Here is a 71,688-nt window from a genome sequence, read left to right on the forward strand (position 1 = left end):
ATCCAGTACAACAGCGTTTTAAGTGAGATGTCTGTAGGCCTAAAGTTCCCTTAAGCATGTGAAGCGAAACACTTCTACTCTAAACCGCACATTAAATTGTTAACTAATAACATTTTGTCACATGCTTAACACACAAAACAAATCTTTAACACAGGCAAGACAATAAGCACAACATGAGTTTGGTTGTTTTAAGATGTTTATTAAAAAATAAAATAGAAAAAAATGTACATAAAAATATCGAAGAAAAAAAAACCTAAACAAACAAAAAACAGTTCCTCAGACCTCTTGTTTGCGGGGGTGGCCATGTTCGAGGGATTTGGGGTGTTGGGAGGGGGGGTTGAGGGGAGAATGGGAGTTACTTTGGGATGGAGTGCTTTTGGCCACCGTGACTTTTGAAGAAACAAAAAACATTTTACATTTAAAATTCCCTCATTGGATACACAATGGGGAGTGTCACATTGTATCTAGCAGTATTATGGCCACCCATTTCTTTAAAACCAAAGTGATGCAAAAAAAGTCACCACTTCACTTTTTTTTTTGTTGAGTTTCATTCAGGAAAAAGAAAGGCTACAGTGCCATGTTGGGGCGTCGCCCTCAGACACCAATGTACACTGCCGGCTGTCTCTGTTCTTGACCTTTCCCGAAAAAGATGCTGGTTCTATCTAAAAGCAGGTAACTGCCCTTCTGATGTGTTACATTTTGTCATATTGCATTGACGGGCAGGCAAGTGGAGAAAAAAATAAAAAGGATTACATAAACATCTCCTGTAGCTCACACAAAACTCTTAATACTGTATCTGATGTCAAGTGGTGACTTTCTGAAGACAAAGATGGAGTACTTCACACATCAAGTTTGGTGCGACACCCCAGTCATTCAGGTCACAGAACAGGTGCCAGCCTAAGTCCCTTTTTTTTTTTTTTTGTCCGTTTTGCGTTTTTTTCTTCCTTTTTGTAAGGGGGTGCCATAGATACCGCCTCAGCGTTGAAACCGCAAGGACAGTTCTCTCCAGAACGCTGCTCGACTGATGCAACAAGGTCAACGTTCAAGGAATGGGGGGGGTAGGGGGAGACGAAGAAAACAGTAACTTGCATACAGAGTTCTCGAGCACCTGCCATCAAGCGTTCATTCTTCAAAAGTGCCACCACAGGCAGGTGACTCGTACCCTTTCGCTTCCACTCGCCCTCGTCTCGCAGTTCCTAGTGTTACAGTTTTAAAGAGGAGATACTCCAAACTATAGACACAAACAAAAACAATCCACTTGCATAGTAACTGAACTGCATGCCTGTAGCGTTCCCAAAGCAACGGCAATACAAATGCGTGCCATGTACCCTCGGAAACAATACAGTACAGTACAGGGGACAACCAAACATAAACAAACAAAACATACACCTCACATACATACACATACAAATAAAAGAATGCACAGATGTGATGCATACATCAAAAAAGAAGTACCTGGCAATTAAATGCACAAACAAGATTCCAGAAAGGAATCAAAATTATTTTCCCTTTGTCCTCAAGGTCTGTTTTATCTGGGGCACCAACTGGTGTCTGAAGTTGACACTTAGCATTAAAAAAGCTGCACTGATCTAAAGGGCCTCTCAAACCGTCCTCAGCCTACCTGTCCCTCTCTAACATCCTCTGTAATGTCAATTAAAGAAAAGAAAAGGACAGAAAAAAGACAGAACAAAGACACACAAACAAACAAAAGAAACATGCAAAAACAAACACTCACTTTTGTTGACACAAATACTGATGTACGAGCTAAACTTAATTGGGCATCTTGCCTGAGGACTACCTCTTCTGCTATAGGGCAAGAGGGGTGAGTAGTACACACACACACACAAAATGAACAAGGCCAGAACTTCTGGCTGAACACTCAGAGTGGGGGGGGGGGATATGGGACTGAGGCAAATGAATCCCATCAGAACCATCATGTGAGTAAACACAAGTCCAAAGGACGTACACCTGTAAATCACATCACACACACCCACACACAGAGATTAAAAAGACATCTTGAGGAGGTATGATGCGGGCTGCAGCTTGAAAGGGAGCCTACTCTCAAGAGCACTTCCTACAGAGTGGAGACTTGCTCTGGCTGAGAAATACCCCCATGTACCCCCCTTCCACACCTACCTCATCAGCTTCTGGGGGGGGGGGGGGGTTAATGAGGGACCAACTACACACACACATACACACTCACTCTCTCAAATCTCACATATAAACACAAACGCTCACGCCTAAAAATACAGCCCAGCTCTGAGAAATTAAAATTAAAACAGACCTTCAAGTCAAGCAAGGAGTCGATCCTTTGACGGGATCTGTAAACTTTTGAACAAAATTAAAAAAACACTACAAAAATAATAATAATAATAAAAAAAATCTTTAAAACAAACAAAAGAAGCTAGACAAAATTAAATAAACATCTTTTTAAAGGAAAAAAAGAAAAGTTATTGCACAAATAAGAAACCGCTCGTTCCTCGTGTACGTTGGACAGTCAAAACTGTCATGCCTAAAAGGCAGCTTGGCTGCAGTTCTTAAACAGTGTCACACAAGCTCGCTCTCACACACACACACGCACACGCACACACACACACACACACACACACACACACACACACACACACAAAGTGGCTGTGGTTTAGGCAAAATGACATCCCTTTCTTCCCTTCAAACTGCTTGAGCCCAAACAAGCCATCACCATGACAAATCAATTACAATCCACTGAATTCTGGCTCCTCCTACCTGTGGATGGGGTCCTTTTAGGCTAAACAATACGAGTGAAAAAGAAAAGCCAAAAAAGAGAGAAAGAAAAAAAATGCTAGGGGCAATGACTGCTTAACAGAACATTTAAAAACAAAGTGAGAGAAAGGAGAGTAAAATGAATCCTTTTGTTTTTACAGTGAAAGAGGAGTCACAGACTGATAACCTGGAACAGTTCCAATCCACAGCGAGGAGGAGGGCGTATTTTTTTTCCTTTTTATCCTTTTTTTTGGTCTTTTTTCCTCTATTTTGTCTTTTTTTGTTCTTTATTATTTTTAATTTTTTTTTTTAAGACACACCTTTTCTTGTTTGAAGCCAGACCGTTTGACCAAGCGGAGGGAAATGAAAACAAAAAACAAACATGCAGAGATTCAGTGGCAGACTGAGAGATAGCACCACTAACACCGCCACAAATACCTCCACTGACCAGACGAGGGGGGGGGGGGGGGGGGGGGGAGAGACGCAGGAGTGCGTGTCCGTGCGTACACAACCACACACCCACACACACAGAGAGTGGAAGACGCACACCAAGGCTGGTTTGCGAGAGGCTTGTTCACTCGCTCGCTCCGTGTCCGGGCTGCCAGGCTGTCCACCTCCCTCTGCCAGCTGGGTCTCCACTGTCCTTCTCCAGTACTAGCAGCAGGGGGCAGCGGTGAGTTTGTTAGTCTATATTCCCCTGCACTGCTGCAGTCACCCTTGACAGGAAAGACCAGCATTGGAGAGAGGAGAGGGATGGGATGGAGGGGAAGACTTGCGTGGGGGCACGGTGTTGGGGGGGGGGGGGGCGTGGTGTTGGAGGAGGGTGGTCCTATCTGCTGACGCTGGCGGGCAGACTGTCCCTCTTTCGGCGGCGCCAGGTGTTGCGGTTGTACTGCACATGTCCGTTGCGGTTGGCCAGCACAGGGCTGTGGGCCACAGCTGGGTTGTGGAAGCCCTTTAGCGGGAACTTGGGCCCATTCTGCTGGTTGGGATGGAGGAAGAGAGAGAGGGATGAGAAAGAGATAGAAATAAATAAATCAGGTCCTGATGCATTGGTTTGGATACATTTAAATAAACTACCAAAATGAACAATCAAGCAGGCAAGATTCAACAGATATCATTGGTTAGGTGCTTGGAAAGATAAACAGAGTGGGACGAGGCATCAACTTGGCACAAATTGCACAAGCAAAGGATTTTACATGATTTGAACAGTCAAACAAAAATCACACAAAAAATATGTACTTAGAAAGGGGAAAAATGCAATTAATTGAAAATGAATATGAAAGTATATGGAAAATGACTCATTAAATATTCATCACACAGAGGGAGATTAAGGAGATTAAGGATAAGGGAGGAGTGCATGCTGTTAATGTACCAATGTGTGTGTGTGTGTGTGTGTGTGTGTGTGTGTGTGCACGCATATGAATGCGTGTACCAGCGCATACCTTGTGATGAAGGTGGGGACTGGGCAGAGGGCTGGGGGGGGCAGGGGGGGCGGCTGGGGAGGGCATATGGAGGTATGGGGGTGGTGGGGGGGGTCCGTCTGCCATACACACCTGTCTGCAAGGCAAGGCGTGGAGAGGAAGCCCACCCTGCATGGACACTCGCCCCTGAACCAGCCACACAGAGAGAGAGAGACGGCAAGAAAGAGATTGAGAGAAGAAAGATAAATAATGAAGAAATAGAGGAAAGGAGAGAAGAGAGGGGGAGATCAGCCAAGTAGAGGACAATGGTGTTCCATACTTGGACAATGTCACCAGGGAACAAGAGCACTCCCATGTCAGTTGCTGTTCTTTCAGTGAAATCAGAAGTGGGTCAAAATCAGCCTTCAAACACTTTTAAAAAGCCCTAACTTTTTAATACCACTTCACTGTTCTGCTAGATGCATTAAACATGACACATTTGTAGTAAACCAGACTGGATATAGCATTTCGCTAAGTTCAAATTCATATTTATAAAAATCAATCTCAAATTCGAGGTCTTATTTCTCTACATCATGTCAACCCTTGTGGAAGAGCATTCATTAAAAAGATGCAGGACCAAAAACAAATGAATCTGCCGATTAATAATTTCCGGACTGTCAGATATGCCGCTTGATATTTTAAAGTTCAGACTTGAGGCCAAGAGTGAGCCTCATTATCTTTAAGAGGCCTTCCAAATCAAAAAAGAAAAACTACAAATACCAGCACTTCAAAAGGCAACCTTGCCTGGCCTGGCCTGACCTGTGCTGTGAGGTAACGAGGTGTGCAGTGTTACCTGCGAGATGGGGGCCATTGCCAGTGCTGCGCTGAGGTTGGGTTTGCCCATCTGGAGTGCAGGGGGCAGGGCGGCCAGTGCCAGTGTCTGGAGTGGGTATTGGGGCAACGGTGGTGCCACGAAAGGGGTCGAGTCTGAATCCTGGAGGCAGACAGAGCAAGGGTGGAGGGTTAATAGGCAACAGACAGAAACAGTAGTCATCCAACTAAGAGACAACTGCTCTGAGAGGAGAAAAAAGATGAAATAAAAATAAATAAATAATATTATAAATTATAAAAATTGAAGACAATGGAAATGTGAGAGAAAGACACACTAGTTATCTAAGGCTGAAACTGATGGAGCCTTAGGGTCCTTAACGGTCTCGTTTGTGCTTTCTGTATCCTAGTGCTGAACCAGTGCAAAGCTCTTCTAAGCAGTCAGCACTTGGTGCGAATACAACTGAAAACAAACACGTGCACAGAAGCTTCTTCAGCATCCATCTTTCATTGCATGCAAACACTTGACTGGCCTGCGTGTACACACATAGATGAGTGTGTGCTGATAGGTCTGTATGCAAGCTTATGAGTCTGTGTGTGTGTGTGTGTGTGTGTGTGTCTCTTTCTTTCTCTTACTATGTCACTGCCGGACAGTGAGGAGGCGGAGGAGGCTGATGAGTGCTGCTGGGGGCTGGACAGGGACATGGGTGAGTCGGCACTAAGGGGGGACACGGAGTCCCTCTGCTGCTGCTGCTCCTCCTCCACACACACGCCCAGCAGGGAGCCAGGGTCCACCACCTCCACAGACTCCGTATGCACCACGCCTGAGCACAAACACACACACACACAGGGGGGTTAGGTTTACAGCATGCCACCGAACCAAACAACACAGCGTACCAACATAGACTACAACCTCAACATCTACCGTCCGATTTGGAAATATACATTTCTTCGTAAACCATCATAAAAACCGAACAGAAGCATTTTAACGTTGTGTAGAGGCTGTTCAACATAAACAAATGCACACGTAAATTATCAATAATCTCAGCACCTATGGCTTTTCTCAGTCACTTGTTATGTGAATGACGATATACTGTATATATTTTAGAAGCCCGAGAATTCAAAATCAAAACAGGTCAAGGCGGAAACGCCAGACACATAGCAATCCTAAAGCACTTTCATAACCGCTTTTCAAAGAAATCGCAGGGCAATGTGAGAGAGGAGTGTGTGCCGGTGTGTGTGTGTGTGTGTGTGTGTGTGATGTGCACGGAGCGCAAGGGGAGGGGGTGAGTGTTCATGCTGATTATGACCATCAAATCATCAGACATGTTAAATGGCACATTAAATAAAAAGTCGAATGGTCTTGGTTGCACTTGCTTTGAATACATATATACTTGGTTGCACTTGTTTTTGATACACACACACACACACACACACAGTGAGAGAAGCCTACGTCCCACTGGTGTTGTGATTGTGGTCGTTACTGAATTTTGACTGTTTTGTCATGCTTGCAGTCATATACTGATACACATAAACACTGTGAGAGATGCTAAGCCTCACAAGTGCTTAGGATATGTCTAAACAAGGGTAACCAGTGAGTGAGGCCGTATGGATATCCTGACATTCCAATCAATAAAGTGGCACATAAAAAGAGCTTTACATATTTAGTATTAAGTTCAGTTTGTTGTCTTACACATAGCTATGGCAATATAGTACATTTTGATATTTGTAGCATACTCAAGTTAATTTCCTAAGTAATAAGTAGGGCGCCCACTCCAGATGTTATTTATATAGCACTACTACTGCACAAATGCAGAAAGTACGTCATCTGAAAATGCTGGTGTGTGCCTTTCAAGGAGGGGTTTGTGGATAGCACAACGGTCAACCACTTCATGAAATGCATGTGACCACTGAGTTGCACAGTTTCTGAAGCTAGCAGTACATGTCTGTCTTCAAGGTTAACCCAATGTTTTTCAGCATTTATATCCATCACAGACATAAAAATGGAGAAAACCACCAATAAACAGTGGATAAGGCTATCGAGGTCTCTTCTGTTATGTTTATTTGCACATTTGGCATTGAGGTAATCCAAAAGTAACAGAAAGTAATCAAGTAACATTACTTTAATATTGTGATACTTGGATTAGGTTACTGAATACAATTTAACAGGTAATTAGTTATTGTATCGGAATACACATAAAAATAAAAAAAATAAAAACGTCGCACCCCTACTGTTCTGCCAGTGAATTTCTTTGCAACACCACCAACCGTCAGAGAACTGTAAAAGGTTCAAGAGTCTGTCGAAGAAACTGCGTGCCGCAGTCGCAGAAGCATATATTTTGGCCTTCAGACAGGCGCTTAGGAATAGAGACATTGAGTAAGCCGTGTGGTGGTTGTGTTCGGGAGAACAGACGGACACGTGCGGCTCTCTTAAATGTAAGTATGACTGACTATCCATGTATATGACTAAGGGGTCTAATGACATTTTAATTGTTAAGGCAAATGTATTGGCTTCCTACATACAGTACATGGTGCATCTTTTTGGTGTTTGGTGCATTTGATATTCCAATGTCCCTCTCCTATCTGTGGACAACCATATAAAACATGACCAAAGCAGAATGTGATACTGACTAATGTGCCTTTGTTTTGGCAACCAGTGCCCCTAAGTACCAATTCCACTAAATTGAATAACCTCTATCCCAGACCACAACACCCATCAAACATGGCGGCCCACTACTGCCAGCTAACACAGCAGCTTCACTCCATTACTCAAAGCCCTGTAGCTCATCATTAAGAGGCCTCTCTACCGGACAGACTACACAGGGTTTTTGTCTTAGTTTAGTTGGGTAGACCAAGGTGCCAAGTTATGGGTTTGTAAGGAGAATACCTAAACTGACTGTGCCTCACTTTGGATACAAGCAGCTGTTGAATCTACATGTCCCCCTGCTATGACTAGTTTAAGCTGGCATGTTCTCAGTTCTGAACACTTTGGAAAGACCTCAATCTCCATGCGGGGATCTCTAAGCAACACAAGGCAACCTGTCAGTTGTAGCATTTGCAACAGCAGGGACTGAATAACACCCTGCGTGTGGATGACGACCCCCTCCAACATATTTGCATGTACTGAAGAGGTGAACAAGTTCTATGCATGTCAAACTACAGCATTTAGGCAAAACACCTGCACAGTATGTCACACGAGACGACTCATTCCTTTGCTCACCCACATTTTGAATTGATAAACTCGAGTACAAAGAGGGAGAGAGAGAAAAAAATGCCTAAGGACCAAAGTTGAAGCAGTGCAAGTGGGGCCCATACCAGGTTAAGGCTAGATTGGGCCCCACAAACAAACAGGGCATACAGCCACAGCTCCAAAGCTACGTGCGGTATGAACGGCAGTGCAAAGTTTGCCCGTCCGTGTTGCACAACATTGGACACATTAACTGGGAAGTGTGACGACGTTCCTCATACTGCAACCAAACTGAGGCAGAAATGGCAAGAATGCAAGGATAGCTAAGGCCTTGGGGGAGGAAATCTACAGGACTGCACAGCACAGCACATGTTGCCTACAAGTAGGCCAGAGTATTTACATTTTTGACACCTCTAGACAAACAAGTAGCATTTCCTTCATCCATTTCTAAGAGGTGTATTATCATCCCCATACAGGGCATTTTAAAATACCAGGTCAGGAGGCCCACAGTGACGAAGAATTCTCGCCTCTAAAAATCTCCATGGTCGGTACACCCTATAAACTGGTGTCTGTGTTTGAACCCATGTGGATGGGTCTGATTTGAACCCAGGCGGATGGGTCTATTAGAGAAACACCCTGTGTGTCCACTCACCTCAGCAGGGAGCCACGTAATCTTCTCTACTTTGGGGAAACATCCAATGCGTTTCACAGATCCCCCTGGCAGGGGCCTTGCACAGAAAAGGTCACCCTTTTCATTACGGAGATAACGCTAGCCGCGTATAATGCTATCGATCACACAGAAGGGAGGCTGTAAGTGAGAAGGCGCAGGGTTTGAATGGCACTGCTGCTGGGAGGGAAGTTGTTTTGGCTTGCAGAGACATGTCATTCTAAGGGAGGGGGGGACGTCTGAGAGGCACTGTTGATATCATCCTCGATCCTCAAGCCCCATTAACCTCTCCCTGCTGGTGACCCCCTGCATGTGTGGCTGGACTGACTACAGATTAAGAAAAGCTAAGCCCAATCACTGAAACAGCCGTATCCCAAAGGCTCTGCCAAAGCAAAAGCTGACGGGGTGTGTATGAGCTTGGTCGGACTGGACAAGACTTACCCGTGTTCCGTTCCGTGCGGCCGCCCCACTTCTGGAAGATCCACTCCCGGTAGTCGATGACCTCCTGGGTCACCTTGATGATGCGCCCCAAAGTGCTGTGGAGGGAAAGCAGGAGACATCCAAGGTGTGAGGGAAGGAAACCACAGAGGTGTGCAAGTGAGTGAGAAAGTGGGTTTCCTCACTGCTTGTGGTAGGAGTGAGAGTTAACTGAAGGGAGAGAAAGTGAAAGCTCTGTGAAAATGATGTGTTGGAGACATCTGTTGGAAACTTTGTGATTCTCTAAATGATAACTTTTGCATGGAAAGGAGATGACTAGCGCCATCACTGTGTTTGGTGGGTTTTGTAAACTTGCGTGGGTGAGTGAGTTCGCACATGAATGGGAGGTGGAAGCTCACCTGTCAGTGTCCTTGTTCGGGTATGATCGGGCCAGTGGCGAAACGGCATGGCCCAGAACGATGTAGGCATAGTCAAACACCTGCTTCACCTGCATTGCCCCGTACGAGCTTCTCCCAACATCATTCCCTTTGGAAACACACAGACAGACACAGGTTTATAACTCTGAGGAGACATTTCCATGGCGAGACAGTTCGGGTGTTCACTGCTTGCTTGCTTCTTCAAACAGACAGGGGCCAAAGTGTTCCCATTGACTGCCTTAGACTGATGGTAGATTGATGACTGCAGTTAAGATGCAGTCAGTTGTTTCCTGGTTTCCAGTGAAATGATACTAGACCTATAATGACAACATATATCTGTAGTTTTATAGTTGACAATTGTCCCTGTTTACTGTGCACGTTGCTGCTTTAAGGTGATTTTTATGCATTTGTTGACAAATTAAGGGGCTAGGGCAAGTAAACAAATACATTAAAAATGGGCTCAGACAGAATCAAGGCTTGTAAAGTGCAGTGAAGGCATGAAAAAATAAACAGTGTGCGCCAGTAAAAGTGAATTAAGTCCAGAAGCATTTTAATTATTTTTTTTAAACAAAACCTACTTCATCTTTAACTGATCTCCATCCCAACTTACTGTAGGTGGAGAGTTACCCTACAGATAGCAGTAACAGTAATCCACACATAAACATCCTAATAGTTACCACCATACCTGACTGAAAATAAACAAGAGGACAACTAAGTTGCCTGTTGATGGAGTGCAAATGTTTTTTTATTATCCCTGTAGGCAAATCGGTGCATTGTGTTACCTCCGGGTATTTAATGCGCTGTATAGATTAAGTTTGAATTCATTTTAATACATCAGCAGGGTTACATTTTAGCACAGCAGAACTACCAGGATTGTATTATAGAGCATTATAAAGCAATTGGGTTCTATCGCGTTATTTAGCCGTTTCTGATTGGACGAGAGACGTTCCATGCGTTGGATTATCCCAGAACAACCCAACTCGGACTTTTCACAGCTAATAATGAATCACTCCGCGATGAAACATTCTATAGCGCATTGATGATAACCGTTAATTCAAAGTTTTTGTAATTCCAAACAAAAATGTTGACAATGGAACTATTTTTTGCTGCGGAGAAACAATGGCGAAATAAACATTTTTTTAATCAATAACTTTGTGTTGAAATGTTAATTGGTTGACTAAAGAATTGTTATATAAAAGCAATATAAGGGTAGGGATATTCCTATGGGGGTTGTTCCCACCCGTGGGAATATCCCTTACCTACCCCACTCTATTGCCTAATTCACACATCTTTATCAAGGGAACATTCAGCCAAATAATTGTAATGATATTATGATGATATTCGACCTAGGTAAAAACTGCAAATTTCACCAAATGGCGGCAAGTTTGCACCCCTGAGAGCAAAACACGCATCCGTGTTTGCGAACACATTGATGGCAGACACTGATCTGAGAGCAGGCTACCTGGCAGGAGGGGGTCCTCGATGCAGAGCATGGAGGGCCGGTAGCCGTTGGTCATGGCCTTCATGAGGTCATCCTTGGCCATGTAGGCACCGCCGTTCTTTATGCGGAGGCCCGTCTTCACATAGTTGAAGTGCCGGCCGTACAGCTCGAAGAACTCGATCAGCAGCATGCCGAAATTTACGTTGGGATTCCTGGTGTCGATGCGTGGGTGCAACTGGTGGTGGTGGGAAAAAGGGGGGAAGATGAAAAGTGAGGAAAAAAAAGGTAAGACAAGTTAGGGCAACTATGAGGTCACCAAGGCATTTGAAAGACCCATCAAAACTACTGACAAAGTGGTTTTGTGGTTGTACTTCCATCTCATGTTGAATGACATCAAAAACAACACGGTCATTCAACACTGGTGCGTTCAATAGATGTTCTTATGCCAGTACAGTCGGCCAGTCTTACAAATACAAAACAATGACACTTTTTGAAGGAAGAGAAATAAACTAGAAAATGCATTTCCTGAAAGAAATACCAGTGCATGAAATGCAAAAGTTAGGAAAGGAAGAAGAAAAGAAAGAAGAGTGAAAGAAGGAAAGAAGAAAGGAAAGAACAGTGGAAGAAGGAAAGAAGAAAGGATAGAGGAGTGAAGAAAGGAGAGAAGAGAGGATGAAGGAAAGAAGAGTGAAAGAAGAAAAGAAAGAAGAGTGAAGAAAGGAAAGAAGAGTGGAAGAAGAAAAGAAAGAAGAGTGAAAGAAGGAAATAATAGTTGAAGAAGGAAAGAAGAAAAGGAAAGAAGAGTGAAAGAAGGAAAGAAGAAAGGAGAGTGAAGAAAGGAAAGAAAAGTGAAAGAAGGAAAGAAGAGTGAAAGAGAAAAAGAGAGTGAAAATATTGAAAAAAGGAGATAAAAATGGAGTGAAGAAGAGAGATTGAGTGTGAGAGAAAGTAGACTGAGAGAGAAAGATGGAGATATGGAGAGAAAAAAAAATTGAGAATGGATGGTGTCTTAATGTTCCTAGTTACAGTTAAATTGAGAGGGACAGAGAGAGAAGAGGTTCCTTTGATTTGGCGCAGCTGTCAGTAAAGCACAGGTGCAAGCCAGTTTAAAGACCCTATTATGATGTCATAATGGCCCAATGTAAGTCAATGGGAGAAATTTATATTCGTTTTTCTTTAATATCTTAAAAAGTATAAAGTTTAGAAAAGTGAAAAATACATAGCATAAGTGTCGTTTACAAGACCTACGTGACAAAGTTTGAATGAAGTTTCTACATTAAGCGGTTCGGGCTGAATTAATCGCAGAAAAAGGTAACAAGAATAAGAAGAAGAAGAAGAAGAAGCCTAGGAATAACAATACAGGGCATTTCATGCACTGTAATAAATAAATAAAAGTTCTCCACAGGAATGTCACTAGGCTCATCTGTGTGACTGTTGGAGAAAATGTATAGCTAGTTAATTTTGTTATATGGCAGGGGGGGGCGATTTAAGTACGTGGTTTAGTGACAAACCTGGGCAAGTTAACTAAGTGGTAAGCTAAGAGACCCCTATGGATTTGTTTTGCTAGGACAGTGGTTCTCAACCAGGGGTCCGTGTACCCCTGGGGGTACGTGACTGTAGTCCAGGGGGTACGTGAGATTTTTTAAAAGATATATTTAAAATAAGCCTCCATTCAAAAATCATTTAAAACTAGAAAATGCATTTCCTGAAGGAAATACCAGTGCATGAAATGCAAAAGTTAAGAAAGAACGAATAAAAGAAAAGAAAAGTGAAAGAAGGAAGGAAGAAAGGAAAGAACAGTAAAAGAAGGAAAGAAGAGTGGAAGAAGGAAAGAAGAAAGGAAAGAAGAGTGAAGAAAGGAAAGAAGAGTGGAAGAAGGGAAGAAGAAAGGAAAGAAGAGTGAAGAAAGGAAATTAGAGTGGAAGAAGGAAAGAAGAAAGGAAAGAAGAGTGAAGAAAGAGAAGAAGAGTGGAAGAAGGGAAGAAGAGCCGAAGAAGATAAGAAGAAAAGAAAGAAGAGTGAAAGAAGGAAAGAACAAGGTAAGAAGAGTGGAAGAAGGAAAGAAGAAAGGAAAGAAGAGTGGAAGAAGGAAAGAAGAAAGTAGAGAAGAGTAGAAAGAAGGAAAGAAGAAAGGAAAGAAGAGAGGAAGAAACAAAGTAAGGAAAGAAGAGTGAACAAGAGTGGCTCTGGATAAAGACAGTAAAGAGAGAGTGAAAATATTGAAAGAAGGAGAAAATAAGAGTGAAGCAGAGAGATGGAGTGTGAGAGAAAGTAGAGTGAGAGTGATGGAGAGAAAGAAGGAGAGAGAGAAAAAAAGTACAGTATGGAAGGTGTCTATTAATATTCCTAGTTATACAGTTGAATGGAGAGGTACAGAGAGAAGAGGACCCTTGGAGGCTTGCCGCAGGTGTCAGTGAAGCACAGGTGCAAGCCAGTTTAATTACCCTATTATGATGTCATAATGGCCCAATGTAAGTCAATGGGAAAATTTAGATTCGTTTTTCCTTAATAACTTAAAAAGTATAAAGTTGAAAAAAAGTGAAAAATACATAGCATAAGTGTCCTTTACAAGACCTACGCGACAAAGTTTGAATGAAGTTTCTACGTTAAGCGGTTCGGGCTGAATTAATCGCAGAAAAAGGTAACAAGAATAAGAAGAAGAAGAAGAAGAAGCCTAGGAATAACAATACAGGGCATTTCATGCACTGTAAAAAGTCATTATACGGCTCTTCAGAATGTTCCAAAATGTACGTTGATTTGTATGGAAGTGTCATCTGACCGTGGGCTCCAGATGAAGTTTGCCACATCCACACTCACACAGTTTTGGATGTGTGTGAAGCAGGAGCATCCTGACCTGGGAGAGAAAGCTTTGGAGCAGCTACTACCCTATGCCTCCACATATTAATGTGAGGCCTCCTTCTCTGCAATGACTGTGATCAAAACAAAGCAGAGAAACAGACTGTGCCTGGAGAAGAGCTTGATCACAGCAGTTGCCTCCTTGCCACTAAGACTGACAAAGATTTTCAGCGAAGCACAAGCACAAGTTTCTTATTAAAATGTAATTTCAAACGCACTCAGTTCAATGCATCAATATTCAATGTTCAATCTTCAGTGCTGACAGTTTAATAAACCAGACAATGATGGCATAGCGCTGTGTATAACATCTTTTTTTCAATCAAAAATGCTTTGCGCTGGTTAGGGGGTACTTGGCTGAAAAAATATTTCACAGGGGGTACAATACTGAAAAAAGGTTGAGAACCACTGTGCTAGGAGAATGAAGCCGTAGGACTCCTCGATCAGGGTTCCCACCCATTTCCACTGACAACATTTCAAAACCTTTGCATACTTTACTCCACAGATTGGGCCTGATTACTGAATGAAAATTACTATCCTTTCCACTCCTTTTCTAATAGAAAATTGGATATTGCCACACTGCAGAAATTCACACCACGAAACATTATCCTGAGAAGAATCCAGTAACAATTAATTTAACCCACATACAACAGAATCAAATTGCATGAACTTGGTGTCACTAAACCACATACTTGGAATACCACCCCCGCCCTGATCGAATGACAGCCCTACTGTGCGTTCTGAACCAATCAATTTACATTATGAAGAGCAGAGAAGGATAAATCCGAGGATAGAAAGCACCGTTAATGCCAAATAGCCTTTTCTAGCCTAGTACGCGATTAGCCTAGTCTAGTAGCCTACATCAGAGGCACTGTAGGGTTGCCAAGGAGCAGTAGCAGATGTTTCCCTGTAATTTTTTAAATAAATACATTTCTAAAATGATTCAGTCAGTTGTACACACCCTCACCTCAACAAACCTTTAGTTTGACAATTTCATCAAACTCTGATAAAACTCCTAAACCAAACAAAAGATCTTTTATAGAGTCAAGGGATTTCTCAACAACCTCAGTAGGTTTAATGATGATAATCAGGGATGCAGGCAAATATTTACTGAACATACATGCTGAACCGAACGCTCACTCACGCTCACTTTGTGTGAACAGAGATTTCGCATTATAAATGTACTTCCAACTTCTCCTTTAGATCAAAACTTCACCAGGCACACCAACACGATGTGTAATATGTTAAGCTCACAGGCAAGTACTCCTTTAATTAAATCTGGACCTGACAAGCAAACCTCTATTCAACAGCAAAAATCTGATCTTGTGCTGTGGATTGAATCTTTACAGATTCTGCATAACTGGTTAAATCCAAATCTGCAACAGTTCTGATCAAAGGGTCCAATAGTTAATCCTGTTCTCTAAATAATGTACTGGTTGGATAAACAGTCATTCTGTCTGGAATGTGTGTGTACTTGACCTACTACTGATATACAGGCAAGACAAGTGAGTTTGATGGGATTTTCATATGGTCCATTTGTACCAAATTTGTCCTCACCATTGACAGCACCATACATAAATCACATTACAGTATTTAATGTAGTTTTATAACACAGCACTAGAGATTACAGCAAAATGTCATGTAGTTGTGGTGCGAGCGCTACTAGCCATTTAAAAGCTGTATGAAGAAGAGATGGTTATTTTGAGCAAAAAATACTACAACCCCCTCCACACACACACACACACACACCTCATTCTTACTCACAGTGAAAACCATTTATTGAGCGTTTATATTTAGTGGTATGGTGTACTGTGGGAATAGACGTCAAACATTGAAGCCGAATTAAGAGAACCCCTGGTGACCTTCTGACATGGTTGCAACGGGAATTGCAACCGTTAAATTAACATGTTCGAGAAGGGCAAAGGGGGGGCGGGTTACTTCACCTTCATTCAGTACATTGATATCAGAGTAACCCCTTGCGTCAATGACGTCTCATTATTTCTACAGCTTGTTTAATGTCTATGTGAAGCCATTTAACATCATCACTTTACACCCAAGACTGCCTTTTATTGGGGAGCTGATTGAGAAATGTAACTTTGCTTCAGGTCATGTGGCAAGCAGTGTTTCCAGGTTGCTATCCTAGCAAACTAGCTAAGGACACTTTTCAATAACCTTATATGGCAAAGTTCCATTTGCATGATATGAAGGCTAGTTATCAAGCTGATGTAATAGTCTCCTCAACTTAACTTATAATTTTACAATAGGATAAGGTAGAAACCCTCAGGGTGCTTGAGCAGCTTCACATTAACATGAGTTCATGTTCACATTAACATGAGTTCACACACGCTAGCAACTGCCAACCATTAAAATGGTTCCCAAAGCTAGAGATCACTAGGATGGTTCATAGCTAAGTTAACTGGCATGAGACCTTAGAGACCATTGTGGTTCGTGCTTGACGGCCTTCTGTTAAATACAGTAGGGTGGGAATGCACTACACCTGTTATTTATCACTATGGAAGACTGAGGGTGAATACAAATGTGTTCCATCCCATGTTGTTTTTACCCGATACATTCATGGGATTCGTATGTGAAAGCGGAAGAGACCCCTTCACGCTTTACCTGGCAGAGTTATTGTGCGTATCTAATAACTGCTGAAAGAATTGCTTCCCCATGTATAGGTTGCATCATAGTTTATCCGCAAGGCTGCAGAAATGTTACAAAATCAATGTATAAAACGCAGTTAACGTGTGGATTGTAGTAAATGTACATACGTGTTTCAATTTGGCAAACAGTTAACATATAGAAACAGAAAATCTAACAAACAATAGAAACAAACAGAAAACATACAAGATATTCTAAAAAAAAAACACCAGTTAGTAAACCTGCTTATTCATTTACATTACACTTCCATTGATTAAAGAAAGCTTATTGAATGTTTAATCTGGAATTTATCCCAATAAGATCTGCAGTCAGTAAATCAGAGGTTTTGACAGAGCCTTTTTCCTCCTGCATCTGCCTGGCCTGATGTCTGCATGTTGGCACATACCTAGCAGTGTGTTCTGGTTCTAGGAGAAATGGGACGAAAGTGTCTAACCTCACACCTGCCAGTCACATTTTTTGGTGAACGGCCCTCACCTGCAGAAAGCTGATGACCATGAGGATGAGGCTGTACGAGCTGATTCCTCCAGTGAAGACCTCGTTGAGATCTCTCTGCAAGAGGAACTGCTTCAGCACAAAGATCAAGTAAGGCAGCACGGCATACCGCTGAGGGACACACAAAAACAAGGGGGGTGGGGTGGAGGAGAAAAGCCAGTGAGGACGGAGAAGACAGGGTAAAAAACGAAAACAAAAAAAAAGGGTTTTTTAGGGAGAACTACACCAACAGCCTTCATCTGGCAGGGCTGGTAAGTAGGCGCTTAAACAGAATGCTTCAGCAACTTTCCAATGATCTTCCATTCTTTTACCGTCCCCCTACAACCGCAAATCCTAACAAACAAGTGCACTGTACTTGCTCTAGGCCTCAGACTTCGTGGGTGACCTGAGTAGTGCTATCTTTCAGTTAATATCGGCATCAGCCAAAATGTCAAAGCCTCACTCTGAATTTCACTCATTAGTTGGTTCACAGTGTGGCTGGAGCAAAAACCGAAAAGGGAGAGGTTTCACTCTAGACCTTAACCCCCAAACTAAATGTGCAGGCTGAAGTGCTTGGCCTTGTGAACCCTGCTACACTGATCTTCACAACAAACTTCTGAGGAGGGGTAAGGGGGGAAAAAAACGAAAAAAGAAGCCGTTTTTAAAGCAGTGAGCTCGTCCTTATCCTCCAGTGGCTGCATTGCCCAAGAAATTGGAGCTTGAGTCACTGTTTACATTCGACTGCAGGCTATTGCGGCATGCAAGCACAAGAGATGCATGTCTGACCGTGCCCCCGCCCTCCATCACTCAACACACATGCTCACACTTTTTAAATGTTTACACATTTCCATAATCTCCCCCTGCAGTCAGGACATGTCTTTCACCAGCTCACATTCAAACAAACACACACGTGGAGAAACAGATAAGTAGAGTGCACATTTTTAAAGTGGATCCAATTGGAGGTTGTTTGGCTGAGAAAAATCCTGTGTTGAAAAATCTACCCCCTTTTCAAAAAGTCTCCCTAAAAAAAAAGAAAAAGTGCCTTGGTTGGAAACTTCACCAAGTCTGATCTCGCCTGCTCTAATTACGGACAGACACACCCCTGTTTTGCCTTAAGGTCGGACAAAGGGTACCTTCGTATAATCCTTGATAAAGCGTGCAGCTTTGACGCCGGTTTCTACGTTAAAGCTGATGTCCACCTTCACCTCCGTCTCCTGGTCAGTCAGTTTGATGATGGGTACCTAAGATTGAGCAGATCACAAGGATGTCATTCAGGAGACTCGACACTTGATTTTCAAATAGACCATGATAATTGACAAATTCCATGGAAGATCAAATCAAATCAAACTCTTCTTTAAGTGATTTAAAGCAAAGATTTATGCAAGGATGTGAATGTTTATGTTGTATTTCAGTTATTGATAATATAATCTTCCAACTTGCAAGAAAGACTTCATAATTCAAATCACATTAATTTAATTTATTTAAATATGCAATTAAATGCCATCAAAAATGGACTGCACTGCACATGGATTGCTTATAGACCTGAACCAACTGTCCTTTGACTCCAATCAGCATTACCCCTGGAAATCAAGTTTAGGATTACCTCAATGTGCGTCAAATGGCCTTGACAGAGTTAGCTTTAAACTTGGAATTTATATGAAAGTTTTAGCGTGGAGGGTGTTTTGACAGTTAGATTTTTTTATCATTCACTTATAGCCTTTATTTTAACCTTTTTTTAGTCAGGGACTTTTCCAATGTATGCTTAGGCAATGACATTATTGTTTTTTTCTTTCAAGAGTAAAACTCTTCAGCTGAACTGTTGAGAGTGGGAGCCTGTATGTCCACAAGAACGCATTCAAGTCACTTCAAGCAGATTAATGAACAAACACCCCACAACTAGCATTAGTACTCCAACCCAGTTCTAAATGTAAAGGACACTCCAGATGCACGGTGAAGGCTGGGATGATGCCAGGCAACGATGCAGGACACTCTGCAGACTGACTGGACACTCACCGTAGCTTTGTCCAGTACTTTAATGGAGTACGGCTCAGCTACGTTGTGTTTCCGGAGTGCCTGCTCCAACTGTTGAAGTGGGGGCCTCTCCCATTTGCCAAAGACCACCAAGTCGATGTCACTGCAAAACACCAACATGAGTGTTAATGACATTCAACCAGCACATTACATTTGAATTTTTAGGGAACTCAGTACAACTAGTGACAACTTGACTCATCTACATAGAAAAAGACAAACTCCCTGCATCTGAAGGTACACAACACAGGTCATTTTGAATTAAGCACTTTAATATATGATTTTACCTGGTAGGGAGATACAAGCCAGTGCTAAAGCTACCAAAAATCTGCACCTGAGAAAGAAAGAGACACAACATGGAACAAGACCATATTTATTTACATCTACAAATGATATACAAAAGACAGAAACCATACGGAGCTACTGGCATAGCATTTGAGTCCTGAATAGGGATGCACCGATCCGATATTTGTATCAGTACCGATATTGAAGACATTTCTAGATCGGGTATCAGTGAAAATACAAAAAAAAAAAAAAAAGTTTTTTTTTTTTTTTTTTTTATGTTTCTGTTTCTGTATATAGGTAGTGTATTATGAGTGCACGTTGCTATTAGTAGCGATTAGCATGCTAAGCGGAGATTTAGTTATGTCCTGATGTTGATTCGCTCCAATAAAGATGGGTTCATCCTGTTAAGATTTCGAGTGGATGAGCTATGAATGTGATTCATGTTGCCTTGTGTAATGTCCACAATTATATGTATCGAGTAATATTAGTTGTGTAATTGTTATCGTGTAGCAATAACTCATGTTAAAGTAATTCAGTGCAGTGCTAATTAGTCCCCATTCTCATTGCAGACACTCGCATATGTAGGATCACATGCACAGTCATGTAATGGAAATTGATAAATACACATTAAAGGGAGATAAAGAATACTGCTTTTGTAATCGTGGGTCTTTTAATAGACTAGAACCAGCAAAGACATTAACAGGTCACCATGCTGAGCCTCTACAATGTAACGTAAAAGTTGGCGCTAGCGGATATATGATTGCTAACTAATATGAACACTAGCGCTAGTTAGAACGTACATTATTTGTGATTATTTTTAGACTATGTTATGAATTGATAGTGATGACTAGACATGATGTCAAGTAGCAAATGAGCAAAAAATGCAACAAGATCTCATGTCATGCACTCCTCATTTCTCCCTCTCGCACGTGTGGTCACACACATACACAGTTACCAGTTTCACGCTGTTTTTTTATATCGGTATCGGCCGATACTAAACCTCAGATATCGGTATCGGTATCGGAGGTGAAAAAAGTGGATCGGTGCATCCCTAGTCCTGAATGTGATTTCCATTAACGAGCACTGTTAAGTATACTGAAATCCGTGAAGTTCTTGAGGAAACTGTAGTATGAATGTCAGCCAACAGAGATCATTAACTGAAGTGATTGACTTCCTACAACCTACCCAGTGCAGCAATTATGAAAGCTGCCACTCACCCTGTCAGCGCCTTCCATAAGGTCAGTTGTCCAATTAAGACAGAAAAATGTACTAAAGTACCAAAACAAACACTCTGTTGAATGAATAACGACTTCTGAGTTTTAGGACTTTGGTGTGTCCATCATCTTTTCTCCACACCACAAATAAGATGCCGTTTTTTTGGGGGGGGGGTTTGCAAAATAAACTGCTGACCTACCTAGGGTCATGTAGAGGAAGATACATAGGTGTTACGAGGTCAGGTTCAATAAGTGGAAGCTTGCTCAGTGCTTTGGACCTCATTTAGGCTAGCCCAAGGCTAAAATTCTGTAGCCTGAAGGTTAAGTGTTCACTCCATGGGCGGTGCATGACAAACGACTGTCTAAATTACATTTCTTTCAGTGCACAGTGCCAGAGCCCCATCCTCTGCAGTCATACTTACATCTGCGGTGGGCCAAAGCTCCTTGATAACCGTCTCTATCCGGTCCACCACCTCCTTCCTCATGGCCGCCTCCTCCGGTCGAGGAGACATAAAGTTGTAGAAGTCCACAATCTCTTCATGAAGCCTGGGAAAAAAGGGGAACTAGTTCACTGACAAGTTCAGTTATTTGGGAATCCAAAAAGTCAGAAAATGTGAGAGAACTAAAAAATTGCTTCAGACAAAGACTGAGGTTAAGTTATGAAAGTGCTTAAGTTAAATTGCGAAACTGCAAACTTCATGCAGCTTATAATCAGACTTTGAGTGCTGCAGGGTGAAAGCACAGAAGAAAGCCTTTAATAGAACTGTTGATTTTACAGAGTAAAAGATTGGTAAAGCTGCAGGCATAATTAGCTTAGTTAATAAGGTGTGCATATCCAGTTTCAGCAGTGATGCCCCAACTTGTACTGTTAAACGCAGATAAAAAAAAATGCCATTATTCTGATTGAACATGCCAGTCACAGAAGTAACAGAACAGAAGAAGGGCAAGCGAGCAAGCCAACCCGAAAAAAATCCAGAATACTTTCATATGATCAGCCAACTTGAGCCAAGCCAAAATTCTGTTTTGACAACCAGTTTAAATTCCTTCAGAGAAAATTTCCAGATGGGTGCAACCGTCCCATTGCAAACATCGCAGGTTCATGCAACAGATTGTACACTTCCTGTGACCGTAGAGGCTTACGAAAGGTCCCACACGTTCACTGATAAGCCCTTTAGTGTTGTGTTCCGGGTAACTCAAACTGCATGTGGAAGCTCAAATCGATTATATTTCATAATTCAACTGTGCAAATGAAACAATATTTCGAGACTCTTTTGAGTCCGATCAAACTGATTATGATGGGGAACGGCTAAAAGACTGGGCCCTCTCTTCTCTGGGAGAACACCAATGGGCTTGGCCAAATTATACTTTCCTCCAATCGGCGGATTTCTTTTGCCACTGATAACGTAAACCAAAAATGTGTAGGCTACATCAAGTTCGGAACGACGACATGCACTAAAATGTGGATGTTAAGAGTTACGTTTAAACAGCTTTCACAATAACCATGAGCTTTATTTGTAGTTAAAATAAGCTTGCAACTAACGTTTATGTTTGGCCGAACATCACCAGTCCAAATGTTTTAATTTTCACATCCATCTAGCTTGCTCATTTTGCTAACGTTAGTATGCAAGCAATTAACCCAAGCTAGTTTTGTGTCTCTAATACTTAACTAACGAATAATGTCTTCATACTGATACGAGGGTGTGGGTAGTCATTGGGGCAAGTGGACCTGAAAACATTATATTGCATTCTCAGAGTTAACAGCCAACCAATCCAATGTTCAAGCCGTTGATTAACAGCTCACATTATCTAGCTGCTAGCAGCTAACATCTGACTAGCTACAGAGGAGATTAGATTGGCTAAAATTAGCTTAGCCACTCTGTCAATCGTAAAATACAGAAAGGCTAGAAACAAGCTAACGTTAGCTAGGTAGGGCTTTAGGACAACCCCAACCGTCATGAGTAACTTATGAGTTGGAGTAGTAGCCGGCATTAACGCCGTGGCTTCTAGAAAAACGAGAAAGAGAAATTCTGAGATGAGCATCAGTGAACAGGGAGACGGAACATTAATTGTGAGCCAGTTTGAAACTATGGCCTTGTTCAACGTGAAATAACAAAAATCTCACCCGTCCACCCCAGCGCTGTATCTTCTCGTCTTCCACGGCGTCCCAGAACTGACATAATTGCCATTACTCAAATTAGACAGCTGGTAGTTTATTCCATACGTGCTCGCCTTGTTGTCACTTTTCCTTCGGCCTGGATGGTGGTGACTGTGATTATGGATTGCAGACGGGTTAAACGGGTGGCGCTTGATGCAATTTTGTTGAATATTGTACTGCTGTTGCTCCTGATGGGAATGGCGTTGATGGTGGTGGTGGTGTTGGTGGTGATGATGGTGGTTGACATTGTTAAACATATTCTCACTGAAACTAAAAAACAAATTGGGACCCCCGGCATTCCTGTTCATATTCCCTGTGAGAACATTGCCGCTAACGTTAACATTGCTACTAGTCCTTCCCAAAGAGCAATTGGAAGATGGACTGTCCGCTCCAGATTCCACTGAGGACGACGAAGAAACTGAGCCCGTCTTTAGAGACATTTTGGCCTCCTCGACACCTACCTTTACTCCATTGGCGTTTAACGATGAGGCAATCATACAGTTTTGAGCGCTGCCGTTTGGTAACGTTAAAAATCCAGGTATTACAGTGCCATTTCGCGAGTTAACGTTAGTGCTGTTATTTGCATTGCTCTGGTGGCTGCTTACGGTGGAAGCTGGGTTGCTGCTGCAGACGCCTTTGCTTGATTGCGCCGCGGCCGCAACATTTTTAAAACCGTCCAACGCCGGAGAATTGACACAGATATTGTGGTGGTTGTGATGCTGACCGGAATTAGCCCGGACTACCTGAGACGTTTCCCAGACATGCATCCATAAGGCGTTCGCAGGTCCTTTCTGTTCCGGCTGAATCCAAGCAACCCTCGGATCCATTCAACTTATTTTTTTAAACACCCCCTTTCTGGCAAATCAACGTGTTCCCCGTTCAGTAAACACGCGTTCCTGGACTTAGATAGCCTCCCAGAAAAAAAAGGGGTTGTAGAAAATGGAGAGAGAAGCAAAAGTGCTAGAACGCCCAAGCAACCGGGGATCAATAAGTGGTCCTTTTTCAAACCGCTAGCTGTAAACTGTTAGCTTACACTACGGTGATTCCAATATGGCGTTTTCCCTTGAACCCCAAAATCCAATACGCATGTCTGTAGGATTTTAAACTATCGCCTGTACACACCCCCGTTTGAGGGACGAGCAGGCGCAGCTACTCCACCCTTCCTCCCTCCCTCCCTGCAGTAACGTTACCAAACTCCATCGAATAATTGATCTTTTTTAGAGTCTTTTCATTGTGTGTGTACTTTACATATGTATGAGAAAGCCGGGAATGGAACTACACACCCGCCCCCACTCCAGCTCGAGTCATACACAAGTGTGTACAGAACATTTGATGGAACAAAATGTTCTAATTTAAATAATTGTCAGTGTTAAACGGGGCATTAAGTGGGCTTTTGACCCAGGCCGTATTGTCTTAATGCGTATGAATCTCCTTCTCATACACGTTTCAAATGTTTTTAGGTTCAGCTGCTTTAAAGTAATTCACACACATGTTTTAAAATAATAATGACGGACCAGTCACTCAAAGAAAGTAATAGGCAAACTGGTTGATTAACCAGCCTGAGATCTGTACAGTCTGTCTTTGGTCTGGTTGGGCTGTAGGGAAGGAGAGTGAACTCAACTTTGACCCACAGCTACAGATAGGAAAGACCCACAAGAAAATTTCTTAATGATTACCATTACCGGGTTACTCCGTGGTGGATCAACGAGATCTCTCTTGCCAATGGTTACTATTTTCTGCACAACTCTAAAATGAGTAATCAGCATGGCAAACCTTTCAATAATATCACTGAGAACCCCTGAGATAAATAATAGGATTAGACAGATAACTGTAGTCCTGTCACATAACATCCCAGAATATGGAAGACAAGGTGACTGCACAGACAAAATATTTAAATATTTAAACAATATTGCAAATCCCAAGGCCAGACACTGAGCAGAGAGGAAGAGAGAGATGAACCGTTCTTCTTAGTTTTCCCAAAACAAGACTGGCCAGAGGTGTTAAATTCTACGCACACTTTTAAGATCACCCCCTTGGAAAAAAAGGCCATCCTCCAGGCTAATAAATCACAATGGGAAGCACTGGTACGTACTGAGGCTGTAGAGCAGCAGTAGGAGCCTCAGCGCCTCCCCTCCTTCTCCTCCTCCTGTTACGTAACAGCCTCTTCACTCCCCACTCACGTGTGGCATGTGACATTGTGAGAGGGAAACCCCTCTCAGCCAGACTTCTGCTGTCAGCTCCAGTGACTGTAATGACTGGTTTTTACAGTCACTGGTCAGCTCGTCTTTGACTGCCAATCACCCTCACACAGAGCCAAGCCTGTTTGGGACTATCACACCATCGGTGGCACAGCATGCATGTTATTCAGATCTCCATGGGTCGGTCATATAGAGGAGAGGTGAATTTGTGGCCATAATGGTGTCTTTAGTATCTCCCCTTTGACATAGTAACAGTGGGTAAGTGGAGGTAGTGTGGCTGTAAACAGCTTTCAGTTACCCCCTTGACAAGGCTCACGCCAGGTTACACACACGAGAGCCTAATCTGTGAAAAAATATACTTGCCCATATGGGTGCAATATGTTCTGCTGCAATCCTGTGAACCCATGGGTAACCCATGTGAACACATTCCAGCACTCTGTGAGTAGGGTAAGGGAGTACATGTATCTATATGTGTATGTCTGAGCTAGACATTGAGTAGGTAGGGGTAAGTAAGTGGAGAGAGAGAGAGGACCAACATGATAGACATCTGAGCCTACAGCAGTACTCAGGTTCACCTCATAGGAAAAAGGCCATGTTCACAGATAACTTTCTTCACATAGCTTAAGGCTTGCATAGCAGGTCTGAGCAATGCAAGATAATACACAGCAGTAGTGGGATTGGGCAGGTTGGCTAAAATGTCAATGGGTAGGATTCTGTTGGAGCATGTCTGTGACACTTCATAGATAAGGCATAGAAACTTTAATATATTGTAAACATGGAAAAGGTCACCCATCTGTATGCAAATGCATGACAGAACCAATACCAATGCAAAGTTTTTTTTATAAAATAGGATATATAATGTATGTGTGTCCCATTAAGAAATAGATACAGTTAATGCATGGATCCATCTATCTATTCATTAAATAATACATAGAGTCACTGTAGATGAATACTGCATTTTTTCTTTAAAACATAATTTCCTAACAAAAAAAACACTAAACCACCAGCAGTATTCAGCAATACTCTATTAGGACATTGTTAATAATGAATGTAGGGATCCATCTATCTATACATAAAATAATACATAGTCAGTGTAGATGAATACTGCATTTTTTCTTAAAAACATAATTTCCTAATTCAGCAATACTCTATTAGGACATTGTTAATAATGTACATGTTCATAGCATAGTAAAATGTTGCGTTCAAACACAAGAAATAAAATAAGCAAAAAATGATTCTCAAAATCGTATTAAATCATTCAAAAAGAATGATTAAATGACAAACTATTTCATAGTATGCACATAGTATAGACATTCAATTTATTTGTATTATTTACCCTTTACAAGATCACATAAAAACGTCCCTTTGAAGTAAACACAATTATTAGCAAAAAGAAACATTCTGTATTGACGTTTTGTGTAACCACAGCAGAGATAATTTGTCTTCTTGATGGTAAATAACTGAATTGGTACTGCTCTGTGCTCAAAGTCTTTTCTCAAAGCTTTTGAGTGTACCTCAAGTATCAAAATATCAAATGTTGAGAACCCAAATACTTGGTCACAAACATTTTGTTACTTTAAGATAAAATATAAGAATTAAAAAGGTCCGTCATTTTATTTTATTGTGTCCAAGAAGTGACTCGCTCAATCTTCACATAGTCCGAACGGTTTCATCTAGCAATCTGCTTACGCTTGCCATCCTTAAACATAGCAAGTATAAAATAATTTCAAAGATAACATGCTGTTTAACAATAGTCCTGTTTGCTAGCACTGGTAGTCTGTTAGTGACTGGACAGAGAGCAGGCATGTGGGGTGGGTGAATGAGGGCCCCTGGAGATGACTGTCCAGCAGGGCAGGCAGGCAGCCCCTTTCTCCAGTCCCAGCCAGGCTGACCTCTACAGCTGCTTACAGCTGCCCTGATGTTACTAGCAACCACCTTCACTCACATGGTTAGGAAAGACAATCTTTGAATTATTTATTAACATGTTGAGTAAAGACACCTTTGTACACTCAGGGAACACACACACACTGATCAAAACGAATATTTGTACCATTCTATACAAGTCCGTATGTATAAAAGAATCTGATTAATGTGAAAAAAGTATTTTGATGGGGTCTGAGAGACAGGTGGTTTTAGCCCTGATGAGGACCTGTAGGCCGAAAGAAAGTTGTTTCTCAGACTCACATGCCCGCGATTATACCTTCCTTTCCACATACCTTGTTGGACAGTGACATTTCACCAAACCAATCTCCTCAAGAGAAATCACCAGGATACTTTGCAGCATGTACAAAACAACACAGGACTCCATTGAGCTTATTAGAGGCCCAAGGCCAGATATACACCGACATCCCTCATGATACTGGTTCGGCTCATTCGATGTCAACTTCAAAGAGACCTCAGATTTAGTATTTTGTTCTGCTTGTAAGAATTGTAAGAGATCCTCATTTAAAAAATCTTCACACTGTCACGGTGCAAATTTGTTCAAGCAAAACCCAATTTCTTACTCGCTGCTTCATACTGTGTCGATGCATGAAGTCATTTCACAGCATAAAAAACCCATTTGATATTCTCTTCAAAGAGAGGTTTTATGGAAATAATGTGAAATAGTGCTTTTTCCTGTTGCAAAGTAAGATTCAGAAGGTGGTTTGGTTTAGAAAAGTCCAGTAAATGATACGTGATCAGAAAAGGAAAGGCAATAGAGCTTTTCTTGATTTTGGATAGTCTTCAAATTTTGTGAGGTACCACCTACAAAATCAATGAAAAATTATGTCCATTTAGAATATGGTAATGACAAATATACACAATACTAAAATATATATAATAAATAATGGAAAGTATGACAAATATATACAATAGTAAAATATAAATAATGACAAGTATGACAAAAAAATACAATACTAAAAACACTTAATGATTCTCCAGTACCTTTATGTCCAGTACGTATTTTAACTATTTACATATGTGATATTTGTATATGGTCTCTCAACTGTCCATCATTGTACATATTGTAAGATATAGCACTTATGCTGTAGTACTTACTTTCCAACACTTATCTGTAAAAAGTACTATATTTTTGCACTTTACTGGCTCTTGATATTAAAAGAGTAAACCCCAATAGGGTCTCTTTGAGGACTACTCTACAGTAAAGGCCTGGATAGATTGATTATTCAAAGAAATCAGAGACTATATGTATTAAGACTATACGTCTGTTTGTTCTAAGAAATAAGATTAGCTTTTCTTTCAAGTTAGATTGTGCTATTTGATGTGAGTTTGATGGTACTTACTTATGGTGGGCCACTGCCCTGCAGGACAGAACAACCATAGTGAAGATGGCGAACGCCAAGCTGTGGATAGAATGACCAGCCAGAGCAAATCCTGCCCATTCTATAATCTCCCCAAAGAAGTTTGCTCCAGAGACGAACTCAAACAAGCCGCCTGCAGAGAGAAAGCACACAGACATTCATCCTCTAGATTATCCAATCATTAAATACATTTCCAAACGTTTAAATAAAAACCCCTTGGGTAGAATATCAGATAGTACCTTAAAATAAAAAGATACATATACAAAGCACTGTTTGAAACTTAGTCACTAGTTTGATTTCTGTGCACATAGGGGATTTTAAAAATGCAGAGGATAGGGGCTGCTCCATCAACTTACTCTGGTTAAATAAAAGTCATATCAAAGGTGTCTGACGGATGGCTTAGCAGGCAAGTCAGCCTCTTCTTCATAGACAATATCAATGAGACAGACCAAGGACCAGGGGATCAGGCAGCATGAATCCCTCAAAAGAGACAACATTATGACTGCTGTGATAACCAGACAGTTAGTAAAAACTAATTTAGGATTGTGAGGGAGTCGCTAATTAGGTGTCTATTGTGCCATGTTGTGCTATGGTATCCTAACTTACTGCTAGCCAAGGTGTTGGGGAATAAAAGAAAACAGATTTGCTTTGACAATCACAACAAATGAATTTGCTTTGACTGAAAACAAAAATGGCAGAGAGATAGATAGAGAGAGAAAAAAAGAGAGAGAGAGAGAGCTCACTGTGGCTGCTCAAGTAATGATTTATCCAATATTCAGCCCCATTTTCAATAAACAACAACAGCGGGGAACAAGTCTGAAAACAGCGGGCAGCTGTCACCACCAACACACATCCCACAAATTGGATGGTCTCACTATCAACCAAAACAATCATGAGCCAGGCCAAACAATGGAAAAGGAAAGCCATCTCTGATAACAAAACGTCTACAGACTGGTGCTCTGTCCATTTTGTCACATTTTGGCTGAGAAGGCACATAAACCTGACAAGTTGATACTTCTTCCTGTCATACATCATGACAGTCTGTAGGGAACTGATGTCCTGGTAGGCTGCGAGGCCAATGACTCACACAGTAAAGGGCATCTATTTATAATTCTAATGTCACATACAAGGTTTGTTTATTACAGAACTGTTGCTAGAAGCATTGGTACTCAAATCAATAGCACATCTGTTCGAGCACAAGCCATGGCAGGTTGTGGGTGTGACACTGCACCTCTTGTCCTAATTGTTTGAAATTCAATTCTGGAGATGCTTTTTGTCCCAGGACTGCAATGGATACCATATACTCTATGATCATTAAAAAAAACATTGCTTCCCTGCTGTACCTTGTACATAAATATTTATTAGTGTTTATAATTAGACTCTAGATGTCTTATATTTGAAGTGATCCAAACATGCCTTTTATACATAGTACCAAGCATAACAAAATGTCTTCACACTATCACTACGCTACTACTAAAAACGACACGTTTGTGTTTGTATATTCGTTAATATAAGACGATGTAACTAAATGTAACCAGTGATATAAATAAACATAGATGGATTTAAACGCATAGACTTATATTAATGTAAAAAAAAAAACTACTACCAAATACTGAAACGGAATTCTGATTCCATGAAATATAAATATTAAAAAGGACCAACACCATTCTTACCACATACTGTATGATGCAACACGTATACATGAACCTTCCTCATGACAGGAAGGCTGTTTGGGATACATCAGCTGAGTTGCAGGGCCAGAGGGTAACATTATAGTTGAAGACTCAAGACTTGCAGAATAAATTGTGCCAAATAGGGAATAATGTCACCTTGCCCAGGGCTCATTCCAGTACAGCTTCTTGGCTAAAAACAGCCTATTGGCATCTAGTGACTGACCTGGAATGCATCCCATTTATTAACACGGTACTCGTAGAGGAGAAGAAAAGCTTAGTAGGTATGAACATGCACTCTCTTATCATAGAAACTCAATCGCTCAGAAATCCTCACCAGAATACACAGTGTAACCTGAGCATTCATTGTGGGGAATCCCACCTGTTTGCATGAGTGTGAATTGGTCTGACTGGTAACATTTGCTTTTACCTCTAGGTATCTTGTAGCCAGTCTCTCCAGGTTTTCGGAGATTCCTGAGGATGTGGTCCGAGTGCACATTGATGACCCATCCAACCAACCAAAGGATGCCACCTGCAAAAAACACACACCAAACAGTGGATGAAAGTGTACAAATTCTGTGCCCGACCTATGTGTAAGGAAAGCAAAAACTAAGATATCACAAGGCATTAAGAAAATGTACTGTGTAGATAGAAGAGCAGTAGGCTTATGGAAGGAAACATGTCTCATAGTGATTTGTAAAAGCACGTACCATGATCCACAAACATTCAACGACAAATGTGTTTTTCTATCCACAAACACCTATAAGTTCTCTTTTTAATAAATGTACACTGATTTGTACAAATGAATGTCTATTTGTAAATATGTACTTGTAAAAATACATAATACAGTTTCTCCTTCCCATAGTTACTTGCAACTGACATGACTAATAGGAGTTCTTGCTGAATTGTGTTCCTTATTGTTGTTTACTGTCAACACAATTGAAATGTCCCTTTCCCTTATATTAAAATGGACATGATAACTGACTAAATAAATTATAATGTTAATTTAATAAATCATAGATAGGACACATTCAACACGTCAGCTTTGAGGTAACATAAATTAGTGTTTTCAGCAAATTTGTTCTCTTCAGCCTACACTATAGCATAACATGATATAAGGATAAAAGATGAGCAATTAAAGGTTTTCATTGCAACTGTTGCAGAAATAACATATCAGTTCCACATATTTTTTACATTTTTAAACTATTCATGCATGATTTGTGATTCGTGGTTTGATCATCTAACAGGTAACACACTCTGACGGAGTGAAAGTCAGATAGCAGGGTTATATCTAATTTGCCTTAACCAGGTAACTTTTAAAAAGGCAAACGCCCATTCATACGGTAAGATTACCCATGGAACATCTTCTGTTGAAAGCTTAGAACCCTTTTAATAAAGAATTCGTAGATACTAGTAAGGAGTTGTTTGTGGATAGGAAAGCACATTTGTAAAAGCATCGAATATTTTTTTGGATCATGGTATGTGCATTTACAAATAATTGAGAATTTTTTTCTCTCCACACAAGTGATACACCTTGATTTTGTGACTTTATTTGTGGCTTAAGGGAGAGGAGTCCACGATTAGCTACTTGATTAGCCTTTGGGAGCATTTTAATTGCAACAGAAACAGAAAATATCCTTTACTCTTGGTATGTAATACAGAGACTCCTGTCTTTTGAATGACAGAATTCTGTCATTTTGACCCAATCATCAACTGAATCCAGCCCCATTGCAATCCCCTCTGATTCAAGAGCTGAAGGTAAACAAGACCCATCTCCAATAGATGCTCACCTGAGATGAAAAAGGGATGTGTAACCCAGTCTGAAGGGTACTCTGCATAATGGCTTAGGTATCTTGTTTGAAGGTAGCCATTGTAAATGCAGAACACAATGGCGAGTAAAAAAGATAGAAACGGTGTGGACTTCCCCCCTCTAATTAAAAACGGGTATATGAGAGACCTGGAAAAAGGCACAATATTCTTCTTATTAAAAAGGTTACAACTGTAAGCAAACTCAGAATCAAATTGATGTTGGAGCATCATCTCATACCATACAGCAGTATGAATGTTATTACATTCAAAGAGAAAAAAAGATGTCTGGAAGGCACGCTATACCTTTGTATATAATGGCAAAAATACATGCACAAAAGTAACTGGTTAGGCAGGTGGGATGTTCTTGACGCCGAGGTAAAGAAGACCAGGCACAAAGGTACCAGGAATGCCGGAAGCTCCTGTACAAACCAGGCAAATTTGACGTTGACGGGAAATCCGTATCTACTTGAGGCGTACCTTCCATAGGGTACATTCTCGAAAAGTAACGTTACAAAAGTTAGAAATGCCATAGATATCATAACGTAAGCGAGACAGTCCAAGATATACAGTTCCATGGCCTCTGACGAGAACAGAAGTTTCAGAATTACGTCCATTGTAGCAGAGCTGCAGCCTACTCCTTCAGCCGAGATCAACCAGTAATTTTAATATTACACTAAACGGAAAAAGTAAAACGTAACTTGCATGCAAACAAATTATAATTCATGCTACAGCCCGACACATGCCCCCTGTTCTAATCGCAGCCCCACAAAAGGATACACGCCACATATGACCAGCTGAGGTGCTGTCTGTAACACACCAATCAGAGAGAGGGTGGGTGTGTCAGCAATTTGAAAAAGCCAATGAAAACGTTAAAAAAATATTGCCACTGCTTTTACGTAGGCTATATTCAACATCACGTTACTAAAGAACAAGTACTGTCGCTCTACTGTCTGTGGTATAAGCATGCACCGTAAAACCTATTCTGCATCTGACAGGTCCTTTCCTCATGCAAACTGCATTCACACAATTACTTTAGGCCTGTTTTATCCATTGATGTCGTGTCACCTCTGATTTCCCCAGAAGCACATTGATTGAGACACAAATATTTGAACCGATTCTAATTTAAAGAGAGAGCACTAATTGTCAGTGTTCGCATTCAGCACCCTACGTGTAGACTACTGGCAAGTCAGGCTAATGTTGCGTATAGTTGTCTGAATATACTTGTCAATTTTGAGCTCTACCTCTTAATCTCTGGACCGGTTTCATCGTGCCACCTTTATTCATTTGGAGGGAAAGAGCCCTTGCGAAAATTGCAGGCATTGACGGCCACCTAAAAGGGGTCCTTTCTCTATGTAGCGAGTGTAGAGTTGACGTCATCGTGAATCGAACACGAGTGTTCTTTGCTTGTGGTCTGAACTGGATAGAGTTGAGTAAAGTAGACAGACTTCACCTATTCAAAACGTTGCGCAGTTATATATCCCGAGTGGCTTGCTACACCAACATGGGTAAAAGAAACAGGGACAAGCAACGGAAACATCAACAACAACAACAGAGGGATGGCAGACCTCCTGGATACATAGACAACAGAGTCAAAGATAATGCCGTGAGTGAATCTAAGTTAGCTTATGCCACCTCACTTGTAGAGGCTATGCTCAGGTTTTTTGGAAGCCAAATCGATTAAACTGCGCAAATGTGATGCTGTGTCTTTCAAACCTACTGTATCAGTTATTGGGAAGTTGGTTTGATTTACTGTTACCGGATTGCACACGTTCCATGTGGCTCAGTGCAACATGCACGAAGCTAGCTTTTCTGGAGCTACAGATGTCGCACATATGATGTAAAAGGCTAAACATGCAATAAGTAATTGTAAACCTTTGCAAAAGTGCTGGAGGGAGTAAAATGTTGACCTTAAAGCAGCTGTCTATATGACTACTTACCATTACGTTTTAGCCTCCTTTACTAACAAAAGATTAAAAAAAAAAAAAACATTTATTAACTGCAGAAATACCTTGATATGTTCTCACTTAGGGTTGGGGAGCTGGTTACTCTGAAATCATCAAGGAAAACAAGTTGTTTGAGCAATACTATAAGGAGCTTAAAATCGTGCCAGATGGCGAATTTGAGGAATTTATGGATACCATGAGGGAACCCCTGCCTTCTACCATACGCATCACTGGATACAAAAGGTTAGTTGGAGAACATACTGAACTTTCCGAAGGCTCAAGGTTCCCTACTCTAAGTGCAGTGCTAGTCTTTGGTGGACTTTTGAACCAAGCAACATAGCGGTACTATCAAAAAATATGACTCAATGGATCTAAAAGTGTCAGCTGCCATTTAACAGAAAAACATTATTTTCATCAGCCATGCCAAAGAGATCCTTCACACTCTGAAGACAAAGTATTTCAAGGATGTTCAGGATATCGAAGTGGATGGTCAGAAGATAGAGGCCCCACAGGCTCTCTGTTGGTAGGTTGCCGTCTTGACAAGGATTCCAGAGAGCACAAGATAAGGGTGAAATGTGTAACAGGCTGCATGTTCGTTAATCACAAATTCATTTAAATACCTTCTCAACCCCCCCCCCCCCCCCCCCCCCCCCCCCTGCAGGTACCCTGATGAACTGGCATGGCACACCAACCTTAGCAGGAAGATTTTGCGCAAGGATCCCCTGCTAGAGAAATTCCATCAGTTTCTGGTCAGCGAAACTGAATCGGTAAGTTTAGAGCATTGCAAGGAAGTGTTTAGCCTGGCTCTCCATGTTGATAAATAATCCACAAAATAACGAGGCTAATCTGTATTTTCATGTGATTAGCACTCTTAGGTGAATCACCTCTTAACTGTCGTTCCTCTCTTCCAGGGAAACATAAGCAGACAAGAAGCTGTCAGTATGATCCCACCTCTGCTTCTCAAAATTGAGTCACACCATAAGGTAACACTTACTTCAATACTTAACTGTTACTCTTACAAAATCCATCCTTTTAAGGTTCAAATTATTTCCTTAAGGTTACAATTATTTCAAGATACCATTGTGCCAGTGGGCAGTTTGTTTTGTCAGCCAGTCTCCTAGATTTTGTCTCCTGGGTAGTTTCACAGTCAGAGGAAGTAGTTTATTTCAAAAGGCTCAAAATTGTTCATTTAATATACACATATTGAGGGTTTAAAAACTTGTATAAAGGTATGGCAATTGGGTCATGGATAACTTTGGGTCTTGACAAATGTTGATATTTGGGAAATAAATACATTAATAGACAAGAAGGAGAATCCAGAGAATGCAAACCTCCGCCTTGTGACCTTGACCTTTGACCTTGACATCTGAAAATCTAATCAATTATTGCCATTATATTACCCAATCTCCCCACAAAGTTTGATGGAAATCGGTCCATGTGTTTCTGCGTAATCCTGCTGACAAACAAACAAACAAACAAACAAACCTACAGGGGTGAAAACATAACCTCCTTGGCGGAGGTAAAAATGGGATTTCCAGATTGTTTGTCTACATGTGTAAATACTCCATCATAAACATTGGTAGTACGCAGTATATCCTGAAGGATACAGCAGTGATTTTTACAGTATTTCTAGGATGACATCATTTGATGGAAAACCTATTAAACTGGCCACTTTAGGCCGTAACCTTATTGGTGTCATCCCTGTCTCACAGAGATTTGTAGTTTTTCCAGTTACCCAAGGTCATTGACCTGTGTGGTCTCAGGCTAGCATCCAAATAAATTCATCTCACGTCAAAAAGTTTGACCAGTCTTCGTCAATCTCATGCCAATAAGCCTTGGAAGTTTACAACCTTGAAACTTGGCTAGCTTGTAATAAATAAACCTATCCAATGTATATTAAGCATGTCTCTAACAACATTTTATTAGATTACACATACTCCACATTCAAACACTTAGAAGACAATGGACTGAGAATGCAAGCAGTATTTCAGCTAAATTAAAATTTGTCATTCTTTTTTTTTAATTATTATTCTTTGGTTATGTTGGCCTTTATCTCCGATGTCACAATAAATAGAACTATGCAGTCATATTTGTGTCAAATCTTGTGATATTAATGTATCTTGCCAGTCTACGTGCTTCTTTGGCTTCTGCCGTTGTCACGTGTACACTGTCCATTTGTACACTGTCCATTTGTATTAGTGGTGTGAAAAGTGGGCTACACTCTGCAACTTTAGGGGGAAGAATTACCAATTCTTATGGAATGGGGCTTTAACATGCTGTGTTGAAATGGTGTATTTTCTTTTTAAATTAACCTTAAATTTGAGGGTGAGAAGGTGAAACATTTATTTTGTGCCGACACAGGTACTTTTTTTTTCAATTTTCCAGGTGCTGCTTATTCTCCTCGTATACAATTATCAAATAAAATTATATATTATGAGGAACACAGACATATGTGTTGAATCTCACATTTTCCCTGTTTTGAAACTGCCCTCTTTTTTTGATTACGTTTATTTTATTTATGTTATGAATTGTTTTGATTGCTTTAGGTCAGTTCTATGACTTCTGTGTCATTTGTAGTATTTTTATTATTGTCTTGTTTGTGGGTAGATCCTGGACATGTGTGCTGCTCCAGGATCCAAGACCTCCCAGCTGATTGAGATGCTCCACTCTGACATGGATGTGTCTTTTCCTGGTAGGTGATTTATCTTGGATTAGTTGTCTATTTTCTCTGAACGAGGTTCCGTGTGCATCTTGAGTTTGTTTTCTGCACTGTGTGTGTGTGTGTGTGTGTGTGTGTGTGTGTGTGTGTGTGTGTGTGTGTGTGTGTGTGTGTGTGTGTGTGTGTGTGTGTGTGTGTGTGTGTGTGGACTCGTATAGATGTATAAGTATGTAAACGAGAGTGATCTGTCTGGTTTATTTCGATCAGTGTTCTAGGTATGTGATGGCCATATTCATAACAAGGGGTTTTAACATTTCTGTCTACTGTAGTTCTCTCATTTGTGTTTTCTTTGATTGGTTGTCTCTCTAAAGTGCTCAACCAGGGAATCAATAGAACTAGCACAGCAGCTGAGTCGCCACTGCACTGTAGAATAATAGTGAGCTGTGCTGAAATAGTTCAATGCACAACATGCACTTTTCTTGACTGTGGTGACGGCCAGTGTGACTGTCTTTTAGGGACTGTGGATTATCGTTTCAAATAAATGCTGGCTCGTTAGGAAGATAATGACTGCTGTTTGTTAGTCCTTGCATGCATTTTTTCATTGAGCATGAGATGTGTTTGAGACAAATGAGGTGGGTATGCAGTAGACTTGGTGAAAGATATGAATTCTCAGTCTATCTGTCTGTCTCTCTCAGAGGGCTTTGTGATCGCTAACGACTCGGACAACAAGCGCTGCTACCTGCTGGTGCACCAGGCCAAGCGGCTGAACAGCCCATGCATCATGGTGGTCAACCACGACGCCTCCTGCATGCCCCGCCTCCAGGTGGACCAGGACGGCAGGAAGGAGACGCTCTTCTACGACCGCATCCTCTGTGACGTGCCCTGCAGGTGAACACACTTGCATATACTCACACACACAACACACACGCACACACAACACATGTATATATACACACTGCCGGCTTTGTCAATCAGAGTGGTTCACCAGAATGGGGTCCTACACATGCATGTATATTGATGCACAATAACACATTTGCATTGACCTTATGCTCTAAATAGTACAACTTAGGTTTTATTCTGCTCATGTCATGAATAGGCAGATGTATGTTAGTTTGGTTGTAGTTTCCTTGTTAGTGTGTATCTCTTAAACCATAGTAAGGTTTTGTCCTTTTTGAGTACCCTGTCCAGTGTTATTAACACTTTTTATTTATAGACACAGAGATTGGTTGTGCATGGCAGTGTTTCTGAAACAAATGATCGCTTGGATTGTACTTTTTTGATTACAAGTCATTTACTTAATGATGTAAAGGACACTTTTCCCAAACCATTGGCGGAATAGGTGTCTTAGGTTTCAGCGTGTTTGTCCCTATGCTCTTTGCTAAAAATATAATATTTATAAAAGGACCCTGTCTTGGTACAAACATAATTAATCTGACTCCGTTCAATTAGGAACTCAGCCTTAGCTCTTGGCTTTTAATGTGTATTGCTTCCCGCTAGGTAGGCTGACCTAGGGTAATTTCTTTGGATACCGACAGTCTATTTTGATGAATACCCCTTTTACTTTTTAATAACCGGTTTCTTCTAGGAATAGTGTCCCACATAATTTTGCCACAGCGGATTTTGGTATTTCTGCATATTCCAGGGACACAATCTGTTTCTAGTTCTGGAGACTAATTTAGAGGCTTTAGTGCTGTTACGGGGCTTGGCAGCTTGTAAGAACAAACTAGTTCAGTGATGGGCGCCAGGCTGCTGTACCATCTCTGTATAACCATTTGATCCAGTGCAGAGGCTGTTGAGCAATCCACCACTGTATAATACAATTAACAGGCCAGTTAATTAGCCAGGTCCTCAAGACTTACATATCGCTTTTTGGTTTGAAACTAATCCTAGCCAGTCAATGCGGAAACACCGTTACCTAGAAATTCTTTTTTTAGTTAAAAATTTCTTGAGAAGCCACAGTGGGTCTGAATTTCACAATTTATTGTCAGGTAGAAGTTACTTATACAGTTACAGTTCGGGAATGTTGTGAGAGGGACAATAAAACAAAACTTAACCCACACCTAATGAGTAATTACAAGTGGAAGAAGGCCATCTGTGTTTTTCCAATCCAAAGTTTCCAATCCTGCCTTACAATGATGTAGCAGGCTTTAAATATTCTACCCTGGAAAAAAAAGTCTAAAAGGTTTTGGGAAATTGCGAGTTTAAAAGTCTAGAATTAAAAACTAAACTTTGCTGTTTGGAATTTTCATTTTTGACATGTTTGATAGTCAGGAATGATTCAGTGCTGTTTTTATTGCAAACGCGCACACACACACACAGATACAGATGTGATGCTTATTGGGTTTAGCTTGTGTATTTGTAGTTTATAGGTGCGATTGCTCTGCAGCGCCTGTTTCCAAGTCATTTGATTTGTAATATGCACAGCTTACAAGGAAGCAAACATCTGGGACATAAAGGTTCTAACTGACTTTAAAAAATGGCACAAAGAAGCAAAGCAGAAACTTGCCAATGACACTGGATGCAACTGATTTTTGCGGACGCCACTGTCTTTGTACAACAATTTCAGCCCTCAGTCTGGTTTGCATGGCAAAGCCCATCAAACGTATTTGTTTTCTGTTTTCGTACGCCATCATCATATCATTTTGGCCTTAAATGGAAGCAAGAAGAGTTTCCAGTAGAGAGAGAGGGAAAAAAAGAACTAAATGGCTTCTGGGAAGGTTTTTGTGGCTACAACATTTGATATCGTACTTTTCACTGAGAATACCCAGCTTGTTTCTTTTCATTTCAGGTTTTGTTGTTAGTCAAATTACTTACGCTGTAATATCAACTTTGCTATACAATTTTGTAATGGTCTCTTATTGACGTGATGGATTTGCCAGACAGACAGCATGGTCACCAAGGATACACTGTGGATTTTCCAATGGAGAGTGAGTGGCTAGATCTGTCAAGAGTAACTGTGGCCAAGGGCAGGAACACACACACACACAAACACAGTCGCTTTAGTGCAATGTTGAAACTGGGATCAGGCACACTGGACCTACCTGGTAGTCTGTGGTCATAAGCATTAGTTTGTGCATGAATGCATTCAAATTAAAAACAAACACACACACCACATAAAAATCGTGTGTGTGTGTGTCGGCATGACACAGAAGAAACATTAAGCCCAGAGTTTCCTGCCAAGCCCAACAGGGCCTGTGGTCAGTACCAGGCTAGGATATGAAAGATGGGCACATGCCTTAAAAACACAGATGTGGTCAGAGTGTTTGTGCTGCGTTGACGTTTTTCCTCTCCCGCTCGGGACCAGCTTGACTTCGCTCTGAGCGGCATAATTACGGCCTGCCGGCGGGTCCTCTTCAACCCAAACAGATCATGTTGCCCCCACAGGCAAACACACGGCCCGAAATAGTGGAGTAAAAGGAGGTCAAATTGGCAGTTCGGTTGATGTCACAACTGCAGGAGAAGGGCAACATCCGTGTGACCTCCTCTAGGGTCAGAGGAAGTGGACTCGTGCCACGCTGCCTCAGACAGGCTGATGCTGCAGCCAGGACTCTCATGGGGCCCCGGTTGTTTTTGTTCCGTCTACAACAATGTATATTTTAGCAATATATTTCATTTTGTGGATCAGCATGTGATTCCAACTGTTGACGGGACGTCGTAGTTTCATAGTAGCTATAAGTGTGGTGAAAACACCCCCAAAAAATGAACAGCTGGTTTTTGTGCTGTCTTGTTGAAAGACCATCCTGAAACCCAAAGATGATTGCTGCGTAATGAATCTGAGACTAACTGCCGGTGTTATGTGGCGTGTGATATGTGGACAACGCTCACAATATGTCTGTCTGTGTTTTGTTTCCCCTTTGCAGTGGTGATGGGACAATGCGGAAGAACATTGACGTGTGGAAAAAATGGACCACCGCCAACAGCCTGCATCTGCATGGGTATGACCATTTAAAGTTGCATTGATTAAACCCCTAAAATCTCCTCTCCCTCCCTCTTTTTCTTGGAAAAATAATCCCTTCACAGCATCAAAATGGCTTGGATGTAATTCTCCACATTCGTCTCTTTTAGTACTCGTAGAGCTATGAATATACAGATTAGCCACGCCTGGCTTCTCCGCTATTGGCCCTCGTTTTGACGTAGCCTTATGCTAATGATATGTAAATCACCTGGTCTTTGGTACATTTCTTTTCCAAGGTGGAAATACTCAGGTATGGAATTGACTGCTTTTTTTGCTCATGATATGTTGTTTATCATAAAAAACATTGTACGTTTATTTAAACAAGGTAAAGAAACTTGATTTTTCACTGGAACCGTATTTAAATACTGCTGCAGACCAGTGTGTCTCTATATGTAGTACACAGTGACATCATTTTTATTTAATTTTTTATGTGTTTGGTTCTGCTGTGTTTAGTTACCATCATCACCAGTCTGTTCTCAGCCTAGAATAGACATGAACTGGGTCTTCAGCTCCATTAGTTTGATTGAACCGACAAGTAAATCAGTGTTTCAAATTATCAATGTGTTTTTATGGCATGCTTTTTGGAGCATTATTAATTGTGTGTGTGTGTTGGGCGATGTGTGTGTGTGTGTTTTTACTCTCCCAGGCTGCAGCTGCGGATAGCTGTGCGTGGGCTGGAGCAGCTGGCCATTGGTGGGAGGATGGTCTACTCCACCTGCTCCCTCAACCCCATTGAGGATGAGGCAGTCATCGCCGCCCTGCTGGAGAGGAGTGAAGGTACCCCAGCACACGCTGCCACCCCAGCTCCGTTTCCTACCATGAAGCGCCTTAAGCCTAATTTATGGTCGACCATATACGCACACACGCAGAGCCCTGTCCGTCTTTGCAAACCCTCTCCGAGCACCTTCCGTGGCCTGACGTGCACCTCCCAAATTGTACTATCTGACGAGGCCTCAGAGGCCGCACGGAAACTGCAGGGCTGTGATTGGTCCAACCCATCGCTGTTTACTTTGTGGGTAGTATCATGCTAACATTAGATGACTCAGACACCTCGCAAATCCCTTCATATGTATTTTTTCAGTTACAATAACCGGGTTTTTACATTGCAGTGTAAACTTTTTTTTTCAGCGTCACAATTTGATTGCCTGGTCTTCGTAAATAAACGGTGTGCCTCCTGCTGTTCTGGCGGTGAATCTTTATTTGCGGCACCCACCCAACCGAAGGTTCATGAGTCCTTCGAAGCAACTGTGTGGCCACACAGTAATGCAGTCAAAGAAGCATATTTCGGCCTTTACACAGAGAGCATACAGAGAGTACTGTCATTGGAAGGAGTGACGGCATAGTGTATTGGGCTGAAACCAGTTCCTTGTCCAACAAAAAAAAACTGGCCACAACAGCCTGATCTAAGTCTCCAGTTAAATACATATTTTTTTAAAACAACAACCTCATTATAACTTAGAACAAATTGTCACCAGGGTTTCAATGGACATTTGAAATTGCATTAAATGTTAAATGGAAAAGCCTTTGCTGATCTGCATGATCTTCTCGACCAGGTGCCTTAGAACTGGCTGATGCCTCAGCTGATCTCCCTGGGCTAAAATGGATGCCTGGAATCACATCGTGGAAGGTGAGGGATCTATTTCCTCTTTTATATATTTCATAATGTTGAAACAGCCTTTTGTCGTGGCCAGCATAAGTCATTGACTTGGAGTGTATAATCTACTACTCTGTCCATCAGGAGTTGAGTAGGACTACAGTTTCACAGTTTTGTTTATCTGTTGTGCCATTGTATAATTGGATTGGGATAAAATTGTCTGTGTACAGAGCTGAGAAACATTTACTGAGCAAAGATAGATTGCATGGCATCCTTGGCCTTTCCCTGCTCTTTATTTCCTGACCGTCTTGAACCCAGCGGTATTAGTAATGATGGCTCTTGGATAAAGACCAGCAGTGTTGTGTTAATGAAATGAAATGAATTCTCCTCCCTTCCTGTCAGGTCATGACCAAGGAGGGCCAGTGGTACCCAGGCTGGTCCGACGTGCCGGTCAATAGACACACACAGATCCGCCCCACCATGTTTCCTCCGACAGAGCCTGATAAGCTCAAGGACATGCACCTCGAGAGATGGTGAGTCCACCTCCAATACACACACACAGAGACACACACACACAGAGACACACACACACAGAGACACACACACACAGAGACACACACACACAGAGACACACACACACAGAGACACACACACACACACTCATGGGTTAGAGGCCCCCCTGGCTCCTGCTTTGATCCTGTGAAATGAACAGTTGCCTGTGAGTGGCTGTAGGTCAATGACTCATGTTGAGAGACAGTTCTACTTGTAAACACCAGATGGCAGCACAAGTTCAGGAGACTGATGTTTCTCAGACGCCGTCATAGATGCTTAACTGATAAATCTTTCTACTCTTGATTGTACAAATGGGACGTTTTAAAAAAGCCCCGGGGATTAACTACATAAGATATCTCTCCATTTTAAGTAATTTCATTGGTAGAGCATGTGATGCATGTATATAGAAGAGAATATTGAACACACCAGCCTGTAAACTTATGGTTCGTTTAGTTTGGTTGATACATTTATTGTTCATTTGTTAGCTTTTTCACTCCTTATTGCTATGGTTCTGAATCCAGTCTTTTTGGATTCTTCCTGTTGTGCTCCTAACCTGTGTGTGTTTCTGTGTGTGTTCAGCATGAGGATCCTGCCTCATCATCAGAACACCGGGGGTTTCTTTGTGGCAGTGCTGCTGAAGAAAGCTGCTATGCCCTGGAACCGTCGCTTTCCCCGGGTAATATACCCACACCCCCCCAAACACTACTTTCAACATCCGCCATTTTCAGAACACCACAGCCACACACACACCTGCAAGCCTCCCCCACCCCACTGAATTCAAAAATAATCTGCGAAACTTGAAATCTAATTACAACTGCCCTGTCCTTGAACATGAGGCCAATCGTATTAGTTTCGGCCAGCTTCAAATGAGAACCACACCAAAGGTCTGAAAAAAAGTCTCTTAGCGCTGTTTTCATATTCAACATCACGACCAAAACCCATCTTCAGCCCTCCATTGACCCTCGACCCTTGGAGTTCCTAGGCCCACTCTCTCCCTTTAGCTATATCTCTATCTGTATTTCTATATCCCAGTGTAGTCTTCTAGAACAATACCGCTGTTTTTGAACCCACTTCCTGTACTGTGTCTCTGTGGTGCTCTTCAGCCGGTCCGTAGTGAATGAGTGAGTGGATGGAGTGGTTTAGGGGGGATATCCACAGACATGCACGGATCTGTTCATTTACACCCCAGTGCGTCAAGCAACAGAGCCTTCTTATTTGGGGCTCATCGAGAGGAATTTGTAAATGGGGATTTAGAGAGAGTGTGTGTGTGTGTGTGTGTCCTCTCTCAGGTCTCATTAAAGTGCAGCTCAAACACACCAGGGCTCACAGCTGTGACTCGTTTTCTATACACTCCATTTCTCTTGTTTGCAACCTGCACACACTCTCTTGAGATTGTTTATGGCTTTTTTCCCTCCTCTTCTCTCATCTGCCTGCGTTTAATGTCTTAATCTGTGTGTGTGTGTCTCTCTCTCTCTCTCTCTCTCTCTCTCTCATAGGTCCTACATCCTCATTTCTTTCTTCTTTTTGTTTTGATTCTTTTGCTTGTTCTTTCTGTCTTCTGTCTGTTCCCTCAGTCTCTCATGAATTTCAAACTTCTGTCCACTGCTTGTCCTGGCCAGGTGTAGAATAGTTTGGGCAGTCACACTGAAAGACGTAGGAATGGAAACCAGGAACCAGTGTTCTAGTTCTTCTATATTTTAAATATCTCTCTCTCTTCCTCCATCCTTCTCTCACTCCTTTCACTCTATACCTGTTACTCTCTCCTCCTTTTTTTTCTCCCTCTCTCTATCTTTTTTCTGTCCATAGACCCGAAACAATGATAAAGCAGAGGCCTCTTCAGCAGAAGCAGAGGTTGTCCCAGGTGAGGAGCAGCCGATTGTGGACTCTCCCCCGAGTGAGGCCCCAGCAGCAGAGGGCGAGGCAGAGGCAGAGACCCCCTCAGAGCTTACCTCCACGGAGCCTGCCACCACCACCACCACCACCACCACAGACCCAAAACAGGAACCGGCCACTAACAAAGGCACAGTTTGTTGGTGAGGAGGATTTTGTTTGTGTGTGTGTGTGTGTGTGTGTGTGTCCAAGCGAGAAAGGGATAAAGAGGAAGGTGCATGATGACACCAGGATTACAACAGACCTGCATATTCCATTTAATTATCAGTATTCATGTGTTTCACATGGTGTTTTGTAACACAAACTGTTCCGTTTTTGTCTGCACAGTAATCCTTTTTGACTTTTCTTTCCCAAATGGAAATTTGATCGAGTAGTGCACATTGTAATGCTCCTAAAAAAGGTGGCAGTGTTGATTGTTCAATGATTTGCTGTATCGCACCCATGCTGCCACCTGCTGGTTATCGAGATACTTTCGTAGGGTTTGCCTGGACCACTCTTAGCTGTACTTTGTTTTATTTGTTAACTGTTTCAGAGCCTAAAAATGTTGTGTTAGTGTCTGTCCGTATGCACTGACGGTAATGTAGGACCAAGATATGTGCTGCTTTACAGTTTGGGCTTCATTTAAAATAAACAAAAATACATTGATATAAATTAAATAGCCATTCATTTTTAAATCCCTTGCGAATGCAAATCTACAAGTAACATGTAGCCTACAGCTGTCCTTATTTGGGAACATTTGTTTTTAGTATAGTATTTCCTGTCTATCTTTCTGATAATGCTAATAATGATCACCTTCTCCAGGCTGAGTCATGCCAATCATGCTCCTCTCATGCATGTTCAAACACATGGATTCAAGATTGTCTTAACCTTTAAGAGATGGTTTGGAAAACACGTGTTGGAGAGTAAATAACTGTAATAAGGTATACCTTTCAAGTCGTTGCTAAGAGAGACCTGGTCAACATAATTATAATTTATTTATTTATTTTTCAATTCCAGTCCTCCACCTTCAAAGAAGATGAGGCTCTTCGGCTTCAAAGAAGACCCCTTTGTGTTCCTGACGGAGGACGACCCGGTCTTCCCCCCCATCCAGTGAGCGCTCCACCCTTCACTGCTAAAATCCCTGTGTGTGTGTGTGTGTTGTGTGTGTGTGTGTGTGTGTGTGTGTGTGTGTGTGTGTGTGTGTGTGTGTGTGTGTGTGTGTGTGTGTGTGTGTGCACACATTCTCAAACCTGTGTCCATGTGCGCCTGTGTAGAACGCCTCACGTCAAAAGTCTAGAAAGGACCTTGGGCTAGCATTGGCTTTATGCCACTGAATACAATGCATGTTTTCATTGTTTAATATATATTTATTTCTCGAAAGCTGGCCCCCTAAATACTTTACGGTCCTAAGCTCCCACTAAAGCTACAATAACATATACTTACATATGGTCTTGGCTTCCTTCCTAGCTTGCCTAATGTTATCATACGAGTAATTTATCCCTGTTGTGATTAGCATGTTTCTGAACACAATGCCCTCATCCACTCAAATGTCTCATTTCAGTCTTTACCTCACCCCTCTTTCTATTTCTTGCTTTCATATTCTCTCTCTTGGCAGCCGTTTCTACGTGCCTTCTTTTCCCCCTCCTCTTCTCCCCTCTTTTTCTCTTGCTCACCCCCTCTCTTTCTCCCTCTCCCACTCCCTCATTCCCTCAGCGGCTTGCGTTAAAGCGAGTGTGTCTTGCTTCTTGCGTCTCTGTCCTCTGATCGCTGCGAGCCTGAGCCCAGACGGATGCACACACAGCCATAGAGCTGGCATGGGGCCATGTTTGATTTGGGGGATCAGAGACTGCAGCAAGTCCACTGGCACAACTCCCCCCTCTGCACCATATGATCCATTATATTTACTGTACCAGCGTGTGTGCGTGTGTGCGCGTGTGTGTGTGTGTGTGTGTGTGTGTGTGTGTGTGTGTCTCTCTCTCTCTCTTTTCCTGTTCAAGATACACTGTGTACACTGTGGATTTTGTGCTGTGTGTGTCTTCCTGTTGAAGACATACTGTGGATTTTGTGCTGTGTGTGTATGCGCGCACACGCTCAAACTTCATTATACATGTGCCATTTATATATGTGTGTGTGTGTGTGTGTGTGTATATATATATATATATATATATATATATATATATATATACATACATTTATTTCTGACTAATTCTGTGTGTATATGCACTAGTGAGTGAGGTGTGTGTTTTCTCTGCATGTACATAGCGTCGGCCAATAATGTGTGTGTGTGTGTGTGTGTGTGTGTGTGTGTGTGTGTGTGTGTGTGTGTGTGTGTGTGTGTGTGTGTGTGTGTGTGTGTGTGTGTGTGTGTGTGTGGTCTGCAGAACCTTCTTTGATTTGTCTCCAGACTTCCCCAAGCTGAATGTGCTAACCAGGACCCACGAGGGGAAGAAGAGGCATCTGTACATGGTGTCCAAGGAGTTGCGCAATGTGCTGCTCAACAACAGTGAGAGGATGAAGGTGTGTGTGTGTGTGTGTGTGTGTGCGCACGCCCAATGTGCTGCTCAACAACAGTGAGAGGATGAAGAGGTGTGTGTGTGTGTGTGTGTGTGTGTGTGTGTGTGTGTGTGTGTGCGCGCCCCCAATGTGCTGCTCAACAACAGCGAGAGGATGAAGGGGTGTGTGTGTGCGAAATGTGCTGCTCAACAACTGAGAGGATGAAGGTGTGTGTGTTTAAGGGGGGGGGGGGACATTTCCGTAAACTTTCCATGGGAAGTTAAGCTTGGGAAATTTTGACAATTTGTCTTGCAAACCTTTGAATATAACGGGGAACTTAAATGTTGTTAAAAATAAGACTTGGCAAGCCTAGCTTAGCTGGACCCTGGAAGCAGCTAGTTGGGAACATTGTCTGCCAGAAATGAAAACCTATGACCTTCTGTTGTTTTTGAACGTCTTTTTCATATACAGTTGACTATATTGATAATCCATAGGAACAAAATTGTCTAGCTGTTTAACGTTAGCAATTCTAGAAGGTTAGTATACATTAAATTACCCCCAAAATTCCAGTAAATTCCCGTATATTCCTTTTAAGTTTCCAACTTTGAATATTCCTGGAATTTTGCAACCCTAGTGGTATCTGCCCATAGTCCACTTTGTCCTTTTTTGGGCTGTTAGGCTACCAAACACGTAGAGACATGTGCAAGACAGGGTGGGGATGGACACAAAGAGGATGCATTTCATCAGTCACCCACACTAAAACATGAACACACATGCAGTCAACCCAACAATCACTCAACGTTTCTCTGCAGTACTGCTTCAGAGGAGCACACACACAAACACACATCCAGCAATACACATTCCCTTGGCCTGAATCTGGTGCCAGCTGAAAGGACAAATTCACTGGAACACACACACAACCACACACCCACACAGTGACACCGACACAGTGTTAATAGGGCGAGAGTCAGGTGGAGGTCTTGTGCCATATGGGGTCCCCTTTCCACCTTACACTCGGAGCAGACTCAATGCTGGCCCACTGGGATCATCTCCTTAACCACACACACTAGCACAGTATGTCTCTCTCGCTCCCTTACACACACACACACACACACACACACACACACACACACACACAGGGGACAAGTGAGAGATTTTGCTACCCAGCTTGCAGCCAGGCGAGATAGATGTAGTTTGTTACCACAGGATAAAATGTACTACTTCTATAAAATTCTCCAGGCACACACTCTCTCTCTCTCTCTCTCTCTCTCTCTCTCTCTCTCTCTCTCTCTCTCTCTCTCACACACACACACACACCATACTTCTGCTTTTATTTACAACCATCAGCAAATTATTTAATAAGGCGTCCTAAACCTGTCAGACGGTAAACAGCATGAGTAATGGACAGGAATAATAGGTGACTATTCTTTAGGCAGCTCTTAAACCAGATGAAGTGTGAAATTTGGTTTCTTTTCTCTCCTTTCCTGGTTCTTGCAGGTCGTTAACACGGGGGTGAAGGTGTGGTCTCGGAACAATGACGGCGAGGAGTTTGGCTGTGCCTTCCGGCTGGCCCAGGAGGTAAAGCCCATCTCAGTAGGAGCTCCTTACCTCAAAATCTTCCATTCAGGAGAAAAAAAAACAGGAAAGGCCCTTCCACTGCTACAGTCAAATAATGCTCGGTGCTTCTGTTGTTCGTTGGATAACTTGCGGCACAATTGAATGGAATCATGGAACCGCTGACCAACAGAAAAGGAAAGTAACGTTCAGCGATCAGGAAATATACTTCGTCAACAGACGCGGAGGCATTACATAGGTAGTAGGGGTGCAGTGGTCGTAAGATGCAAAGGAACAGTGTCCCCTATTCATTAGTTTACCATGAGTACTCAATTTTTGTGCACTCTATGACAGAAACAGAGACCCCTCTAGCTGCAGAGAACACTTGTTAGTAGGCTAAGAGGAAGCCAAGCTATTGGACCAAATGTGTGCATGGGCCTTATAACCTCATAGTCTGGCATGACCGGGCCTCAGGACAAGGACATCTGAGAAAAGCTGCTAAACATGGTTGCGGTAAAACGTCACTGACCAATTATTTTTCTGTAGATACCTATTTCACGTTCCTCTTCAAACCATTGCTACATTAGTGTCATATCCCCCTGGCTTGTGACCAAGAGGCCTTGATCAGTGATCGCGGGGGTTGGTGACGCACGTTTTACACATTTAAGAGTAGTAGGAGTGCTAGCACGTGAGCCTTGAATCTAAAGCTGCAGTGAATGTAGGAGTATCCTGCACAGCACCCACAGATGACTCAAGAGGTGGATGGAGGTAGGTAGGACATGCCACTGGTCAGGCCAGGAAAAAAGATTGTAGAACTGACTCATACAATGTTAGTTATTTCTTCTCTCCGTTATTTATTTATATAGCTGTACCAAAGACTTGGTACTCATACCATCTTCAATATTAATATTTCAGGTCTTATGCTTTGATAGAAAGGGCTGCAAAGCAGTGCTTCTGTTACACCAGACACAAAATACTTTCAGAAGACCAAAGACAGGGGTGCAGGAGGGAGGGTTGTATCATCTCTGTCTTAATGAGGATCAGAAATGAAGCCTTGTATGGTCTGTAGGTAGGTGATCATGTAACAGAACTTCCCATGCTCAGGGTTCCCACTGGTCATGGAATTTCTGGAATATCATGGAATTTCATAAAAGTTTTTCCAGACCTGGAAAGTCATGGAATTTTACCATTTTGCATGCACAGTCCTGAATATCATGGAATTTTCTTAACAGTTGTGTAGAAGCAAAACTTGTGTGCATTTTGTTGCTTTACTTTTTAGTTTTGTGTACAACTTTGTTTCATACACTTTGCAAATCTGACGGAATATGCACAGTAATGTTAGTGGTCTGATGAACATCAATTTAAAAGTTGATGTTAGCAAACCACCAATCATGGACTGTTGTCTTTTTTAGCCAGCTATACGGTCTGGTGTTTAGCCAGCTATACGGTCTGGTGTGTTCATGAACGCTTCGACAGTGCTTCAGTGGTGACGTTGGTGGTGTCAGTCACAAATATTGGCATTGGTTTTGTTTGGCAAATCTCAAATTTCAGCCAAGAAGGGTGGTTGTTTTTGACATTTAAAGTTAAGTTTTACATATCTGGTTGTGTAAAGCTTCGTATAGACAAAGAACAGCTCTAGGGGTGAATATAATCTTCAGTTTTTACACTTTTTAACATTTCTTTTTACGGAAGTGGTCATGGAAATTCAGTTTTTTGGGTCTGGAAAGTCATGGAAAATCATGGAATTTTATATTTGACTTCGAGTGTGAACCCTGCATGCTATTTTTAACGGTAGAGGTGTAGTGTGGCGTAGTGTGTGGAGCTTGTTGCACCATCGGGGGTCCAGGGACCAAGGAAACAGGAAGTTTAGGGGTAGGGATAATGCCATCACCAGGTGTTGTTCTTGGTAGACTGAATTTGTTATGTGTTAAGATGAAGTACTCGTTTAGCATGTGTATTTATTTTAGTGTTGCACCGATGCCATTTTTTGGATCCGATACCGATACCGATACCTGGCTGTGCAGTATCGTCCGATACCAATACCATACCGATACCACTCTGTTTGAATTTTTATTTTTAATTTTTTTAATTTTTTTTTTTTTATCAATGGTTTGGTCCCATGTGTAATACTAGTGTAACAGTAAGAAAGTCAAGTTACATTTCTTGACAGTTTCAGCACTTCAGACATAACTGAGTACTAGTCCTCTATAATTGATGGTTTACCTTACTGAGCAGCACTGTTGCTTTTCTGATTTTGAACACAATACAGTTAAAGTTTGGTCAGTTTTTTTTTTTTTTTTTTCCCTGTATTGTTTCTTTGTGTGTTTGTTTTGTTTGGGGACCAAACCATTGATAAAAAAAAAAAAAAAGTATCTGCACTATTTGTTGGTACTCGCCGATACCGATACCACCATTTTAGTGCTGTATCGGGGCCCCACCCGATACTGGTATCGGTATCGGTGCAACACTAATTTATTTATTTATTTATTTATTTATTAAAGTAACACTTTACAACAACTATTTGACACTTTTTGAGATATGGTTTGATAGGCAACTAGTTTAGGTACCATCATCAAATTCATTTTGATAGCATATAGACATGTGAAGTACAGATTAAGACTGGTGTCTTCCCCACTAGCCATCCAGGAAATGCCCTATGTAGTTTTGTGTAACGGGCTGGTATTCTCTGCAAAAATGGAAGGAAAGCTTTCACATGCATCACATTGCCAGCTTAACTGCCAAAAGACAGCAGTTAGTGTGTTGGCAAGCTTCTATCAGTGTACGCTGGGCTGTTGGTGGTGTTTGCAAGGTTTTGCATGCCTTCTAAGTAGTTAGCTTACTAGTTTTGTAACATAACTCCGTATTGCTGCTTTAACAAATTGAATTAATCTATTTTTTTTTCTCTGGTCTTTTAACTGGTAATGGCCAGCTTGTGGGATCCGTAGCATGGGGCCTCCTGAAAGTCATGATTTTTTTTTTCCAATTCAAACCTGATGAAAAGCGCTTGCTAAACAAGTAAACGTAAATGAAATTGAAATGTGAGTGCCTGGATGAAGAGCTAAATCTTCCCCTAATAGCGGCCTGCCAGGCATTTACTCGGTTGCAAAATGAATGCAAATCCAGCCAATCAACTCACTCCCAGGGTTCCTCTTCAACTCGTCTGTCCTTGAGGCGTTGACGAAGGATTTGGGGGAAATGAGTCAAACCCTATTCTGTTTTACGGTGCGCTGGGGTCGTGCTACACTGGCCTAGTGTGGGAAGATTTTAGGATTATAGGATAATGCTGCATTTCCATGCATGCGTGTGTGAGAATTAATTCTTTGTGTTTGAAAATAATCTTGTGTGTGTGTGTGTGTGTGTGTGTGTGTGTGTGTGTGTGTGTGTGTGTGTGTGTGTGTGTGTGTGTGTGTGTGTGTGTGTGTGTGTGTGTGTGTGTGTGTGTGTGTGTGTGTGTGTGTGTGTGTGTGTGTGTGGACCTGTGAGACCCTACAAAGGGACTGGAGGAAAAATATATAGGCACAAGAAAATATGAGTAGAATATATAGAGTGACCTAAAGACACAAACTGTAAAGGGAAGGGGGCAGACACAGTTACAGAAGTTTGTATTTCTAATCCATGTTTTTCTTTTATGTTTCCTCCACCTCCTCCTCCACCTCCTCTTCAGGGCATCTACACACTGTTCCCCTACATCAATGCGCGGCGGATCACCATCAGTGTTGACGATGTGAAGGTCCTCCTCACAGAAGAGAACCCCTTCCTGAGCAAGCTGAGCGCCGACGCCCACGCGCAGGCCAAGAAGCTGAGTAAGTGTCACTCCGCCACACCCCAGCCTGCACACTCGCTGGGGTCACACGCCCTCTCGTTGGGTTCACACGCAAACAACATGATAAACACCAGTTGTCCTGCCCACTTGCTGGGGTCGCCCACAAACAACACAACACAACAAACCCCAGTTGTCCTGCTCACTTGCCCGGATCGCCCGAAAACAACCCAGTCTGGGGGTATTTGTCTGGTTGTAGGAGTCACATTTGGACGCCTGGTTCAGAAAGATGTTGGAGGTTACCCTCAGGAAAAACACCATGATTTAAAGTGTAGTCTAAATCTAGTGAGCTAACCAGCTAACAGGCAACATAACATAACAGCCATCGAAATAAATGTGAGGTTATCTGTGGATGGATATTATGATTGACGGCTACAGACAACAAGATGTAAAAACAAAAAAACCTGCTTTCAATGGAATTGGTATGATGTGCAACAAGCAACCCACCCCCTTCCCCCCCCCAACCACACACACACACACACACACACACACAGTCACACATGCAAGTGCAAGTGCAATGTGTTTTTGATGCAATCCTTTGTAATTAACTGTAATCCTTTGTAATAGCTCTACAATCTCTGTTTGTCTTTTCACTTCTTTTAGCAATGGGAAGCATCGTCTTGAGATACCAGCCAGATCCAAAGTGAGTGACGCTTAGTCTTTTTCAGCTTGATGCTGTGATTCTCAGTAGTAATTTCGTAGGTATTCAGATGTTCTGAAATTTAGATTATTTGCCCTGTTTTGATGCATTGCAGGTCTTGTCGAGGTCCTCATTAATATTCAAGTGCATTTGTGTGCCTTTTGTTGGCATGAAGCCCTGCTGGCATTGTTAGGATTCTAGTTACTCCCAGAATGAGTGGGCACTTTAGATTGTGTTGTTTCTTTGTGTGTGTGTGTGTGTGTGTGTGTGTCTCCTTGTGTTTGTGCACACTACAGTTATAACTATGTAAACAAATGAATATGCATGGGACAAACACACACACACACACCATCACAGATTAAAACAAACACTGCAATAGTTCCTCTTCTCCTTTTTCTGGGTAATTAGTGGCTTGCTCTGACCCCGAACACAGAGTTCCCACTTTTAACAGGGAAATGACATGACATTGTTTTACACAAGAGAGTCACGCCAGAGTGTGTATGTAACTCTTTTGTGGCGATACTGAATAGCAGTGTTGCATCTCCCTGCTGACAGCCAGGCTATCTGAAGCAATAGATGGGGAGAAATGCATGTGTTCTGTCTCTCCATCTGTCTCTGTTTGATCGTCATCTCGCTATAGATAGTATGATGCGGTTGGGGCGTGTTGCATGGAGGGGTGTGTGGCTGACGTGCATATGTGCTCTCTGTGATGTATGATAAGCAAACTGAGGGTTTGTGTGCCAAAGACTTCCACAAATAGACACACGCTGCCCTTTGTTGGCCTGAATTAGCACGGGAAGCACAAGTGCATTGAAATGTAAAGCCCCTTTTAGAGCTCACACTTTAACTGCTTCATTAACATCAGTGGCTGCACCAAATAAATTATAGCTACCAAGGCCGGCTTGACCTCAATGTTGGCGCAAGCCATTTGAGAAAACGGTTAATAAGATTTTTTTTTCTCCCCAGGATGTCGTCTTGTTAGCATTAGTAGTGCATGTTAAGATAAATTGCTTGTTCTAAAGCCGAGCTCAGGACTTTGCGTCGATGATGTGACGGTACTTGTGATTCTTAGAAAAAGGATGATTAGGAATGTGTTGCATGTGTGAAGTCTCACTTCCCCGCTACAGAGACTAGCACACGTACATGTAGGTGGTAATTCTCACACACACACACACACACACACACATATACACACACACATCAGCATGCCTGGATATGTTGGCATATGTGGGTGTTAACACACATGTACACAGTGAGCCAGTCACCCTTTTATGTCACTGCCTACACAACAACCTGTGTGTGTGTGTGTGTGTGTGTGTGTGTGTAAAGTCAGGCTATATATATATATATAGAGAGAGAGAGAGAGAGTGCTTATTTTACTGAGTAAATTGCGGTAGTGGAGGTGTGTTCAGCGTGATGTGTCTCTGGGATTGGATCCTCTTTTCTGGAACCATTCTGTTAGAACACATGGCTCTAACTGGCGCCGCTGTGGAACATCTCTCTTCCTCCAGCTCTCCCACTCTCTCCGCTCTCCATCTCTGTCTATCTGCCTTTCGTCTCTGTCTCTGATGGTCTTCCTCTTACTCGCTTTCGCCGCGCTCTTAACCAGCAATTACTCCCTCTCTTGTCCCTTCCCACTAATCCTTCCATCTGTCTTCCTGTCATGGCATCGCCCTGCATTACACTCTCTCATCCTCTATCTCTCCATCTCTCTCTCTCTTCATTTCTCTGTCTCTCACTCTATCCTTTCCTCTCTTACTCTCTGTCACTTGTTTGCCCTCTATTTCTCCTGCTGCCTTCGTTTCCTGGAGTCATCCTTTCCTGCCATCAATCTCACTCTGACCTGTTCACGCTCACTTGCTTCTGCTGTCTCTACTGTGAATACCTCCACACACTCTTTCTCTCGCTCTTTGTCTCTCTCTCTCTATCTTTCCCCCTCTTTCTGTCTCTCTTGTTTTCCTCCTGGAGGCCTTTCTCTTCTTCTGTTTCCTAGTACACAGTGATTTGCACACGAGATATTCACACATTGATGTTCAATACCGCTGTTGTCTGACCCTGATGTGTTCCCTGTCATTCTTGTATGGTCATTAACTCACACTCATTTATCATTTCCCTCTCTCCTTCTTCTTCTCCCTCTTTCTCTCTCTCCTCCATCTGACCACCCCTTCCTCTTCTCCCCAGTAACCTGGACCTTCCCCAGTGTCCCATCGAGCTCTGCGGCTGGCGAGGCAAGACGTCCATCCGGGCCTTCGTGTCGCGCAACGAGCGGCTGCATTACCTGCGCATGGTTGGGGTGGAGGTGTTTCTAAACAAGCAGGGCCAGAAGGGAGTGGAGGACACTGCCTCTGAAGCCAAGGAGGGGAACACGGTCAGCGGGGACGGAGAGAGGCAGGAGGGGGTCCCTCCGATTGAGGACCAGGAGGTTCCGGGAGGAGACAAGAACGGGTCCAGTGCCAACGGCACCAAACCTGTGAGCAGCACCTGAGATGGAAAGGGAGGAGAGAAAGGAAGGGGGGCTTTTTGGCTTTTAGAGGTGTTGAAGTAGCAAGACTGGCATCCGGCCAAAGTGTGCTGGAGAAGTTTAGCTCCTGTCTGCAATATAACAGCCCCTTTTCCTTGGATGCTCTTGATTCCTTGGAATCGTCACCTAGAGATATAAAAAATGACTTTTTTTATATATGACCTTTTTTAGTGTCTGGATTTAAAGGCTTCTGTGCCTTGTTTTATCCTTTGCTGATGTTTTTTTGACATATTTTAAGTTAAATACACATAAATTCACTATTTCAACATAGTGCCACTAAACTACATTAATAAAAACTGCTGAGTTCTCGGTCATGTACTAATACAGCTTAATCTGCAGTGGAAGTGGTTGGTCTGGCAGATACATTCAGATTATATTCAGTTGCCATATTCATTTTTTTTCTTGCAGATGCTTTATTTAGAGAATGCCTAAAAATAAAAAATCCTACTATGTATAATTGATGTGGTCTTCAAGTATTGTGGTTTACATGTTATGACCTAACCCTCCAAATTAAGGACCCTAAAACTACAGTTGAAAATCCAATGGGTTCCAGAAAGTGCCAGCCATCAGAAGGTTTTAAGGACTTTTATGGATTATCCGATTAAGACAAACTGAGTAGCCCCTATACATGCTTGAGTGAGGAGTCTGGGCGGTTCTGCCTTTAAATACAATTTTTATTGTTAGGATTGAGTCCACTCTGTCTTGAGGGAGAGGGGTGTGAGGCACAGATACAGTGAGTGCCATAGCCAGTGGGAAGGTTAAGTTTAACTGGCTCTGTGAAGAGGCCCAACGCTAAGAGAAAACTGTCCAAAATCATCCCTTTCCCCCTTCGAACACACAAACAGAGGGATGAAAATCATCCTTTCAAATTCACAGTTCCCTCTGAGGCGAACCAGGCGCCAGAGCAGAGCCGAATGTGTTGAAGGATAGGCTGCTTTTACCCACTGCGTGAAATGGGAGACAAAGCAAGCTATGCTGGCAGCAGAGATGACTGGATCACGTTTTGCACACCAAAATGGTCCCATATCCCAGCAATGACAGACAGACCGAAAGGGTTTCTCACTGATCCTGAGCCAGTGGAGCAGAGGGGTAGGATCTGAGAAAAAGAAAACTTGATATATCTGTCTCTCGGTTCAGTTCATGCCACTTACAGTGAGGAACAGGAAATAAAAGATCTGGACGGAGGGAGAGAGCCTTCAGAGAAAGTCAGCTAAGGACTTGAAATAGGCAGACTGTGTGTGTGTGTGTGTGTTTGAGAGCGAGAGTTATGTGCTGTGCCTTTTTAGCTACAACTTCTGCTGCCAGCTCGCTCATACTCCTAATGAAATCCTCCCCCACAAGAGCAAAGCACATTTACTTCACCACTCACTGTCCTGTTCTTTCCATGTATCCGTCTTCTCTCCCTATTCTGTTATTTTAAGCATCTTTTTACATTCCTCGTTCGGTCTCTGTTCCACTTTCCGTTTGTAGTCTACTGTTCCTCTCCGTTTCTCCTCTTTCTGTCCCTATATCTCATCTCACACTTCTTATCCGCTATTGCTCCACGTCCCATCCTTTAGATCAGTGTTTCTCAACTGGTAGTTTGCGTCAAAAAAGTGTGAAGCGGAACCATTATTAATGTCTGTGTTCCCGCAGAACTTGAATGATTTTTGTGGGGAAATATACAGTTCGTAGCTTTTATTTTGAAATGCAAAAGTCTCGACTCTTCGCGGTTCTTGAGGCTCAATCATGAAGGGAAAAAGGAGCGCTCAGAGAGGAGAGTAAATACTTGGTGAAAGTCCAGTATGAGAATCCTAAGTGTCGGCTGGTGTATTGCATAAAGTGAGCGTGTAGAGCCTCAACTTATTAGAAGTCCAGCTTCAGGCGCCACTGGTGGGTTAGATGAATCTTTGTGAATTAATAATTCTGTTGCCAAAGTTAAACGTTTAGCTCTTGTATTACTCCTGTAGTTATTGGCTGGTAATGTATTTTCTTTGCGATGTGCATGATTGAAATGTACTATTAGCCTAGCCTACCTATTTTATGAATATAACTTTAAGTTTGAATCATTAAGTTGGGCAAAATGTGAAGCAAATAGTCCCAGATAACTCGACAGTGTATAGGCTAATGTGGTATGAATACAGGGATAGGTGTAGGCCCCGTTTATGTTCATATTTGTATGTTTATTTGAATTATATCCAATTTGGGTCGTAACGTAATGACCATGGGAAATTGTGGGTCCTGATGCCAGACCAGTTCAGAACCACTGGTTTAGAAAGCCTCTCACGGTTCCCTACACGTTCTGTAATCCTCACCCACTAAAAGCGCCACCCCCAACCAAAAACTCCTCAGGCATGTCGCTCAATTGGAGGCTATAGAGGGAAGCTTTAAAAACAATCGCAGGGAGAGGAGGATACCCACTACACTACACTGAAGGAGGGTTCATCACCAGGTCATTTGCCCTTAGACAAAACGCATTTTTATATCGTTTCAGGTGCGACCCCCGTCTCGTTGTTAAATGTCACCTTGCTCACAAAATTGTTGTTCTCTTAGAGTCAACTCTTCTCCGAGAGCTATACGGGGCGAGTTCCATCGAGGACAAGTGCATCAGCCAGATCGGTTCGCTCCCTCTTCCTCTCCATCTCGGCCTCTCTCCTCTACTCTTCATCTCCAGAGCTTCAGTTGTGCACCCTTCACCGAACTCACTGCTAAACGGCTTGGACATGAATATACATTTGGGATTATGTAATGACCGTTATGCAATGGCGGATCGCACGGAGCCAGAGAGAAAGAGATGAGAAGGAGAGAGCAGAAAGTGGACAAGACCTGTGTTTCATATGTGGATTTTTGTGTGTGTTCCAAAATGCTATACTCTCTCAGACCTGGACTGTGAGATTGTGGCCATGTCTGACTCAGCATATAAATTCTGCAGCAAGATGGGGACCCCAGTTAAAGGAAAGAATTTTATACACACTTATCCCCCCTCCCCCACACACCCAAACACACACACACACACACATTCACAGAGGGAGAGATATTGTCAATACCAGCAAATAGGCCTATTTTTCCATTTAAAGTGGAACTGCACACTTAAATGTGTGTGTTTTTAGCTGTAAACTAAATTATATGACTACTGCAATGAAACACATAGCTTGTGTTAATATTGACAAAAACATAACTTTTATATAAATCTGCATTTTATCGGTTGAAAATGGCTCAGCACACCTTGTACTGTTTCAAATTATCCTGAACCTGACGAGTCAACAATTTTGGGGTCCTCTACGTCATGAAATGGCGACCCGCCCTTGAGCATGAGTCTCATTTTCATTTGCTGATCCAGACTCATCATTCACAGGAGTTTGAACTGCGATGATCCATCTTATCATCTTACATGAAATACTGTTGTATTTTAAAGGTGGATAAGAGGATTCAATTCAAATCTATTCCCCCCCTTGAAGGAAGAATTGGCTATAGGACATTATTTTTATGTCAAAAACTCCAGGAGATTGATCTTCCTCTTGGACACCACACATGCAGCATCAGCATTCTTCAGACCAACCTCTTAAGCATGCATCTGACCCCTGACCCCTGTGCTGCCTCTCAGTCCTCCTACCCCCTCCCCCTAACTAAGATGAGATTTAAAAAAAGTAGGAGATAAATCTAATCAGGGTTAATGTGGCTCTTGGTGTTCGCATAGTCAAGTATACTGATACAGTTCAATGCAAAGAAAATACACACAACCACACAGACAATTTGGTGTGTGTGTGTGTGTTAAGTAAACAAAGAACACCTAAGATGAATAGTCAAGGAGTATAGTAACAACAAAATAAACAATGACTCAGTTGTTCATTATTGGCATATTCATCTCTCTTTCTCATTCTCTCTCTCTTTCACTTTGCTATCTTTTATAGCGTCTGAGTCATACTCTTTATCTTTATCTTGTCATTTAGAGCTCTGATTCTGAACGTCACTGTAGGTTCAGGGTAAGGGCAGCACTAAGTGTTCCGCTGGTTCAGGGGCATTGAAAACACTGGCGTGTACGGGCTAGAGCAGCAAGTTCCTGTCACGACACATCCAAGCATTAGCATGCTCTATGCTGCATGCTGGATGAATCACCCTGGAATCTGAATATCAGAAAGATCTTAACAAGGGGGGGAAAAAGGTTTATCAGGTTCTCTCTCGACCCAAATACCCAAAGTGAATTCAACACCTCCCAGCCCTTGTCCAACTAATTCTATGTAGCTAAGATGCATTCTTCAAAGCCCTGGTGGAAACAGGGCACCATTGATGATTGCCACCGTTGATGGAGGAAGGAGGAGGAAGAAGTGGGGGGTTGCCCTGGTTAGGATTCTTCTGATGTGCTGCTGTGCCAAATTTGGTCTCCGGTTCATTCCCAGGTCCTCCTTCCTTCCTCTTCCTATCTTCTCTTCTCTGCGTGGCTGAGGGCGGACTCGTGGAGGCTCTCAGAGAAAGCCATTCCATCCCCCGCTTGCCCACTCGCTTGGCTTCAAGCTTTATTTAGCATATGCCTGCAGGTGTTGCCTAGTAACAGAGACGAAGCAGATCCTGGCATGGAGTGTAAAGGGGGGTGGGGGTGCTGACTGACAGTGCTCCTCGATCTTGCCACGCCCCCTCTCTTCAGTAGCACCCCCTCTCCTTCTTCCTTCCCTCCTTCCTTCTTGCTCACATACCCACACGTTGCCTTCACCCCCAGTTTCCTCATTGGCTTTTGAGTCAAACACATTCGCTGAACCCTGTGTGGGAAAAACAAGGCTAGTTAATCACTAATGGAAAGGACGGGTCCTCCGTGGTATCACTCAAGAAGACCCTGATTGGCAGAGTTGGATGATGCATTTGAAAAGAAACACAGAGAGAGAGAGAGGGAGATTCCTCCATTTTAAACATGAGTGAATGCTTCTGGAAGGTTGCCATGGTTTTCTCAGTGTCTGTCTCAGTCGTCTTTTCTTCTGAGCAGTTGAACCCTACAGATATTTGGTTTTCCTCTGAACATACAAAGGGGTTAACACTAAAGTTTCACATTTTCCATAGCAGTGTGAAGAACTAGCATGGTGTAAATGTTTGGGGAATTTATCATTAAGAGTCTTGGTCATGTGACTTTATATTATCTCTTCTGGGGCTGCCCACTTGTAATCTGAGCTGTGTTGACACATGGTTTGTTTTATACCATCATATCTCTCATCATGAGAAATATTTTGGCATCTTGTCTTGTATTTGATGCGGCTTTTTCTTGGGTCTCATCAAACTTGCAGGGCTTCACTGTGGGCCAAGGGTAATTGATACAGCATCTTCTCAGCTCCGAGATGCAGAGGGTCATGGTGTGTCGATCGGGTGACGCTCCCTGACTGCGATTACCCTCATTCTGTCCTTTTGGAGCAGACCTGGCATTAGCATTCAGCAATCGCTTTGGAGCCACTTGTGTTGCAATACACCTTGACCCTGTGAAGGAAACAACAGCTGTTGCCTTTTTTTTTTAAATGTTACCTTCATAGTTTAATTTATTGAGCGAGTCTGAATGCTCTGACCTGGCCTTGGTTTTCAGGGTTGTTGGGTGTGTTCGAGGCAAATGATAGATACAGAAATTAGCCTCCAGTTGACTGCAAGCACTGACCTCCATTGCAAGGCTATGGTGAGGCAGAAGGGAGAGATAGTGAACACTGTGGCTGGATTGCTGCACTTAACGTTCCCCCTATGACCTCCCCTACATCATCCTCACTTTATATACACAAGTGCTTGTGAGAAGAAATGCATGTTAGGAGGTTGGGATCATTGATAGTTTCATACACTCAACTGACACTTGGTATAGTCTCATCTCAAAAAAACAAATGTTGTCATTTTGTTGTTGACTTTAAGACAAACACACATATATACACAAGTGCTTGTGAGAAGAAATGCATGTTAGGAGGTTGGGATCATTGATAGTTTCATACACTCAACTGACACTTGGTATAGTCTCATCTCAAAAAAACAAATGTTGTCATTTTGTTGTTGACTTTAAGACAAACACACATATTATTAATTTTGGACTCCTGCAGTTAGTGTAAATTGCATGTGAATATCTAGTCTTACACATTCTGTTTCTTAGATCATGTGGGGTCAGGGAGTCTGTTTATACCAGTCAGAAAATCCAGTGTAAAATGGTGTAAGAGTGAAAGTCTGTGAGCGGAGTGGGCCTCTAGTCTTCGGAAAACGTAAACTACACATCACTGGGCTGAATGTCATTGGTCGATATGGGAAAAGATTGGATAATCCACCATTGTCAGAGAGTCATATAATCCCAGATTGTTCCAATCCTGAGTAATCTGGTTAGATTAAGGGATATAATCATGTAGCATGGCTGGGGTGTATCATATTACATTACAGTTATTACTGCATGACTGGGGGTGTACCTTTTTGAATGGCCATGCACCCATTCTGTTGCCTGCTTCTGTGCAGAAACTCTGGGCCATTTGTTGTGCTGATGTTATTGTGTGCAACAATGCCGCCCATCCCGCAATCACACAGCGCTCCAAAAGCATGTCTCTGCCTTGATCATGGATTCACATTCTCCCAGGGCCAGCGTCTGAGTTTGAATTAAATATGTACCACCGGAGTGTCTCGGAATAGAATCCTGGGAATTGGGTGAGATGGTAGCCGTGCTTGTGTGAAGGGCTTCATACGAGCCTCTGTGTAGCCCATATATATGTGTGCATGGACACTCAGCGTTTCGGTATTACTCTAAGTCTTTTCTTTCTGGCTCTTTGCACTCTCCATGGAATAAGAACTGCAACTGGCTTCACTCTATTCATTCTCTCACTTTTACCCCCCCCCCCCCCCCCTTTTTTTTTCTTCGCCCCACCAAGTGAAAATGGGCCAAATCATAAATCACTGCATCCCTGTAGAGTGGGCAGGAACGCAGGACTCACCTTGAGGAAGAGCTATTGTACAGTACAGGACAGCAGACTGACTTTATAGTCTGTACATTACAGTTCTCAAGCACTGAGCAAAGAAGCAGCGATCTAGAGAGACACAACAGCAGAGAAGAGAAAAAGAGAGAGAGAGAGAGAGAGCGAGAAAAGGTGGAGGGAGGAGGAGAAGAGAGGGTGAGTTAGAGAGAGAGAGAGCATGTTCATGCTTCGCCATCAGAGCTTTAAAAAAAAGAGCTCTATAAATACATTTCTTCTCCCCCTTGTGTCCTGTACCATAAAACATTTATAGTCTGCCACAATCTGCCGCTCTGGCGTTGATGCAACCACCTTGCAGTATTCATGAGCCTCCGAGCTGGTTGGATGGGAGAGGGCTGCCAAAATGGAGCAGCCTGCCCCCCCTACCCCCCTCCCCCCCCAAACCCAACCCAAAAGGGAGCTGGGTACAGGGGGGCTTATGTAATCCACTGCACATAACCAGCAGCCAGTGGCTTCAGACACACAGCCCTGTGCAGAGCACTGTGTCCCTGTCGCTTTCACCCTCTCCTGCTTCACTGCATCACTCTGCTCTCTCGGTCTCCCTCGTTCTCTCTCTCTCTCTCCCTTAGTTTGTCTGTTGGTCTCTCTCTAGCTGCCATCCAGCGCCTCTCTCTCTATCTCTCCTGTCTTTCGTTCCCTCAATCTCCCTCTCAGTCACTCTATCTCTCTCTGTCTCTAACTCCCTCTTTCTCTTTCTTTTCTGTCTACAGTCATGATGTCTGCAGCATGTATGTCTGCTGTGCAAGTCAAACTTCCTGCTGAGTCAGTCAGACCTGGTGTTTCGCCATTGTTCTCTAACCCTGAGCCATGTCTGTTTGCTGTCTTCTTCTGGTGCTCTTGACACGGGATGCTCCACAGATGCCCCAGTCCTTCTCATTAGTCTGGTAGAACAAATAGGCTACAGATCACTAATTATCATTCGATCAGGTCTGAGCAGTAAAGTAGTAGTATGTGTGCCAGATTACCAAATTTAAGAGGCCTTGGTGGTGTCATTCACACCATATAACGGTTTACCACTCTTTCCCAGTAAAATGCGAAGTATACGTGTTTTTCTTACGTGTGCGTCAGTCCCACTTGTGCCTCATTGTGTATAGACAATTATAACACGGGTAGATGGAATTATAACACGGGTAGATGGAATCCACCATTCTGAGAGTTAGTTCCGGGGTGTGCTATATTTAAGCAATAAGGTTCGAGGGGCAGTACGGTATCGTCAATAATGTACTTGTTCGAGGGAGTTGTAAAACCGGCAAACCCTCGAACAAGTACATTATTGACGATACCGTACTGACTCGAGTACCTTATTGCTTTTATAACACGGTTGCCAGCGACTTTATAAATATTAAGTACAATTAAATTATAAACTCTAAGCTGCCTTTCAGCACAAAAAAGTTCTAGTCACCAAACATTGTGTATCGCATTTCAGTAGCCAAGAGAAAATAGTCCCCCTTTGTGTGGCTGTTGCTATGCAACAGACAAATAACATTGGGACCTTCACGTCTGTAAGCCTAGCACAAAAGCTACGTGTGTTTCAATGGGGTTTTGGTCTAAGCGTTTCAGTCACCTACAAATAATATTCGAGACTTTCAGTAAAGACTTTCAATACTCTGCAACATTCGCGTAGCACAGAAACAACTAACCGAGTCAATTTAGACATATAAAAAGTCGTGTAGATAGCTTAATTCACATGAAACATTCCCCACTACATTAGCCACAACACGCCGCTGTCAAGCTAAAAAGGCACCGGATGCCTAAAAGAGCCCGGATGATGTAATGTTGACTTTCGAACGACTCTTGAGTGACAGTTGCTATGCCAACGCCAATACGTCACCCTAACGCGATTTACCTCAGAGCATCTTGCATTGTATACTTTTTTAGTCGCTTAATATTGTCGCACAAAAGGAGGAATTGCTATTAGCAATATACAGCCGCGGAAAAAATTAAGAGACCACTTCAAAATTATCAGTTTCTCTGGTTTTACTATTTATTGGTATGTGTTAAAGTAAATTGAACATTTTTGTTTTATTCTATAACCTACTGGCAACATTCCTACCAAATTTCAAATAAAAATATTGTCATTTTGATCATTTATTTGCAGAAAAATGACAATTGGTCAAAATAGCAAAAAAGATGCAGTGTCTTCAGATCTCGAATAATGCAACGAAAACAAGCTCATATTCATTTTTAAACTACACAATACTAATGCTTTAACTTAGGAAGAGTTCAGAAATCAATATTTGGTGGAATAACCTTGATTTAAAATCACAACTTTCATGTGTCTTGGCATGCTCTCCACCAGTCTTTCACATTGCCGTCGGGTGACTTTATGCTACTCCTGACGCAAGAATTCAAGCAGCTCGGCTTCTTTTCATGGCTTGTGACCATCCATCTTCCTCTTGATCACATTTCAGAGTTTTTTTTATGGGATTCAGGTCTCGAAATTGGGCTGGCCATGACAGGGTCCTGATCTGGTGATACTCCATCCACACCTTTACTGGCCTGGCTGTGTGACATGGAGCATTGCCCTGCTGGAAAAAACACTTCTCAGAGTTGGGGAACATTGTCAGAGCAAAAGGAAGCAAGTTTTTCTTCCGGGACAATGTTGTACTTTGCCTGGCTGAGGTTTGTAAAAGACCATAAGGATTGAACCAAAGCGGACTGGAGGGTCTCCTAGTTCGTCTTCTCTGATGAGTCCAATTTTCAGCTTTGCCCAACACATGGTCGTCTGATGGTTAGACGGAGACCTGGAGAGGCCTACAAGCCACAGAGTCTTGCACCTACTGTGAAATTGGACTCATCAGAGAAGACGAACTAGGAGACCCTCCAGTCGGCTTTGGTTCAATCCTTATGGTCTTTTACAAACCTCAGCCAGGCAAAGTACAACGTTGTCCCGGAAGAAAAACTTGCTTCCTTTTGCTCTGACAATGTTCCCCAACTCTGGAAAAAGGAAGGAAGCAAGTTTTTCTTCCGGGACAACGTTGTACTTTGCCTGGCTGAGGTTTGTAAAAGACCATAAGGATTGAACCAAAGCCGACTGGAGGGTCTCCTAGTTCGTCTTCTCTGATGAGTCCAATTTCACAGTAGGTGCAAGACTCTGTGGCTTGTAGGCCTCTCCAGGTCTCCGTCTAACCATCAGACGACCATGTGTTGGGCAAAGCTGAAAATTGGACTCATCAGAGAAGACGAACTAGGAGACCCTCCAGTCCGCTTTGGTTCAATCCTTATGGTCTTTTACAAACCTCAGCCAGGCAAAGTACAACATTGTCCCGGAAGAAAAACTTGCTTCCTTTTGCTCTGACAATGTTCCCCAACTCTGAGAAGTGTTTTTTCCAGCAGGGCAATGCTCCATGCCACACAGCCAGGCCAGTAAAGGTGTGGATGGAGTATCACCAGATCAGGACCCTGTCATGGCCAGCCCAATTTCGAGACCTGAATCCCATAAAAAAAACTCTGAAATGTGATCAAGAGGAAGATGGATGGTCACAAGCCATGAAAAGAAGCCGAGCTGCTTGAATTCTTGCGCCAGGAGTAGCATAATGTCACCCGACGGCAATGTGAAAGACTGGTGGAGAGCATGCCAAGACACATGAAAGTTGTGATTTTAAATCAAGGTTATTCCACCAAATATTGATTTCTGAACTCTTCCTAAGTTAAAGCATTAGTATTGTGTAGTTTAAAAATGAATATGAGCTTGTTTTCTTTGCATTATTCGAGATCTGAAGACACTGCATCTTTTTTGCTAATTTGACCAATTGTCATTTTTCTGCAAATAAATGATCTAAATGACAATATTTTTATTTGAAATTTGGTAGGAATGTTGCCAGTAGGTTACAGAATAAAACTAAAATGTACATTTTACTTTAACACATACCAATAAATAGTAAAACCAGAGAAACTGATAATTTTGAAGTGGTCTCTTAATTTTTTCCGCGGCTGTAGATGCTAGCGCGCGAAACCTGTTGATGTGTGCTTACTTACAAAAGACCGGCAGCCAATATTAAGCCTGTAAAAAGTACCTGATGGCTTTCGAACAACTCTTGAGACTCTCTGACTGATAGCTAAAAAGTGTCCGGGTGCGTAGTGTCCGTTAAGGCACAATATTAAGCGACTAAAAAGTAGCTGATGGCTTTCGAACGACTCTGAGACTTAAAGCTAATAAGCGCCCGGCCTACGTGGTGACCGGATTACGTAATGCTAACGTTGGCATAGAAACTGTCACTCAAGAGGCGTTCGAAAGTCAACATTACGTCACCCGGGCTCTTTTTGGCATCCGGTGCCTTTTTAGCTTGACACCGCCATCTTGGATAGATATTTCCTTTTGAGTGCGTACTGATATGGAACGCTCAGGTAGATGAAAACAGGTCCTACAGTTACTATACCGTTGAATATAGCACACCCCGGAACTAACTCTCAGAATGGTGGATTCCATCTACCCCTGTTATAATTCCATCTACCCGTGTTATAATCAACGGTATAGTAACTGTACGACCTGTTTTCATCTACCTGAGCGTTCCATATCAGTGCACACTCAAAAGGAAATATCTATCCAAGATGGCGGCGTGTTGTGGCTAATGTAGTGGGGAATGTTTCATGTGAATTAAGCTATCTATACGACTTTTTATATGTCTAAATTGACTCGGTTAGTTGTTTCTGTGCTACGCAAATGTTGCAGAGTTTTGAAAGTCTTTACTGAAAGTCTCGAATATTAATTGTAGGTGACTTTTAGCGCTTAGACCAAAAACCCATTGAAACACACGTAGCTTTTGTGCTAGGTCTAACAGACGTGAAGTTTCCAATGCTATTTGTCTGTTGCATAGCAACAGCCACACAAAGGGGGACTATTTTCTCTTGGCTACTGAAATGCGATACACAACGTTTGGTGTCTACAACTTTTTTTGTGCTGAAAGGCAGCTTACTGTTTACTTTAATTGTACTTAATATTTATAAAGTCGCTGGCAACCGTGTTATAAAAGCAATAAGGTACTCGAGTCAGTACGGTATCGTCAATAATGTACTTGTTCGAGGCGCGTCGGGCCTAACATCTCCCTCGAACAAGTACATTATTGACGATACCGTACTGCCTCTCGAACCTTATTGCTTAAATATAGCGTCAGATTGAACTACTTCTGTGCTTTGGTGCAAGTTGTTTTGCTCTATATATCGTTAACCATTAACGCATTTCATCCCCATCAAAAACCCTTCTCCTCTTTCAGATCGAAGCCTTCTCTTTGTCTTCTCTTGCCATGAGGATCGCTTCGTTATTTTTCCCCACGTGGATTTTCATAACCAGGGGGGGGGTCTAGGCGTAAATCTGGAGTTGGGTTTATATTTTGCTATTTCAACTAGATTACGGAGATCACAAGCATTGTTTATCAAGCTTGATCTTTACCACTGTCATTCCCAATGGCAGCTTTTCCATTACTCATAGTGCTCCTAATGTGTCAGTTACATTCATGCATTAATGAAAGCGATTCAGTCCTTTATGGGTATAATTGTATTGTTTGTGTATTGCTTTTGTTTGTGTGTGTGTGTGTGTGTGTGTGTGTGTGTGTGTGTGTGTGTGTGTGTGTGTGTGTGTCTGTCTGTCTGTCTGTCTGTGCGCATGAGTTGGTTTGTGAGAAAATTGTGACGTAGGGTTTTTTTTTTCTGTGAAGTAGGAGACTTGACACTTTGAAATGACAATAATCTATTTAAATAATTGTCAGGTATTCACTGTTTAGAAAGATCATGCAGATCTTATCCTTTTCTTCATGGCTTGTCAAATACCACACATAGCTACACTGAGATATATACATTGCCCATTGAACAAGAACTGTACATCTCTGGCGTCTGATTTGTTTTTAAAGTTAGTGGACCTGGCAAAACACATCACAGTAATGGGCCATATAGGCGATTGCAAACTGGGAAGCATTAAATATTTAACTCCCTTTAGCCATTCACATAGAGATCTATGTGAATTCATGCACTTTGGGTGAGAGGATGTCAATTATTCAACATATGTCATACGGGAAGCAACTAGAGAAGTATTTTGGCCGTTAGATCTTTGGCAAGATGTTTTAGTGTATGAGGGGACAGTGGTATCAGTAAACATGTTTTAAACCACTTTGAAGATTTGAGGGAAACATATTGGCTGTTCCGCAACGTCCTCTCCACTTCCCCATGCCTGGGTAATCTTCATGTCACCATCAAGCCCCAGAGGTCACACACAAACCCTCCCTCAGCTCTTGATATTAACCGTGATGCCTCTTAAGGACACAGGACCTTCACAAAGAAAAGCAATCAGGACTGGGGGGCGCCATTTGCATGGAAATCTGAATGCCACCTTATCATTGTTTAGTTTTGTTCTGGTTTATCTTAGCCTCTCCCCTGTTGCTTGTTTGTGTCTCTCTTGTCTCACTGTCTGTCTGTCTGTCTGTCTGTATGGGGTAACCTTTAGAGGTGTCTTTGGAAATAGGACAGAGAGAGAGAGAGAGAGAGACCTGCCTTTTGTTTACTGGCTGGCATTTAGAGGCTGTCTGTGCGTGTGTACCAGTTCCTCTCTGAGCTTGTTATTTTGCCAGGCCCTCCGGAGTGATACGCTGTTTTCCACGCCGAGGAGACTTTTAACAGAACCCTTACATTCAGACAGGGCCCTCCATCCAGCAAAAAAATATGTACTGTATTGTATGAGAAGCTAGAAGGGCACATCTGTGGGTTTTTTGGTCTGGTTAAGAAACTCCCAAAACCCAACAGTGAGATCTGCTTGAGAAAGTAAGATACTCTTCTCCCTCTCTAATACTCCTTCTCTTCACAACTAATCATAGACCCACATGTTTGGGTGGAATTGGGCCACATCCCTCTTTTTCTCTGTTATACACAAACACGTTATCTACATAGTTTTCTATTTTAATTGATGTTGTATTTGTTTCATGTTTTTATGGAATGATTTCTTATTTAAGAAGGATCCCAGGAGTGTCTGCCACAGCTAATGGGGATCCAATAAATAAACAAATAAACAAATAAACAAACGTCATTGTCTAAGTCATGAATTACTCCATTAACTGCAGAGCACTGAGTGTTTTGCTAGATCAGCGGGCCATTGGAACTACAAAGCAGCATCATCCACTCCTTTCTCACACTCGACTAGAAAAACCTTCAGCTCCACGAAAACAAGTGTAAGCTCTGGGATCAATTACAGACGCTTTTAAGTGAGCGTGCGTGTTTTTTAAACTCTCATGACCCAGGCTTAAGGACTCATCATTGAAGTTCACAGATGGCCTGTTTAGACTGGGGGAGTGCTTGACAGCGGAGCGAAGTGTCCTTGTAAGCAGGACAGGGAGCCGCTGACGTGAACGGACGAGACACAGGATCCCCATCCCCCCACCTGCCTGCCTGATCTCGGTGGCCAGGCGCCGCCGTGACTCCCTTGTGGCATCTCACAGTGAATCAGACAGCTCCCTGGATGGCCTGGCCTGGCTTCCCGTTAATACAAATGGACAGAAGGTACCCATATACGTCCTAGGTGATTCACCAGTGAGAAAAGGAATTGGTGTTTTTTTCCAGTGTGTTGTTGTATGTAGTATAAAAGGAATAGGATGACACAGTAAGGTTCATTTCCTCAGGTAATGGATTACCAGTAGATTATCCACAAGGCAATCAATTGTCAGTAATCCGTTGTTCACACTTATCTGTGTTAAGCCCTACTGTGCAATATTGTCCTATCCCTTAATCAATAGAAATATCTAATAAATATAGATAAAAATGCTTGGCAGCTATATCTAAGTGAATCCATCTGAGGCTATATTTTCCTCCACTGCTATCACCATGTTCTTAGTGTCATCAGTGTGTCTGTGGATGTGTGTTGGGGTGACATGATAGTTGTTAATCGCCAACATTTTTGACATTCTCACAAGATGAAGAGCTTCTCCTAAGCGGTGATACGAGCTGAACACCACTATGATATAATGTGCCCCTAAACAAATGTCCCAGTCTATCGGGCATGGGCACCGTGAATATGTATCCAGTGGCAGAAGCACTACTAATCACAACCCACTAGGAATTGCCCAATTGTGTGGGTACTTTATGGTCTAAGTAGGCCAAATCTATTAACGACGGAGTAAAATAAGTTCAGGTACTTTACAGGGATGTTCTGTCAACATTTCTGTGGTACTGAATGCCAGACAAGGTAACTCAAGTAGCTAAGCAGAGGTAGGTTGAGGTACAAAAACAGTGCAAACATGTATAAAACAGAAGGATTAAGAAGAAATGAAAACAAAACCACTGGTGTTCAGTAGGGTAGAATAAGCCTACAACTTTTATTGCACATTCCTGTTTGGTTCTGCTCCAACTATGACCTGCAATGTTGTTTGCCTGGCGCACTGAACCACGCTCAGTCTTAGTTTATTCCCGACAACCCCTTGAGGCTGAGATAGCTACACACACGACTCCACTTGATTCAGGTACATATCATTCTTAATGAGTTTGTTTTTCTCTTTTTTAATCTGTGACAATACCTGCAACATGCTTCAAAATCTTCAGTTTGGCAAACCACAAATAAATTAAAACACAAACATTCATAGAACACAATTTGACGTTGTTCGGACGTTTAAGAAAAAAAAAAATCTGGACATGAGAACTTGAAAAATAAAAGAACCAATAAGAAAAAAAAGGACATTCAGTTCTTTTTTGGGGGATTTTCTTGCTTTTCTAAAAAAAAAAACATAGCTAGCTAACAATCACAGACCACATGCAGATATAATACAACAGAATCATCTCACTTGTTTTGGACAATTAACTCAGTTAGTTAGTTTATGTAAACTACCAATCTAAACTAGATCACAAAATTATGCTCTTTTAACTGGCAAACACCCAATTGTTGAGATAGTATACTTAGCCACTTTTCACAGAGCTCTCTTGCTACGTCCAGGAATACATAACCACTTTTTTTCAGTGACTGTCCAAAAAAGAACATTGGAGAAGATCAAAAGCACTCATTTTTGATACCAGACCTGACGTGTGAGATCTGTTCTGAGCCATCCAACTTGTTACATAATTGGCATTAAAAAAAAAAGAGGCAAGTGCTGTGATACAAAATGTCATTAAAGTACAGCCAAAGTACAGGACGTAATGCTATTTTAGTGTTGGATGAAGAGGCAGGGTGTAAGGATGACGCAAGTAGGAGGAGAACAAGAATCGACCCCTTCATTCTCAGCTCTCCAACGGATTTGTTCTACTTTTCCCCTTTCTGAGGGTGAAATCGACAAAAGCTTGGCAAAAGCCCAACTGGAAAAAATAATAAAATAAATCATCGCAAGAATCCTGTCCTTCCTTGACCTCTCTGCATGGGACGTATACTAATGTGAAATCGGGAGGAAGGTTTTAAATTATTCCTCCGGTGTCT

General features: G+C 42.2%; 4 protein-coding genes across 5 annotated transcripts; 1 reads left to right on the forward strand and 3 right to left on the reverse strand.

The window, feature by feature from the left end:
- Window positions 1–3,220: 3,220 nt before the first annotated feature.
- On the reverse strand, window positions 3,221–21,187 carry tent4a (terminal nucleotidyltransferase 4A). 2 transcript variants are annotated; one of them, XM_080837594.1, is made up of 12 exons: window positions 21,057–21,187; window positions 19,423–19,469; window positions 19,121–19,241; window positions 18,241–18,348; window positions 17,111–17,239; window positions 11,144–11,357; window positions 9,664–9,790; window positions 9,269–9,363; window positions 5,610–5,797; window positions 4,999–5,139; window positions 4,188–4,352; window positions 3,221–3,721 (listed from the first exon to the last, which is right to left on the reverse strand). In XM_080837594.1, exons 1-12 carry the CDS (start codon window positions 21,144–21,146, stop codon window positions 3,572–3,574), a joined length of 1,575 nt encoding a protein of 524 aa, XP_080693720.1. In that variant the 5' UTR covers window positions 21,147–21,187; the 3' UTR covers window positions 3,221–3,571. The 2 variants fall into 2 exon arrangements, with proteins under 2 accessions (XP_080693720.1, XP_080693719.1); XM_080837593.1 differs by having other exon boundaries at window positions 3,221–3,724.
- A 1,040-nt stretch (window positions 21,188–22,227) lies between these two features.
- On the reverse strand, window positions 22,228–23,804 carry LOC308364461 (uncharacterized protein). The gene is made up of 2 exons (XM_080837595.1): window positions 22,757–23,804; window positions 22,228–22,360 (listed from the first exon to the last, which is right to left on the reverse strand). The coding sequence occupies exons 1-2, from the start codon at window positions 23,614–23,616 to the stop codon at window positions 22,297–22,299; spliced, it is 924 nt and encodes a 307-aa protein (XP_080693721.1). The 5' UTR covers window positions 23,617–23,804; the 3' UTR covers window positions 22,228–22,296.
- A 2,473-nt stretch (window positions 23,805–26,277) lies between these two features.
- Window positions 26,278–32,382, reverse strand: srd5a1 (steroid-5-alpha-reductase, alpha polypeptide 1 (3-oxo-5 alpha-steroid delta 4-dehydrogenase alpha 1); the record flags this gene model as incomplete). The annotated part of the gene is made up of 5 exons (XM_080837169.1): window positions 26,278–27,732; window positions 28,272–28,422; window positions 30,390–30,491; window positions 31,750–31,916; window positions 32,072–32,382. 5 exons carry the CDS (start codon window positions 32,380–32,382, stop codon window positions 27,666–27,668), a joined length of 798 nt encoding a protein of 265 aa, XP_080693295.1. The 3' UTR covers window positions 26,278–27,665.
- Window positions 32,383–33,164: 782 nt separating this feature from the next.
- On the forward strand, window positions 33,165–55,819 carry nsun2 (NOP2/Sun RNA methyltransferase 2). The gene is made up of 19 exons (XM_080837592.1): window positions 33,165–33,371; window positions 33,797–33,954; window positions 34,130–34,234; window positions 34,373–34,478; window positions 34,623–34,694; window positions 36,319–36,403; window positions 37,066–37,258; window positions 40,231–40,305; window positions 40,972–41,102; window positions 41,879–41,952; window positions 42,322–42,452; window positions 43,051–43,147; window positions 44,278–44,504; window positions 45,358–45,450; window positions 46,722–46,857; window positions 48,331–48,411; window positions 52,052–52,190; window positions 52,811–52,850; window positions 55,029–55,819. Exons 1-19 carry the CDS (start codon window positions 33,270–33,272, stop codon window positions 55,330–55,332), a joined length of 2,349 nt encoding a protein of 782 aa, XP_080693718.1. The 5' UTR covers window positions 33,165–33,269; the 3' UTR covers window positions 55,333–55,819.
- The last annotated feature ends 15,869 nt before the right edge of the window (window positions 55,820–71,688 follow it).

The sequence above is a fragment of the Sprattus sprattus genome (genome assembly GCF_963457725.1).
Source record: "Sprattus sprattus genome assembly, chromosome: 4".
Lineage (NCBI taxonomy): Eukaryota > Metazoa > Chordata > Actinopteri > Clupeiformes > Clupeidae > Sprattus > Sprattus sprattus.

Coding starts and splice junctions, on each gene's coding strand:
- tent4a (XM_080837593.1), bottom strand. CDS start 21,146: ATGTCTCCTCGACCGGAGGAGGCGGCCATGAGGAAGGAGGTGGTGGAC. Junction 9,364..9,663: donor CCGAACAAGGACACTGACAG/GTGAGCTTCCAC, acceptor TTCCCTCCACAG/CACTTTGGGGCGCATCATCA. Junction 5,798..9,268: donor CCGCACGGAACGGAACACGG/GTAAGTCTTGTC, acceptor GTTTGTGCTCAG/GCGTGGTGCATACGGAGTCT.
- LOC308364461 (XM_080837595.1), bottom strand. CDS start 23,616: ATGGATCCGAGGGTTGCTTGGATTCAGCCGGAACAGAAAGGACCTGCG. Junction 22,361..22,756: donor TACAGCGCTGGGGTGGACGG/GTGAGATTTTTG, acceptor TAATGTTTTCAG/GTCCACTTGCCCCAATGACT.
- nsun2 (XM_080837592.1), top strand. CDS start 33,270: ATGGGTAAAAGAAACAGGGACAAGCAACGGAAACATCAACAACAACAA. Junction 37,259..40,230: donor CTCTGTGACGTGCCCTGCAG/GTGAACACACTT, acceptor TCCCCTTTGCAG/TGGTGATGGGACAATGCGGA. Junction 41,103..41,878: donor CCTGCTGGAGAGGAGTGAAG/GTACCCCAGCAC, acceptor CTTCTCGACCAG/GTGCCTTAGAACTGGCTGAT.